At 38.4% G+C, this 72,089-nt stretch overlaps 2 protein-coding genes across 3 annotated transcripts; one reads left to right on the top strand and one right to left on the bottom strand.

Annotated features, from left to right (window-relative positions):
- Window positions 1-27,318: 27,318 nt before the first annotated feature.
- On the top strand, window positions 27,319-37,890 carry LOC114318364 (sucrose nonfermenting 4-like protein). 2 transcript variants are annotated; one of them, XM_028265228.2, is made up of 13 exons: window positions 27,319-28,253; window positions 28,409-28,496; window positions 30,609-30,791; window positions 31,126-31,233; window positions 31,352-31,411; window positions 32,094-32,183; window positions 32,911-33,045; window positions 34,395-34,539; window positions 34,608-34,781; window positions 35,880-35,943; window positions 36,050-36,119; window positions 36,397-36,514; window positions 37,230-37,890. In XM_028265228.2, the coding sequence occupies exons 1-13, from the start codon at window positions 28,129-28,131 to the stop codon at window positions 37,322-37,324; spliced, it is 1,455 nt and encodes a 484-aa protein (XP_028121029.2). In that variant the 5' UTR covers window positions 27,319-28,128; the 3' UTR covers window positions 37,325-37,890. The 2 variants fall into 2 exon arrangements, 1 of the variants encoding a protein (XP_028121029.2); XR_014330324.1 differs by having other exon boundaries at window positions 27,355-28,253; window positions 36,019-36,119.
- Window positions 37,891-38,605: 715 nt separating this feature from the next.
- Window positions 38,606-44,610, bottom strand: LOC114318363 (zinc finger (Ran-binding) family protein). Its single transcript, XM_028265227.2, has 5 exons — window positions 43,856-44,610; window positions 42,929-43,046; window positions 41,462-41,814; window positions 40,760-40,858; window positions 38,606-40,150 (listed from the first exon to the last, which is right to left on the bottom strand). Exons 1-5 carry the CDS (start codon window positions 44,533-44,535, stop codon window positions 38,857-38,859), a joined length of 2,544 nt encoding a protein of 847 aa, XP_028121028.2. The 5' UTR covers window positions 44,536-44,610; the 3' UTR covers window positions 38,606-38,856.
- Between the last annotated feature and the right edge of the window lie 27,479 nt (window positions 44,611-72,089).

Raw genomic sequence — 72,089 nt, 5'->3', positions numbered from 1 at the left:
CTCGGAACCTCGCAGTGAGGCACAAAGGCTGGCTTGACAAAACTGGAGTCTAACCCACGCTCCTAGCTCCGATCTGGTGGCTGAGCACCTACATATATATATAAACAGTGAGCTAAAGCCCAGTGAATAACATAATGCGTAAAGGGGTTTAGAATGAATGTCCTTACAGAAATGAAAACAGTTCAATTCAATCAGTATTTCAGTTGTTCAGTACAGTAAACAGTCATATGTGGTACATCCATTAGCATAACAGTAACAGTAGGTCTTAAAAGACCGAACAGTAATGATGGCCATCAGTCAGTAAACAGTAGTGGCTCCACGAGGGAACCGACAGAGATCTCTGTAACAGTAACAGTAACAGTAAACCGTAGGTACTAAGGATGCCACAGTACAGTTCAGAAATAAAGGACGTACATTCATTCGGTAAACAATATCAGTTCCGTAAACAGTTCAGTTCAGTAATCAGAAGATAATCATTTGTGAACATATCTTTACACAATCGTTACTCACAGAGTTCGGGCTACAGTACGCTAGAGCGTGTCTCCCCAGTCGCCAACCCTACACAGTTAACAGGTTGAACACACTAAGCTACACAGTTGGGAAATCTCATAACTTAATCCCTAATTTGCCTTGGTGTGTTCTACATCTATATCCTCATTAAGATGCCTTAAACTAGGCCTAAGAATGCCTAGGATGGGATGAGGATGCAAAAATACACTTAGAAAACATTTTGCAAACTTTGCTGAAAATAGGAGCCTCGCTCGAGCGGGACTTTCTTCGCTCGAGCGGGCTTCCAAAATCAAAGGCTTCGCTCGAGCGAGTAATCCTTCGCTCGAGCGGTCTGTCGAAACAGTAAAAATACTGGATGCTGTGATTTTACGCGCGATGGTCGCTCGATGGTCGCTCGAGCGGATTCCTGGGCAAAGGTGCTCGCTCGAGCGGGGAATCCTTCGCTCGAGCAAGGAAGCCAAATCTGGAATTTCCAGATCTGCCTCCCAAGCTCAAACCAAGCATTCAACCACTCCAAACTCGACCCCTTGGGCCCAAATTCTGGAAAACATAACTAAATTCAATGTATAACAAGTTTCAAAGCTTAATTTATGAATTCAAGCCCCAAAGATGAGTCAATTAAAACCACATTCAAACCCATTTTCAAGAATATGAAGAACATGCAAACATGCATGAATTCAAATCATTTCAAAGCTTCAATTTGATGCTCTAAGGAGCCAATTGATCCAAAAACAAGTTGAAAACATGAACCATTACAAAATTATGAACATGCATGCAACATTTTACCATGAATTCAACTCAAACTTCTACATTAACAACATGCATGCATGAAATGAGTTTCAAATCAACAACAATGAACCAATTCTAGACTTGAATCACTAGAGGCTCAAGAATCTTGCATGAATGAGCTTAAGCACAACAAAGAGGGGTTGAATTCCTTACCTAGAGCTTTAGTTACAAGGTGAGGAAGCTAAATTTGCAACCTATGTTCCAATTCCTTCATTTAGCAAGCGATTCTCCAAGCAAAATTGAGATGAACTTCACTCCCCTTGTCTCTCTCTCTCTATGGACGGTTAAGCTCAAGAAATGAGCTGATGAAATGCTCTAATTGAAGTGTATACAAGGCTCAAGTGTGTGTATTGGGTTAGTGGCCCACTCAAGGGCAAAACGGTAATTAAATCCAACCCTTTAATTAGCTTATTTTAATCTAATTTAACCATACCTAATCAGTTTTCAGATAATTATACTATAAAATCACATAAATTATGTTAATCATTAAACATCAATCAATTTTGGATTCGGCTGCCGATAAGGCCTTCAATTTGCAGTTTAAACATATAAGCACGAACAGATATTCATACAATCAAACAGATAGGATGTAATTTAACTAACATATACTCCATCAATTCGGTTTCCAATTTCAGTCAGTCAGTTATCAGTCATTAATCAGTAAACAGTATGAGGGTTGTTACACAGATCCCTTTTTATCTCAGATCTCTAGGTCAAATTCTTGGAGCAACAAAATCCATCTAATTAACCTAGGTTTGGTCTCTTTCTTTGATAGTAAATACCGCAAAGCGGCATGATCAGTGAAGACTATGACCTTGGAACCTAGGAGATAGGACCGAAATTTATCTAAAGCAAAGACCACAGCTAGCAACTCTTTCTCGGTAGTAGTATAGTTCAATTGTGCATCCGAGAGAGTACGACTAGCATAGTATATAGCAAATGATGCCTTATTGATCCTTTCGCCTAACACAGCCCCGACAGCATAATTGGAGGCATCACACATGATTTCAAAGGGAAGCGACCAATCTGGTGATTTCATGATTGAGGCAGTGGTCAAGGCCATTCTCAGTGTTTTAAATGCCTTTAAGCATGCCTCATCATAAACAAAAGGCACGTCCTTAACCAGTAAACTACACAAAGGACATGATATCTTACTAAAGTCTTTGATGAACCTAGGTAAAAACCTGCATCCCCTAAGAAAGACCTAATTTGACGCACGGAATTGGATGGAGAAAGGCTTGCAATAAGGTCAACCTTAGCCTTGTCTACCTCTATACCTCGAGGGGACACAATGTGTTCCAACACTATACCCTCACGAACCATAAAATGGCTCTTTTCCAAACTCAAGATTAGGTTTGCCTTAGTACATCGTTCTAACACTCTAGTCAAGTTCCTAAGGCATTCCTCAAAAGACGGTCCAAACACCGAAAAGTCATCCATAAAAACCTCTAAGAATTTCTCCACCATATCGGAGAAAATGGCCATCATACACCGTTGGAAAGTCGTCGGTGCATTACATAGCCCAAAGGGCATGCGCCTATAAGTAAAAGTGCCAAAAAGGCATGTGAATGTGATCTTTTCCTGGTCAGCTGGGTACACCGGGACTTGATTATACCTCGAATAGCCATCAAGCAAACAGTAGAAACCCTGCCCCGCTAACCGCTCTAGGATTTGGTCAATGAAAGGTAAGGGAAAATGATCATTTCTAGTCGAGGAATTCAGTCTCCTATAATCAATGCACACTCGCCACCCAGTAGTGGTTCGTGTGCGAACTAACTCTCCTCTCTCATTCTCAACAACTATGATGCCCGATTTCTTAGGCACCACTTGTGTGGGACTCACCCACTTGCTATCTGAGATGAGGTATATAATACCTGCATCCAACAATTTCAATACCTCATTTTTCACCACCTCTTTCATATTAGGATTCAGTCTCTGTTGCATTTCACGAGAAGGTTTGGTGTCCTCCTCTAGGTGTATATAATGCATGCACACGGAGGGATCTATCCCTTTTAAATTAGTCACTGACCACCCTATAGCGCTCCGATGTGCCACGAGAACACTCATTAACTGACTCTCCTGCTCTGCAGCCAAGTCAGATGAAATGATGACTGGTAAAGTCTCTTGGGGCCCTAAAAATGCATACTTGAGTGTGGCCGGAAGTGGCTTCAACTCAGGTGTAGGTGGTGTGACTAAAGATGGTATAGCAGGCTCTCTCGACAGAGGAGGTAATGACTTAAACCGGGCTTTCCATGGAGGAAAATCCGGTGTAGAAGAAGCATTAAGCAAGACATTCACCTCCTCAACTGACCCATCCATATCAAAATTTTCAAACCCAAAATGAGCTAGACAAGCTTCTAAAGGGTCCTCTACAAGAATGGAGGGCAAAACTTCCTCCACAACCTCATCCACAACATCCACAAATAAGTACTCCTCTCTCTTATGGGGTTGTTGGGATGCTTGGAAAACATTAAGTTTCACTTGCATGTTACCAAATGAAACTTCTATCACCCCGGTACGACAATTAATGCATGCATTGGCCGTAGCCAAAAAAGGTCGACCAAAGATCACCAGGATTTGTTTCCTAGAACTGGCTACCGGTTCCATATCTAACACCAAAAAGTCAACAGGGAAGTAGAACCTATCAACCTTAACTAGCACATCCTCAATTATGCCACGTGGCACTTTGAGGGACCGGTCAGCCAACTAAAGAGTAACGGTAGTGGGCTTTAACTCGCCAAGCCCAAATTCCTTGTACACAGAGTACGACAACAAATTGACACTAGCCCCTAAATCTAATAAGGCCTATCAATGAAATGGTCCCCTATAATGCATGCAATGGTTAGGGCACCCGGGTCCTTAAGCTCAGGAGGTGTGTCATTCAACAAGATGGAGCTTACCTACTCCATGAGTAGGACCTTTTGGGACACATGTGTCCTAGATTTACGCTTTTGCGTACAAAGGTCCTTTAGAAATTTGGCATAGGAGTTTACTTGCTTAAACGCCTCCAACAGGGAGAGGTTGATTTTTACCTGTTTAAAGACCTCCATCATTGCTTCCATAGATGCCGCCTTCTTATTAAAAGGGAACGATGTATCAAGGCATTGGGGAAAGGGTGCCTTAGGCACATATGGTGCCTTGGGCTCAAGTGAAGTGCTAGGGGCTAAGTCATCCCTCTTAAGTGTTTCCCCTTTACCCTTGCTCTCATTGGGTGTACCACCGTGGTCACCCTTCTTAACTCTAGTTGCATCAGACGCAACTGATTGAGGCTCTAACTCCCTCCCACTTCTCAAACTAATCACTGCTTGCACCTACTCATGGTGCTTTCCATTCCCACCCGAACTCTCTACCCCATATTGTCCCTTAGGGTTGGCCACAGTTTGAGTTGGTAATTTTCTCTCCTCTCTCCAATTCATGTTGTTAGCCATTTGACCCAATTGGGCCTCTAGCTTGGCAATAAAGTGAGTGTGGGAGTGAACTACCGGTGCTAACCCCTTAAGTTCTAAGATAACTTCCAACACCTGAGTCTCAAAGGCAGAGTTACCCTGAGGAACATGCGGGGGTTGTGGTTGCCGGTACGGTTGTAAGGGTCGATAAGGTTGCGGTGGTCGGTAGGATGATTGGTTGGCAAAATTATTGAAATTCTGCCTTGGTGGTGGAGGATTGTAAGAAGTGCCTTGTGAATGGGGTCTCCATGAGAAATTAGGGTGATTTCTCTATCCCGGATTGTATGTGTTGGAGTATGGATCGTTACCCGAGTTGGAGAATCCTTGAGCCGCATTCACATGCTCTTGGACTAACTCCGGAAATTGTGATGCCGAAGGGCACTCACTCAAGTCATGAGCAGGGCTCGAACAAATAACAGATGCCTCGTGAAATTGAGGCTAATCTTGCTGGGTAGGGGCATGTCCCACAGCTAATAATTGGTCCATCTTGTGGGACAATGCCTCTACTTGTTGGGCTAACTCTAGGTTTTGCCTGACCTCATAAATGCCCCCTCTTTTCGGGGCTCCAACTACTGGTTATCGGACTTGCCAGGCTGCGGAGGCGTGGTGAAGGGAATTATCACTTAGGTTCTCAAACAATTGCCATGCCTCGGCATCATTTTTGGACATGAATGTCCCACCACAGGATGATCCACCATTTGGCAGTGCGGCTCAGTTAAGCCATAATAAAATGTTTGAACAAGTTGCCAATCAGGCACTTGGTGGTAGGGACACTGTTGGAGAAGGTCTCGAAGTCTTTCCCACGTCTCATGAAATTGCTCACCATCCATTTGAGCAAAGTTTGTGATGGCTTGCCTCAGTTGATTTGTTTTACTTATGGGAAAGTACTTCTCCAAGAACCGTTGCTGTAATTGGTCCCAAGTTGTGATTGAATTAGCAGGTAAGGAATTCAGCCAGTGTTTGGCTTTTATCCTTTAATGAGAAAGGAAACAATCGCAACATTAAGGCCTCATTTGTGAAATTCTGGATCCTCACTGTCGAGCAAATTTCCAAAAATTCATTCAAATATTTGTCAGGATCATCATGAGTTAGTCCATGGAATGATGGAAGCATTTGTATGGTGCTGGACTTAATCTCATAATGAGCAGCAGTGGTGTTGGGTAATTGAATGCATGATGGTGATGTATATGCAGTGGGTGTGAAATAATCCTTAAGGGTCCGGTTAGGAACATTCGGGACATCTGGATCTGCCATCTCTAATGGCTCAATGTATGAATATGAATACTCAAGCCTAGGAACACGGGCAGAGGCCCTAAGTCTCCTACGAGTCCGTTCTAGTTCAAGGTCCAAACTCCACAATTCAAGACGACAAGAACGGCGCCCGTGCATACACTACCCACACACACACAAAAAGTTTCGACTCTGTGCACTAAGTTATGAAAGCAAAATACCAAAGGGATAAATACTCACAGCGGTTTAACGAAAATGCTTTACTCGTCTTGCGGGTGCTTGACGTGTAGACGTTGTCTCCAACCTCTAATTGAGCTTCGTTTTTCTTTTTAGCACTTTGGTGCTTTGCTTGCAAGTGTTTGTTTCTGTTTACGCACTTTAGTGCTGTGGTTTTTTTTTTTTTTTTTTTTTTTAAAGCTCGGTTGCACTCCGCTTGCACTTCGGTGATAGCTCCAATTTCAAATGCTCTGCACACTTAGCAACACAAAAGCATAAAATCCTAAACTAAAAATTAAAATAAGAATGTATCTTTAAATTAACTAATTTCGCCAGAACTCCCCGGCAATGGCGCCAAAATTTGATGGGTTATTACACACACCAAATATAAATAACTAAATTATATCAAATTCTATTAGAATAATGGCAAGTCCAGGTATCGATCCACAGGGACAAATGTGAATTTAGATTAATTCAATCGCAAAATTCCTAAATTAATTTTGATTAAAAAGATAAGATTGATTTTATAACTAAACAGCAATTAAATGAAATTGAGGAATTATACTGACAATTGAAATTAGGGTTTGAGATATTAATTTTCGGGAAAAATCCTAAGGCAGAGAATTCACCACCAACCACATGGATGAGACTTAACATTGGCCAACAATTGCGATTCGGTTTGAACTGCCCAACATTTCACAACTACAAGTTTGAAATATTGATCAAGAGGGTTGTTGTATTCAACATACAGGCACGAATCATCCCGAGTAGTACAAGTCGTTTGCACTAAACTATGGTAGCAATAGGACCCATCTCTCATAGCATGACTCGTCTCGTACTTTGAATACAAACACGTAGAAAACTAATGTATGGAAAGCATTAAACAATCACAGAGAGTAAAATGCTAGAAGAGATGAAAAAAACAAATATTAAAAACTTCTAAATCACCCATACATCCATTCAAACCAATTCACAATTAAAGCTAATGAGAAATCATATTACATGGCTAGGGTTTCATCAAAACCCTAGAAAAAACGACTAGCCACTCATGGAGGAGTGGAAAGAGGAAGAAGATGAAGAAGAAACCCTATGGAAGTGTTCCTCAAGCTTTGGTTGAATATCACCTGTTTGAAACCCTAGCCTCCCTCTATTCTGAATTAATTTTCGAACCCTCATTTTGGCTATTTTTCTGTCTTTTATTCGGAGCAAAACAGACCAAAAATTTCGTGCACACATCCCTAGGTGGGCCGCTCGAGTGCCCATGTGGGCCGTACGAGCGGTGGTGGGCTACACGTGCGGTTAAGCTTGGTCGCACGTACGATGGTCTGGCTGGCTTGGATTCTTCACTTCTCGCTCAGAGAATCTGCTTTCGCGCCCTTTTTAATTGAATTTTCATATTTCCCGTCAAATCTGTACAAGTGTACGAAACACATCATCTCTACCAAATAAATAAAATTAAAAGACTAAAAATGTAACTTAAGTGGCCTCAATGTGGTACCTTTCGGCCTACATCACTTGATATTAATTTATATTTAATTTTTTTTATTTAACATGAAATTATCTATCACAAAATATTTATATTTAATTTTAATTTTTTATGTCTATATACAATAAGTATGAATAATTTAAAAAGAATATTAAAGAAAAAAAATCAATACTCTACATAATTAATTTACATATTTTCTTCTTAATCCAATCACAACATATATATATATATATATAATCTTTTAAATAGATTTTGTATAGTTTTATTTCTACATATTTTTATTTTCTAAATAAATATAAATATAAATATAAAAAAAATAAAAATAAATAATTAGATTCACTTTTAATTTTATATTTCTAATTCTCTTTCTAATTTAACTATTATTTTTAATATCAAAATGAATATTTATTTTAATATCTTATAATTTAATATATATTATATAAAATATTATATGGTAAACTTTTATAGCACCATAGAATTAAAATTATCAAAATATAGAAATAATTTAACTAAATTTATTATGTATAAGCATTCAAGTAATACTTTTATAGAACGATAAGGTTACGATTATTAAAATACATAATTTAAATTTAAAAAGTTAATATTATTCTTTTGTAACACATATCATAATATAAAATATTATTATATTAATTAAAGTTAACTCTTTTGTGGTTCTATATTAGACATCATATTTCTATAAATGATTTGTATACATGTGTAGCGTCTAATTTAATATTGATTGATTAAATAATATAACTCAATATTTTTTTTGTTAAGTTTGTAGAAGATAAATTGACAAATATCAAATGATAAGTAGTGTAGAGTATTATTTTAAAGAATAATGATTCATAAAAAATGATTATGCATATTTAAGCCACCTATTGATGTTTCTTGAATAATTTTTTAAATAAATTTTTTGAATTTATAGGATTAGTAATAATGCACATTCATAAGCCCTGCTAGAAAAGATATGTAAAAATAATTTAGCTAAAATAAAAAAATTTGCAATTATTATGATATATCACATAATGAATCAGAATCCTTTGAGAACTAAAATTATTAAGGTTACAAATGTTTTATCCCTTTGAGGACACCATTTATGATTGAGCCTCCGTTTGGGAAGTAGGTTGGCTTTTTGGCTTTTTAGCTTTTTTGACTATTTTAGCCTGGGGCTAAAAAGCCTGATTTGGGAAGGGCTTTTTGACTTTTTTGGCTTTTTGACTTTTTGGTGAGGTGTCTTCCTGTTAAATTACCAACATGCCCTTTTTGGCTTTTTTTTTATTTTTTATTTTGGGTTTGGATTTGGCAAATTTTGCTTAAATGCTATTTATTTATTTATATTTATTTTCGGTTTAGATTTGGCGTATTTTGCTTAAATTTTTTTTATTTTTTTATTTTTTAATTTTGGGTTTGGATTTGGCGTATTTTGCTTACATTTTTTTAATTATTATTTAGGGTTTGGATTTGGCGTATTTTGCTAATAAATTTTGTTTATTTTTTATTTTTTTATTTTGGGTTTGGATTTGGCGTATTTTGCTTTTTTTTTTTTTAAAGTTTTTTATTTTTGGTTTGGATTTGGCATATTTTACTTAATTTTTTTTATTTTTTATTTTGGGTTTGGATTTGGCGTATTTTGCGTACATTTTTTTTTTGTTTTTTTTTAATTTTATTTTGGGTTTGGATTTGGCATATTTTGCTTAATTTTTTTTTTAAATTTATGTTTTTGTCTTTTTTTTATATACATTAATTAGTTCTTGTTCTTTAATTTACGTTTTTTGCCTTCTTTATTTTTATTGGTATACAATTTATTTTTTATTTATTTATTTATTTGTAAATTACGCCGCGAGTGGCAATTTACGTTTTCATGTTTTTTTTAAATGTTTTTGAATGAGGCGTATTTTTGTCGTTATTTATTTTAAATTTACGATTTTGTCATTTTTTTATTCACTCACATTAATTTATGTTTTTCTTTCTTTTTTATTTTTATTGGTATACAATAACTTTTTTTTTTATTTTTCAAAAATGAGTTTTCATGTGTTTTATTTATTTCTAAATTAGGTCGCGAATGGTAATTTATGTTTTTATTTTTTTAAAAAAATATTTTTGAATGAGGCGTATTTTTCTCGTTATTTTTTTAATTTACGTTTTTTTTTTCATTTTTTAAGTTTTTTCTCGTTATTATTTATTTTTTTATTTTTTTGTTTTTATAAATAAAAAATGGGTTTTCATGTGTTTTATTTATTTGTAAATTACATGGCAAATGGTAATTTCTGGTTTTTGTTTTTTATCTTTTTGGATGAGGCGTATTTTTGTCGTTCTTTTTTTTTTGAATTTACGTTTTTTTAATTTTTTAAATATTTTTAAATGAGGCGTATTTTTTGTTAAATAATTTATTCATTTTAAGTTTTTTTTTTTTTTGCAAATGGTTTTTTCATGTGTTTTTTATTTTATTTTATTTTTTTTTTCATTTTCTGTGAAATGATAAAAAGTGAGGTTTTAATTTATTGTCCTGTGTATTTTAGATAATTTAATTTATTTTAATTTTAAATATTTAATTTTTATTTTATTTTATTTTTATTTTAAATATTTAAATAATGTAAATAATGTAAAAAATTTAATAAGGAAAAATTTGAAATAAATATTCAAAAAATTTAAATCGTAAAAATTTAAATAATTTAAATATTAAAAAATTATTTGAACAAAAAAATTTAAATAATTTAAAATGTTAATATTTTAAATTTAAAAACAACTCTACATTCAAATAGTAACCAAACACATAAAATAAAACTCAATTAATAAATTATTTTTAAAACTCATAAGCAAACACATAACTTGAAACTCCATACTACTTTCACAACTCTACACTCAAAAAATAATCAAATACGTAATAAAAAAAATTAAAATATTTAAAAATATTTTTATAAATAGAGTTTGCATTTATTTTTATAAAATATTTTAACAAAAAACAAAAAAATGTTTTTAAATTTTTTTTTTCAACTTTCTTTGGTTTTCTGGGAAAACGTGTTTTTATTGGGAAAAGGTTGACATTGGAGTCTTCTTAGAGTAGCCCAAATAGCCCAGGGGTAAATTGGTAGTTTCATCTCTCTTTGTATGGAAGTTATGCTCCAAAACGGAGGCTGAATGTGTTTTGTCCGTTTGTGGCTAATTTAGCCAATTTTGTCGGTTTGTGGCTAAATTAGCCCACAACCCTCTTGCCAAACACAGGCTGAATTTGTAATTTTTTATGTATCAATATGAATAACTCCTATGATCTTACATAAATCTTATTTTTGTGTTAACCCACTTTAAGCACATTTTCATGTAATAAAATATTTAAATATTGTCATATAGAAGTATTATAATAAATTATAATCAAACACCACTTGAAGTATAATTAAAGACACAATACACCACTTTAGACATAACAAAAAACATAAGTAATTAGTAAAGACTTTTAATTAACAGCCAAAATAATATACCACGAGTTATAACCAAGTCATAATTTATACATTATAAAAATTTTTGTTGTTTTTATTTTTTTTAGAAAAAAATATTTTGATACAAGTGAGAAACATGATTTTTGATAAATTTGATTAACACAAATGAAAATTTGATTTCAGGTTGAGAATATATATATTTTTTAACTTTGAAAGAAATTATTTTTATAAGCCATTAACATAAGATCACACACACAGTGACAAAAATTGTCATCAGCCACTAGCAAATTTGTTTGTATTTGACTTTCAATTTTTAAAATTTTCTATACATAAAGTATTAAAATTCAAAATTAATTATTCATTTTAAAAATAAATTCCAATGTATTGCACAAGTCACCTATTAGTTTTATTATATATAATTTAGAGTTCGAATTTGCTAAAGTTAAAAACCTTAAATTCACGATGAAGTCGACCTATTATTGAACTAATTTGTACTTACTTGGGTGATTTAAATCGTTTATCTTATTTAACTAAATAAAAAAATTATTTATGCAAAAAATAAAATTCATCTAATATCAATTGTCATACTATTAGATTATTTTTGTCTATATGATCTACATGTTTTTAAAAATAGGCCATATATTTATTATAATATGTACAGGCACGAAATATTCTTCCCGTGTAATCCTGTTGATCAAGTCTTCGCTCCTCCATACGTCGTCGCTTTATTCCTTGAAAACACAAACGTGAGCTAGCCGGCGGGTGTGTGTCGGATACCTCTCCGATGCCTAGCTCAGTAAAATAGACAAATAGACAAAATGCTCTGTGTATTCGAGAGTCAAAATTGTGTGTGTTACCTCTCCAAAGGTGATATTATGAGCTTTTATAGGTTTCGCGTGGCATAATCTTAGTAGGACTCTTACTCCTCCATGTAGAGTCCTCATTGGATTCACACTCCTGAAAAATAATACTTATCCTTCAACACCCCTCACTGCTTAAACCAAGTGAGATGGTTTTTCCATGGTCGGACTCCAATATGACCGAGGTAAGCATAGCTATGGTAAGCCGCAGATCAGATCGGGATAACTCTACCTCGGTTCCTCCTGTACAAACCACAGCATGATTGGACCGAGCTAACAATTAGCATGGTTCCGACCGATCTAATATTACTGCGCCATGACCGGTATAACTTTTAGTATGGTGACCGAGCTAACCGTAGCTCTTTGGGACCGGAATAACTTCAAGCCTCATTTGGACCAGAATAACTTCATGGCCATTTTACTCAGTCCTTCGTACTGTGGCCCATAATGGCCCATTGTCCAGCTCGGCCCAATTTTCTTATAAATTACCCTCTCTTAATATATATGTGATTTGATTATATTTAATCAATCTAATTTTTTACATAAATATTCTTCTCAACTTACCATATGAGATGAACAATTCAAATCGTTGATATGAGTACAAATTAATCATCATAATGCACCAACTTTACCCGTGAAATTGATATCTTTAATTTTAGCAAATCCAAACTCAATAAGTCATACCTCGAATACAAACGCAAATCATTATATGGTAATAAATTTTGTTAAAAAGTGTGCTGAGGATACCAGCTACAGCTACTTACACCGACAATTTGAAAATATCATAAAAAAGCTAAAAATCAACTTTTTAACACATTTTGAATCAAATCACTATTCACATAAAAAAAAGTTAAAAACTCAACTTCTACCACCTTCTCAAAACATTTCATAAAATTTTAAAAAATTAATGAATGTTTATTGAAAAGAATTTAGTTCTCTTGTGATAAGACTAAAATATTCTCTTTCTTTTTAATCAAATTTTCTTTTAAAATTTTGTTAGGCTCGTTTTTCAAGTATAAAGTCTTAAAAGTTAGAAAAAAAATGAGTCAATTTTTTTTTTTCATTCAAAATGAAAATAAATCAAATTCTATATTAAAAAAACACTTAAAAAAATAAATTAATTTTCTCTTTCGTATTTTTTTTAAATTGCAAAAAATTAACAGATAATTTTAAAAGTTAAAATTGGTGTAAATTTTAAAAAATTATTAAAGACCAAAATAAATATTCCTTTTAAAAATCTTACCAAATTAAACACTTATCTATCATATTGTTTTTTTCAATGTAGCTGTATGAAAAATATTTAAAATACTAATTTTCATTGAGTTTAATAATTAAAATATTATTTTTTTCATCAAATTATTTAGCAAAAATAAATGAATGATTTAAATTGAAAATAAAAAAAAAATAGAATTTTAATTGACAAACTTAAAGATTCAAGATTTATTTTATTATAAGGCCAAAATCTTAATTTTTTCTTATTTCTTCCAATTTCCCCCTAACTAATATATTATTATATTTATTTCACTTTCCAAAATACACCACATCTGAGTAGACCACGCTTGTTTGTCAAGATTGAACACGAATTTGATTATTTATGTCAACCCTTGGTTTTAATCTTGGCTTTGTTTTGTGAGGTAGGCATTGGGACTGAATTAACAAGAATGTGGGACCTTTAAAATTCTGTTTGTTTACAAAGTGTCCCTTGGGACTATGAAAGATTGCATTTGAGGAGTGAGCTTGGGATGGTGGTATTGAGAAAGGGGAATTGAAAAATTAGGTTCTAATATAAGTTTTAGTGACGTAGTAAAAAGGTACCAAAAAATAAGTATAAACATCACATTACATGATGAGTTTCATTATTAGATCTCTTATAAAGTTTTAAAATTAAACTCTCAATAAATAAGTCATTGATCCCTCGTTTGGCAAGAGGCTATTTTAGTCAATTAGCCAAAAAGTTACTAAATTAGCCAAAAAGCCAACAACCCATACCAAAAAGTTAAAGATTCTCTTTTCTCTCTACTTTTTACACATCTTTTCGTAATTAGCCAAAAAGTCATCCCAAACATACAAGTTTTTTTTACCTACCTTTTTAGCCAAATAGCCAAAAAGTTACTAAATTAGCTTGTTCCCAAACGAGAGAAATTTTTGCATGTAGATAGGGTACATATCACGTGGTACCTTTTACTATTGTGATTGACTTTGACAGCAGGGTCCACTACATTTATGTTGAGTGTTTGAGGAACAATAATGGGCATATACACTTGTAATTAGTGGAATGTAGTATCACGTGGTACCTTTTAGGCATACAAAAATTTCTCAATTTTAAGGGGTAAATTACCCTTTGGCTTGTATCATTGCAAAGTCCTCTTTTGGAAAGTTGGTTAAAAGTCACTTTCCAACTTTAAACTCATTTTGGGTCACATCATCTCTCACATTTTTGAATTACACTAATAGTCCCTATAGTTTGGAGTTCATGTCACTTTGATTCATAACTTTTCAAATGTGACACATTTGACTATTAATTTTGAATTTTGTTATAAATATGGACAATTTAAGATACTATTACTTAATTTTAAGGTTAAAGTCGTCAATTTGATAAAATATAAACTAATTTTACAAAAATAAATGTCAAAAAAATATTTTTGAATTTTTAAAAATAATTTCTACCTACCAAAGATAAAATTATGTAAAATTGATAAATCTTTTAGACATTTATTTATTACCAAATTAATTTTTATTATGCGTTTGGATGATAATTATGTAATGAGTGGTTGTTAGGCTTTTAATGTGTAATCAATATATTTAGTATATGAAATATTTTTAGTTTTGGATTTTTTGATTTGATGGATTGGTTTAATAAGGATATCAAAGTTGTCGTCATATTTGACTTTTTGATAAATAAAAACTAATTTAATGAAAATAAAAACAATCACCCATTACATGATCATCATCCAAACACATAATAAAAATTAATTTGGTAAAATAAATAAATAAATAATTTATCAAATTTACATAATTTTATCTTTAGTAAGTAGAAATAATTTTTTAAAATTTAAAAATATTTTTTTGACATTTATTTTTGTCAAATTAATTTATATTTTATCACACTACAAGAAAAATGGGCTTATGAGACGGAACTTTTTGCAACGGCACATTTGCCGTTGCAAAAAATGACTTTTTGCGACGGTACAACTTACCGTCTCAAAAAATGTGACTTTTTGAGACAGCACAACTTCCTGTCTCAAAAAATGTGACTTTTTGAGACGGCACAACTTCCCGTCTCAAAAAATGTGACTTTTTGAGACGGCACAACTTGCCGTCGCTAAAAAATGTGGCTTTTTGAGACGGCACAACTTTCTGTCTCAAAAAATGTGACTTTTTGAGACGGCACAACTGCCGTCGCAAAAAATAGAGTATTTGCGACGGTACCAACTGCAATCACAAAAAAAAAGGAAAAGTTTTTTGCGATTATAATACGTACCATTGCAAAAATATATATATATATATGTATCGTGACTTTGAGACGGCTTCATATATATAGTCATAAAATGGTTTAAATAAATGCAACGGTATTTTTCTGTTACAAAAAAATAAAATAAAATAAAAACGACGTCGTCTTACTCTTTTGAACATTTCTTTTTTTACCATTTTTCCATCTTTCTATCTCTCTGTCTCAGTCTCTGTCTCTCTTCTCTTTCTCTCTCTTACTCATAACTCTTATCTATCTGTTTGTCTCTCTCTTTCTCTATGTGTCTCTGTCTCTCTTATCTCTTTCTCTCTCACTCATCACTCTTCTTTGTCTGTCTGTCTCTTTCTTTCTCTCTATGTCTCTGTCTCTTTTCTCTTTCTTTCTCTCACTCATCACTCATCACTCTTCTCTGTCTGTCTGTCTCTCTCGTCCATCTTTCTTCTCTTTATCTCTCTCTGTCTCTCTCTCGTTTATCTCTTTTTGCTCTCTCTCTCTCTCTCTATATATATATATATCTTTTCATCCATTTTTTCATCTTCATTTCTCTTTTCTCTTTCTCTCTCTCACTCATCACGCTTCTCTCTCTGTCTGTCTGTCTATCTGTCTCTTTCTCTGTGTCTCTCATTCATCTATCTCTTCTCTCATCTCTTTTCTCATTTATTTTCTCTCGCTGTCTCTTTCGCTCATCTCTCTTCTCTTTATCTCTCTCGCTCATCTCTTTTCTCTCTATCTTTCTCTCTGTCTCTCTCGTTAATCTCTCTTCTCTCTATGTCTCTCTCGCTCATCTCTCTTCTCTCTATGTCTCTCTCGCTCATCTCTCTTCTCTCTATCTCTCTCTGTCTCTCTCGTCCATCTCTCTTCTCTTTATGTCTATTTTTTGTCTCTTACTCTCTCTCTCTCTCTCTCTCTCTCTCTCTCTCTCTCCTACTGTGTTTGCGTTGCTCACTCTCTCACTCCTGTCTTCTCTATTTACTGAGCTCTCTCTCGATTTATCGATCCACTACAAAAAAATGCACTTTTAGCGACAACTTTGTCTCTCTCTCGCTCATCACTCTATCTCTCTCATCTATCTGTCTCTCACTCATTTCTCTCTCTCACCTCCCATCTCTTCTACCATCTTTACCACTACTGCAAACACCATTCCACCACCACCACTACTTCTACTGTCGTCACTTCACCTCTACGACTACCATTACTACTACCATCGCCACCACTCCACTACCGCCACTACTACTACTGCCACTACTACTACCATTACCTCTCCTTCACCCCTGTCACTCCATTTACACTACCACTACCACAACTTCACCACTAATCTCTTTCGCCATCACCATCACCACCACTATCATCTCTTATCCACCACCTTCACCACTATTGCCACTCCATTTCCTCTACCACAAAAAATTAGATCGTGATTTTTAGTAACAAAAAAAAATAGACCGCAAAAAAATATTTTTCATTGACTATAGAAAATTAACTTTTATTTTAGTGAAAAATATTTTTCATTAAAATATTACCCCTACTTCTACCAAATAAAAAATAAGAATATTTTTTTTCATTAAAATAAAAATGAAAAAAATAAATTTTCAATCTTAGTAACTAAAAAAAAAAATTAAAAAAAAATTCATTAACTACAAAAATATATATATTTTAACCAAAAAAAAAAATTTTTTGACGACAGCAACCCCCTTCACAAAAATAAATAAATAAAAATAAACGACATTATTTTGTTATTTAAATTTCATTTGTGACTAAAAAAGAAAATATTTTCTTATTTTTTATTCCCGCCCCTTTTTTTTGCCATTCCCGTCCCCCCAAATCTCCAATCTCAAACCCCAAACCCAAAAATCCCTACCCGCCCCCCCCAAATCCCCAATCTCAAACCCACAAATCCCCAATCTCAAACCCAAAAATCCCTACCCCCTCCCCCCCGTAAAAATCCCCAATGTCAAACCCACAAATCCCTAATCTCAAACCCAAAAATCCCTAACCCTCCCCCCCCCAAAATCCCCAATCTCAAACCCAAAAATCCCTAATCTCTTCTTACCCCCCTCTCTCTCTCTCTCTCTCTCTCGATCGATCGACAGCGAGCGGCGTCGGAGCAGTGTCGGAGGAGCAGCGTCGGAGGAGGAGCAGTGTCGGCCTCCTCTTCCTCAAGCCTCATTGTCTGAATTCAGCAGCGCCCGATAGTTTCTTCCTTTGATTTATCTGTTCGACCTGATTACATTATGCTCTAGATAATATTTTGGTTGATTGATTTCATATTTTAGAGAGGATCTAGTCAATGAAGTTTGATTTTAGTTTTTTTTTTTTTTCAAAAAAAAAATTAAAATGTTTGCTTCGATGTTCTTAAAAAAAATTAGGCCTTTGTTTTGAATTTCCTCAGTTGATTAGCTTGTGATTTTGATTTCATGTTTTCTTTGTTTGATAATAGCAAATGTTTTCTCTTTTTCCTTTTCTTCATCCCTGCTTTGGTAGAAAAAAATCCAAAACAAGTTATGTTAATATTCGTTTATAGGAGCAGCCTTAGATTCACTAGAGTTGAGTGTATAGTTTAAACAAAACAATGCCATGTGGAGGCCAAAAAGAGTGCCTGAAAATGCAAAACTTGTTGAGATAATATTTGGTTGTCAATGCAAGTATTAGTTGAATGTGTTGGTGATATGATTCCACCAAATTGAATGAACATATCAGCTTTGCCAAGGAAAGGAAACTTGAAGTTAATGTTTGTGAACCAAAGGAATTGATTGAAATATGTTAGCCTGATTTTTTTATCCTTTTTTCTTTTTTGTTTTTTTTGTTGAAATATATGCTTGTAAGTTGTATTTACCATCTGCAAAGTTGTGGACCACAAAGAGCTTTCTTTGTGTTGTATAAACTAAGCAATATTTCTTTCCCATGTATCAGGGGTAAAAAAAATAAATAATATAAAATAAAATAAAAAACTACAACAATATAATGAATAATATTAGTAATTTATATGTTGGTTGACTCTAATTTTTTTTCTTGCCTGATCCTTGACCTTGGTTTTTAGACAAAAATGTTTGAGAGTTCTAAAATAAGGGCTCTAAAGGAACTCTGAGGTAAGACTCACCAATTGATGCGATGTCTCTACGGTTTTAAAGTCGTCACCATATATCATAAATATCCATTCAATGAGTAGGAAAAGTAGTTAAGCCTTTCCATCAGGTATGCCATGAATCCATATCATCTCTCAAATGGTTACTCTGCACTGTTTTTTTCTTAATTGCTATATCTTTTGGTTTTACACACAGTACATTGTTTTCTTCTCCCATAATAGTGACCGTAGTTCCTTTAATGAAATATAAGGCATTACTCGGGCTTGTAGCTGTTAGAATTTTCTTTCTTCTTCTTCTAAGAAGTTTTAATTTTAGTTTTTAAAATCTCTTTACCCTTGATGGTTTCTAATAGCTCTCTTGTTGCAGAGATTTCTGATGGTGAAGCCTTGTCCAAAGGAGAAGAATTGTGATGTAGAGGTGTGGATCAAGTTTGTTTTGTGGTTCAGCTTTGTACTGTTTTTCCTGTCGGTTTTATCATTATAAATGCTATTGTCATTGCAGCTATTGTTGTTACTATACTGTGCCATGCACTGATGCATTATGCAAATTTGAAATTTATTTTTAGTAGAGGGATGAAGCTAAGGAGATTTGATATTTTAAAATTTATTAATTTTGATATTTTCACTTCCATCTATCATAAATTTCACTGCATCCTTTTCACATCTAATTAGTTGGATGTAAATTTGTTGTTTGTTTTGTAAAGAAAATGTTGCATATGATATTGATTGAGAGCTATTATTTGTTTTGTAGAGTAAATGTTGTTTAAGATATTGATTGAGAACATCTGAGAGTTCTTATTATTAGTGGCATTTATTTGTATGATAATCTGTACATGATGACACCATTGTCATAGATTTGGCATCTAAAGCTCCACTAGCTTCTTCGTATTGATTATTAGTCCCTTACCCGTGATCCTAGAATATTTGAGATCTGGCCATAGACTGTTGAAAAATTATGTTATATTAGCAAGATAGTTCTAGGAGGTCACATTGCATATGCTCATTTGCTTTATGTACTGTAACATTGTATATTTTTATTCTGGAATCAATTTTACATTTTTATTTATTCCCATTGGTTGAAGGACCAATTGTTTTACTTTCCTTTTCCTCAACATTGTTTATCACCCATGAACTTCATGCCTTGTTTGTGGAGACAAATAACATTCCATTATTTTTCACTTGTACTCTATATGCAGTTCATGTATAAGCTAGATCATGTAATTTGAACTTATGCATTGGTGCTTTATTGCAATTTCAAAGTCTTTTTTCCCTGCCTACTCTAATTATTACTTATGCATTTTTTTTAAATGTTTTTTTCGGGGCTCTTTTGGTGTCTTAGAGGGATGTTTAATTTGACATTTCTTTCGTAAGTGCTTATTGAGCCTCTTATTATACATAAATGGATTTCTCATTCAATTTTCTTAACATTAGATACAAAGGCATGACAGATGTAGGGGGTGGCCATGGGGGACCCCATGGCTCCTGCATCTATTTCAAAAATATTAATTTATATACTATATTTGTTTGTAAATGTCCCCCCCAAGTCCTAACATTTTCCCACACTAAGTTTCAATTTATTTGAAGCCTTTAGCTAAAGTCATGTTATAATACACATTATATATACCATATTTAAGTTTTAGTGTAAATTAATGTTAGTTATAAATAATAAATAGTTACATCCTATTATGATGTTTAATTTTGTTTCAAAGTGATGTGCATTACGATTCATTATGGTGGTTTTGATTGCAATCAAAATGATCTTCGGTTATAGATATAATTGATGTTAATCACGACTCAATGTAACAGTGATCAATGTGGAAAAAGTGCTTATATCATATTTTTTATTATATTTAAATCTTTTTTTGATACTTTTTGTCTTGTAAATGTCTATTGATTGAAAATTTTATTTACAAATTATTATTTTGTTTATTATGATCTTGAATTTTTTTTAATGCATGTATCTGTTTGGTAGTGTAGCAAGTGTCATAAATTTTTTACACAATAATTTCAGTCAAATATTAACACATAATTATATTGTCATTAATTATTTTTATTTTTCAGATATTTCCCATGTAGGAGAGTGCTTGTGGAATGCATGCCTGTGAAGAACGTGACTAACTTTTGTTTTTGTTATCTACGAAGAATGATGAGAAAAATATTTAATTTTGGTATATGTTATTTTGAATTATGAACAAAATCATGTATTTAAACATTATATATGTATTATGGAACATTATGTAGTGTGATAATTTTGTTAATGTGTTTATGAATGGAAGAATATTTGTTATGGAGAAATTGTTATTTTTATACAGAATGTTTTATATTATGGAGAAATTTTAATATTTTTAATAATTTTATCACAAGATGTTTTTTTCTTTTTGCAACGACATTACATCGTCGCAAAAAACAGAAAATTTTAATATTTTTATTGATTTTGTTACAAGTTTTACTTTTTGCAACGGCACTAAACTGTCGCAAAAAATAGAAATTTTATTATTTAAATAGAAATTTTATTATTTTTTAATACTTTTTGTGACGGTAGTACACTGTCGCAAAAAATAGAAATTTTCATATTTTTAATACTTTTTGCGACGGCACCACACCGTCGCAAAAACAGTGTTCTTGCCGTTGCAAAAAAAAGACTATTAGTGACGGTATTTTTTGCCGTCTCAAATAACATTTTTAGCGACGGTAAAATAGTGCCGTCGCAAAAAAATCAAGAAATTTCAAACGTTATTAGCGATTGTAAAGTGCCATTGCAAAAGGCTAAAATGCCATCGCAAAACATTAGAGACGGCACTGTGCTGTCGCAAAAACTCTTTTGCAATGCCCCCAGTTGCGACCCCCCTCTTGCCGTTGCAAAAAGTCATTTACCGTCACAAAAAGTTTTTTGCGACGGCATTAAGAGTATTAGCGACGGTATTTTACCGTCGTAAAAAGCTGAAATTTTAGTAGTGTCAACTTAACGACTTTGCTCTTGAAATTGAGCAATGTGATCTTCAATTGTCCTTATTTGGAATAAGACTCAAAATTCGAGGTCAAATATATCATAATTGAAAAGTTTGCGATCAAAGTAACACAAGACCCAAACTATAGAGACGGTTAATATAATTTGCTCCATTTTTTTTTTTAAAGTCAAAAAAATCAAAATTAATTTTTAACTATCTTCTCAAAATATCCGTAAATATGCTTTTGTTTTAAACAGAAGTCCCACTTTCATTTCAACGTATTGTAATTAGGAAGTCTCCTTCTATGAAATAAAAGGAGAAAAAAAATCAAAAATAATATACTAAAATAATATAGTATGATAATATGTTTATACCAAAAAAATCGTATATTAAAAAAATATAGTACAAAAAAATATATGTTTATAAAGTAACTTTTAATATTAAAATGTATCAAAAACACCAAGAGTATTTATAAAATTTCATATAGTAGTGTTTTGAGAAGTTGATAAAAAACTGATTTTTGATTTTTTTAGCCAAAAAAGCTAACTTGGATAAAAAAAATTAGTTTTTTTTTACTAAAAAAACTAAAGGCTAGCTTTTAGCTAGCTTGCCAAAGCAAGCCATAGTTAACAGAATCCGGATCACCCGTCGCCTTCCCCTGTCGCCCCCAAAACGACGTCGTTTTGGGGCAAATTTTCAAAAAAAAAAAACGCAGAGAAGAGGGAGGAAGGAGAGGAAGAGGGAGAGGGAGGGAGGAGGGAGGAGGAGGAGGCTGCGAGCTCGTCGTCCTCGTCCCTCGCCGCCGTTGCAGCCGTCGCAGGTCGCAGCAGCTCCACCTCGTAGCAGCACCTGCGACCGCCGTCGCCTTCGCCTTCGACCCATCTCCACCTCCTCCTCCTCCGCCCTTGTATTTATGGCCCCCTCCAGTCCGGCCCTTCCCCTCCTTCTCCCCCTCCTTCTCCTCCTCCTCCTCCCTCCTCCCTCCCTCTTCTGCGTTTTTTTTTTTTGAAAATTCGCCCCCAAAACAACGTCGTTTTGGGGGCGACAGGAAAGGGCGACGGGGAAGGGCGACCGACGATCCATTCCCTAGTTAACAAGCCATAGTATCAATGGCAAAAAAACTATGAATTATTACTAATTCGATAATCATCAAATATATATATATATATATTTAAATCCTCTCGCTAATAATTTTTACAATAATAATCTTACATAACCTAATTCTAAAAGCAAACTGCTCATTAAAAACAAACATTAATCATGTCTTTTGTTTGAATTCCATTTTGGAATCGCAAAAAATGTGCTCATTGGAGGGGGAAAGGAATAGTGGGAACCCCAATTATTAATATTATGAAGCCAAACACTTTAAAATTTGATCATTAATCCTAGCACAACTAGTTCAATCACTAAATTAGGATAATATTATAATGAATATATTTATATATTATAAAATATTTATCATTTTTGTATTAATTTAAAAGGTTTAAGATAATAAATCTTTTATAATACAAAAATATTAAGTGTATTTGGTTTCAGTTTTTTGAAAATTGAGTTTTTTATTTTTAATGGATATTTTTTAAATTTTAAGTTTTTTTTTTAATTTTTTAGATACACCTTACTTAGATATATTTAAAAAGTAAAATATTTTAAAAAAATAATAAATACACAGAATATGAAAAATATATTGAATTTTTATTTTTTTTTTTATATTTTTGGTAACTAGTGAATTTTTTAAAGATTTTTTCAGGAAAATTATATTTTTTAAGTATATTTATGTTAGATATGTCTAAAAATTTAAAAAATTACTTAAAATATTAAAAAAATTCAATAAAAACAAAAAAAAATATGAAGAACAAAAAAATAGAATTTTCAGAAAAGTGTTTTCAAAAAATTGAAAACGAACATAGTGATTATCATCACAAGAAGTCATTTGGCAATATATTCTAGTTAAAAAAAAAACAATAAGTTTTGAACTTATACAAAAAGTCAAATATTTATTTCCATTCACTTTATTTTATACATTTTTTAAAAAAAAATGTCAAAAAAATATTTTCGAACATATTAATTTTTTTTATTTTATATTTTAGACAAAAAATCATTAAAGAAAACTTTTCAAACGAACTCTAAAAAAAATTTAAGGAAATATTTGTTTAGATAGACTGAATAATGAAAGATTGTAATGTAATGCACTATTAGTCATGAAATAAATAATTCATAAATTATTTGGTTGAAAAGATGTATGTTTTTTTTATTGTTACTCCAATTTCACTTTTCTAACTAAACGATAGACTAGTAAATCAATTAAACATAGAGGGGTATTTTGGAAAAATGATTAAAATAAAAGTTAATTTTTTAACTTTTTAAATTTTTTTTTGACTTTTTTACGTGAGAGGTGATTTGATGTGATCCAAAATGAGTTAAATGTTGAATTTTAACTTTATTTATGATGTTTTCAAATAACCCCAGATAAGGGTGTGCGCAGTGTGGGTCGGTGCGGTTTGAGAGAAAAATAAAAATCGTATGACGGGTGGCGGATTGATAAAAGTGTTACTAGAATTTGTTATTTTTTTATCAAAAATCGGCGGTTCGGTTGGCAAATAATGGCGGATTTGTCTTGGTGGTTCGGGCGGATTAGCGGTTTATAAAAAATATAATTCAAATTACAAAACTTAAATTAAAGAGTAAAAAAAAGATGAAAGATACCGTGATGTTAAGCATCTTGCGAAGCTTTCTTTTGATGCAGTAAGTGTAGCAACAACATGATAATATCAACGACTATGTCATCAGTCCATTACAAGCATCTGTGGAAGCTACAATGATCAAATACAATACATAAAATTACTATCATTCAGGGTTTACAATATATTGAAAATGTTTACTGTTGAAAAGTATTTAGATTGAAAAGTGAGCTGATACAAGTTTGCAACATGGCTAGAAAAAAAATAGATTGAAAAGGGAATTGGAATCCAACTTTATTTTGGATTACTGCCATCTTGAATTTCCCTCAAACAGTAATGTAATACTATATTCTAAGGCATAGAACAACAAGCAAACTTAAGTAAAAAAGAATTTTTAGAATCTTATAAAATATGATTTAATAGGGGTGCGGGTCGGTGCGGTTTGGAAGAAAAATAGAAATCGACGGATTGATAAAAGTGTCACTAGAATTTGCCCTTTTTCTTACAAAAAATCGACAGCTCGATTGACAAATAATAACGAATTTACCTTGGCGGTGCGGTTCGGTATGATTTTAACGATTTCGGCGGAATTATACACACCCCTAACCCCAGAGTCCAATTCTGTGTCTCAATCCCATCAAACAAATGCTCCCTAAATTTATAGAGAAATTTTACAAAATTTGTCACAAATGTGAGACAAATAGCGAGTCTCACATATAGGCTTTATGTTACTATTTATCTCACATATATATATATATATATATATACTAGCGGTAACCCGTGCGATACACGGAAAAATAAACTATATACATTTTGTGTGATATATAAATTATTCTAATCTTGAATTATATTTTAATAGCAGCAAGCCATGATGTTAGGCCATCTTAGTTGATGTTAACAATAATTAATCTACAAAATTTCACAATAAAAATTTGATATACATAAAAAATTGTTAATTATAAAGATTGTTAGGATAATAGTATTACAATCACTTGCTAACATAAATAATTTGTATCAGACTATAGTGTCATGCAAAAAAAAAAAAAAAAAAAACAAAACAAAACAAAAACAAAAACAAAAACAAAAACAAATAAATTGTATAAGTTATCATAAATTTACTTATTTTAAATCAATGATTTATATTATTATTGTGGGACCAAATTATGAATAAATCTCAACTTTTAATTATAATTTGTAAGTAATCATTCTCCATAACTTGAATAATACTTTCATAGTTTCTACAATATTTAAAAAAAAATTCAAGATAAAAATTTCATAGGATTATAAAAATTATATAAGAAAATAGTTTAATCCATTTTATTTATAAAAAAAAAATGATGACAAATTATTTGAATTGTATTTGAAGAAATATAACAAATGATAGCTTTAATCATTATATACCCAAAAAAAAAAATTATATAGGTTACTCAACAACAAAATGGTCGAATATAACTAAAGTCATGGATATTGAATTAAATCATATGAGCTCTAAATTGATAATATCATCTAATAAATCAACGAATAATAAAAGAGAGATATCAACAAATATGTAATATTTCTCTACCATCTTTGTATTATATTTTCATTAATTTCATATATCATATGAAAGTTTTACTTGTCTCAATCTTTCAATAAAATAAACACCAAGAAAACAAATTTGATAAGAAATTAGTTCTAAACTTTATTATTAAAAAAATAGAAATTTCAAAGAGAAAATTTAGAGATGGGATTGAAAAAATACTATAACAAATGACAATCTTATAAAAAAAATAAAAAGAAAGAAAAAAAAAAACACATAGCAATGATCTAATGTAAACTATTTTTAAAAATTAAAAGAAAGAATATCAAATTATTACCTTTGATAAATATAGTGACGGAAAATAATTTTGTGAGATTTTTGTATTGCCTTCTCCCATGCAGATTTCATTATTTAATTATTAATACTCTTCTTATTCATAGCCAACCATTCTTTTTTTATATATATCTTTATCACTTGGTAGATAATAACAAATAATAAAAATTATGAGGATTAGGTTAAGAGGAGATAAGAAGTTATAGATAAGAGTATTTCACAAGATAAAAAATTCAAAATAAAAAAAAGATAATATGTGATAAAAGGAGAAAAAAAATATAAGTAAACCAAAATAAAGATTTAGATAGATATATTTTTGATAGATATGGATTAACAAATCATATATTTATCTAAATTTTATTATTTTAATTTTTTTTAAATCAATTAGTTAATCTTTATCTTTATCTGTAGACCATGAAATTAATTTTTATAAATTATTTATCAATTCTTATATGTTTATTTATCTATAAGTCATGAAATTATTATTTTTCAAATAATTTTTAAAATTTTTATCTTTATCTAAATGTCATGAAATAAATTTCCATAAATTATTTATGATTTTTTTATATGTTTATTTATAATGAAATTAATTAAAGTACAAAGTGAATGGCAAAAAACATGAGTAATTTTTTTTTAAATCAATTTTTTAACCTTTATTTTTATCAGTAGGCCATGAAATTAATTTTTATAAATTATTTATTAATTTTTATATGCTTATTTATGAGAAGAAATTTTAAATTATCTATAAGTTATGAAATTAAGTATTTAATTTTTATCTTTATCTGTATACCATGAAATTAATTTTCATAAATTATTTATCAGTTTTTATATGTTTATCTATATGGAGGAATTTTGAAATTCAAATCTTTATCCATAAGTCATGAAATTAATTTTCATTTTAATTAATCAAACAAATAGAAAATGGAGGAAAATAGAAAACACGAAAGAAAATCAAAAAGGGTTGTCACGTAGGAAAGAGATAATTTTAAAATTATAAGAATTTAAGAATAAATATTTATAAATTTTTGACAAAACCACCATATTTGATTATATAGATAGTATAGATAGATGTATGTTTCTCATCCTGTGAAATTCTTCAGCGCTATGATTTCATCCTGCCAAACATAGCATAGAGTGTGCGTATGTATAACAAGGAGAGATGTATACATACATTGTACATACATTAAGCCATCATGGACCCCAACTGTCCCAGTTCACATGCATCCAATGGTCCCACCATCTTAACCCCTCCACAGCCGTTGATGTAATTCCTTTCCCTTTCTGGAAAAAAAATAATTAAAAAATTCATAAAATACACACATCTATACATGTACATGTATTATGTTGTAATTTTATTCACCCCAATTATTAATAATTATTCGTCTCGTTTTGCTCTCTCTCTCTCTCTGATTCTTCTCTACACTCTCGAGATTGCAAGGGTTAGAAGATTCAACAATGTCGACAACATCTCAATTTTCTCAAAATTAGGGATTTGTACTGTCTCTAGGCGCTTTTCGATTCATTTCAATTTACTTGATTTTGTTTGGTTTTCGCATAAAGATTCGTAATTGAGGGGTTTTTTTGGATTAGATTTGGGTGAGAAATATTGGGTTTGGTTTGGATTCGCACACTTTTGACAATAATTGCGTATTTGTTTGGTTGGATTTTGAGGACTACACGATTTCCTGAAGCTTTTGGTTGAGATTAACGGTTTAGAAGGATTGAAGGGTGTTTCAGTGGAGTTTTATTGTAGAATAGGAGGATTGTTGAAGTTGTTGTTGGTTATTTCATAGTCTTTTTTTTGTGCCCCTTTTGGAGATTGTGGGTTGGGTGTGACGAACAGTTTGGTTGTTGAATATTTGGGAATTTGGTGTGTGTGGGTTTTGATTTGGTGGCTCTGTATGTCTAATTCGTAAGGGGTCCTCTGCTAGTGGAGGATCCCAAAATCGCGGTTTTTATTAAACTGTGGTTTTCTTTTGTCAATTGAGAGATACAATGCTGCTCTGTTTATTGGCTAATTTATTAAGGTGAAGTAGAAGAGTTGTTCAATTGTTGGGGTTTCAGTGATTTTGTTGTAATTTCAATTTAGCTTATTGGGTTTGTGGATTTGACATAAGTTTTGGGGGTCATGTTTGGCTCTGGTGTGGATATTGGGCCTGATAAGAGCGGGGTCTTGGGACCTGTATTGGTACCAAAGCAATTTGTGTGGCGGTATGGGGGCAGAAGGGTATTTCTTAGTGGCTCCTTCACTAGGTGAGTGATAATATGGGTGTCATGATGAGATCTTTTTAGTTTTTAGTTATGAAAGTATTTGATTAGTTATGTTCATCTTTCTAGTAGCATTTTGTTAGTTATCATTGATTTTGGTTATGTGAAATGGGTTTTAATTGAATTTCTTAATTGCACAGATGGACAGAACACATACCAATGTCTCCAACGGAGGGCAGCCCAACTGTGTTTCAGGTTATCTGCAGCTTAACTCCGGGATATCATCAGGTTAATATGCTATGATAATATTTATTCTGTGCCAACTGCAGTTGGAATTCGTCTAGCATTGAGGGCTATTAAATTAATCTTATATAAAAACGGATTTATGGCTAATATCATCATAATCATATATATGTTTGCGAGTCGGTCAACCAGGTACGATGAGTTTCTAGAATATTTTTCTTTAAATTTGAATGAATGATTGATACAATTAAATAGATCCTTGAGTTTCTAGCATCTTTTTATGCATAAAGGGTTTACAACTAAATAATTTTTATCATAAACCAGATAAATAGCAGTCTCTTGCATGTTTTTTGTTGGTAGAGAAGTACAATTCTAATTTTCCACGCATATGTTTATTTTTGGGTCCCTGCTCATGTTTTTAGGGGTGATGGATATTTAGTGAAAAAAACATTATATGTGATCTAAGCATAAGAAATCTCTTAAACTCATTATCATGCATAACTTGTAATTGCTAAGAATTGTTTTGTAGTGTATAACCACGTAAACATATTTTCTAATTTAATAATTAATACTTCTAACGTACATGGGTGACAACCCCTTAGCCTTCGGCATCTTTCAATAAAGTTTAGTTATCACACAAAAAAATAAAAAAATCTGCACTTCTTTTTGTATAATACAGCCTAGTGAAACAAGTCTTGGAAGGTCGTTTTAGCATGGGAAGGGAATGCTTCAAGTTCTTTGTAGAGATAAAGAATGCACCAAGGAGGCTCTACCTTTTCAATGGGAATATTTTACACTCTTACAATTTGAATTGAGACAATTATGTTACAATAATAAGGCTTGAGTTCTCGTTTTAAGCCCTAATAAATTGACATAAATTTAGCTAAAATACTGGAGCTTTTTCCTAGCAAAAATACAGTCAAATAAATTTACCTTAATTATCTTGAAGAATTTTATCCACCCTCCAACATCTGGTTAACCCTACTAGTGCCATTTGCCTGCAATCTCATGAAGTTTGGTGCGGAAGCAAAGACATTAATGTTACTTTAGGCAGAGATGGCCTAGTGTTATAGTGTTATGCATTCTTAGAGTCTGAGACATCACTGGTTCATAATGGTTTAAACTGCAAAGTGCAACTGGATAGGTTTTGCTCAACAGAGAAATGAAGGCAGCTGAGAGAATACTCATTTTACAGTTTTAAATTGATAGGGGTAGGTCTCTTGTCACAAATTGTATTGGCAATACTACAATGTGGCTTAAATGAATGCCAAATATGTCACTAAAAGAAGTCCATACCTCAGAAGCTGCTTGACCAACCAATCTGTTAATGGATTTCATATATTCCTTTCTTCAACAACACTGAGATGCTAAAGAAATAGTTACATTTCCTAAACTCCAAGTCCTTTGGAATGACATCCTTGAAGAATTTATATAGAGATGCATATTATGGGAGAGGGAATCTTATTCCAAATGCATCTATATTGAATTAATGGGGAGCCTCTATTACACATGAAGTTCGATGCTAATTTGGTAGTGCTAACACCATTAGAGCAGGGTATCTATAGGATTTGACCAGGACAGTAAATCAGGTAAATATATAATAATTTAGCATAGAAACAACGGAATCCTTCTGAAATAAGCCTTCCAAGTTATTGAGATTCGATTATTTAGAATTTATGAACACCGCTTGAAAGTTACTAACTAGACTATCATGATTTACGAAGTTGGTTTCTCCAAAGGTATTGACATAAAGATTATTGAGTTATTATCTAAATTCAAAAACTCTTAACTTTGTTGTTATTATTCATATCAATTATGATTGGGAACCACAATGAGATGTTTTTGTTTATATATAAACCTCATCAAGACAACAATATTTTTGTGCTGGATGAAGATTAGAGGATGAAGAAAGTAATCATGCATCTCACACTTGCACAGTAGTGCATGCAGTTTGACACTTATATAATTCTTGCAAAGTAGTATATAATAGAATGTGCAAGAATGTTTGGATATCAGATTTATTGTGCAAGATTGCTAAATTGAGCAGAAAATTTGCTGCCTTTAGTCCAAGAGTTGGGTTAATCTGAATTAACAGTTCTAGATGAGTACCTCCAATTCTGATATTGATGTTTATGTGTTGTTTTCATTTGTATGCAGTACAAGTTTATTGTTGATGGAGAGTGGCGGCATGATGAGAACGAAGATTTTGTAAGTGGAAATTATGGCGTGGTGAACACTCTCATCTTACTTAGAGAACCTGATGTAATTCATGCTGTGTATAGTCCAGAGACACCTGGTATATCTAATATGGATGTGGATCATGATCCATTTCTTCGTCTGGTAAGAATCTGTGGTTTAATACTTAAACTATAGTTTATTATTACATAGTGCAATTTTGTGGGAAATTTTGCATAATGAGTTTTACATAGAAATCACAAAATAAGTTGTATTCATATATATCACTGCTGAAGTTTTTCTGGAATGTAGTATTTCCAATGTTAATGAAAAATATTTTATTTCTTTCTGCTTTAATTTGGAAACATAAACTATGCACACATGAATCATTAATGGTTTCTCCGGAAGCAATAGTTGTGGACTAACGTGGGATTTGAATACCGTCATTGTTATTCAATGGCATAAAATAGTAGGTTATCTATCAAATGATAATTTGCAGGAAGCAATTCCAAGGATATCAGAGGCTGATATTGAGATTTCTCGCAATCGTGTATCTGTCTTCATGTCAACACATACTGCATATGAGTTGCTTCCTGAATCTGGCAAGGTTAGGAACTTAGTATGGTTGATTATGGGCTTTTGTTTTGTAATTTTAAGTAATTCATTGATCATTATTGTTGGATTGGATTTATGGATTTTTGGTTCAATTGCATCTAACATTGCAGGTCATTGCCTTGGACGTAAATTTACCAGTGAAGCAAGCATTCCATATTCTATACGAGCAGGTAATTTTGTGCATGTGCTCTCAATCTGAGGTTACCAGGAGAGGTTATCTCAACCTTCTTGGGTCATGGTTTTGCTATTGTTAGCTAAGGTTTCTCACATGTGTGTAGACAGAATGGTTAGTCATATGTGTGTGTGTTTAAAATCTACTGAGGATTTCTTTGTAGAGGATGCCTTATCCTTGCCTCGTTATGGCCTTGTGCCTTAATAAAATCTGTTGCTGTTGTTGATCCAAAAAAAAAAAAAAAACTGCTGAGGATTGATATGAAAGCCAGATGTATTTGCAGAAGAACTTTCATATTTTGAGTACTGGATAGCTTCTAGTTCTTCCATTGTATTGCACATGCATTACTAATGTACAGTTCATTTATTTTTCAAACAAATGATAAGCATCAAAAACCCTAATTCATCTCTTTCTTTTTGATGCAATGCCAGTGCTTTTGCCACCATGCTATGTCCTTGGCAAAGAGATTGAATTAATATGCTGTCCATTATTGATTTGTTATCCTTTATTAGCAGTTCCTGGGATGTACTTTGTTCCTATGCACTTTATCTTGGTCTTGCTGTCTATTCTGCCACCGTTCCTCATGTTCCCCCATGTTTTCTTTTGTGCAATTTTTTGGTATAGTTATTATTTCTGATTAATAGGCTGGATTGCATTTATCTGATTGAAGCTATTTGCAGGGAATTCCTGTTGCTCCTCTGTGGGATTTTGGAAAGGGCCTGTTTGTTGGAGTTCTTAGTGCATTAGACTTCATCTTAATTCTAAGAGAGGTGTGTATTGTGATAAAAATTTTGTCAGTTTGGCTTTCCTTTCTATGGCAACTCTGGTAGTGTTATGACTGTGTAGTAGAACTTCATCATTTAGATCTTGTTTCCTTGGTTGGAAGTTAAATTATTGTTTTTAAATGATAAATATGTCTCAAGCTCCTTTGTGCTCGTTCATGGATAAGCCCTGAGAAATTTTTGTATTCAGTGTTTTTGCACTATATCTTTTTTTCTTTCCAAAAAAAAAAATGACCTTTGAATGGTACAGAATATTTCCGTTGTCTTCTTGGCTGTATTTTTCCCTTTCAAGATGTACATCTATTGCTCAAGTTTCAATTACATGCTTGGTCACCATATTACTTGTGGTGCTATGATGAAATATTTTATGATGGCCTATTTTTGTGTAGGACCTGCTCCTTTCTTGTGTAGAATATCAGTGTGCATGCTTTTCCCTGGATATGATCCCTAAAATTATGTTATTGGTTTGACAAGTAATTTCTGTTTTTTAGTTTCATATATTTTGGAGTTGCAACATGTGTGTTTCTTTGGGTGTAAGGCATTTCAATTTTAAGGGATAACTAACTACTTTTGCTGCAATCTTACTGAACATCATACTATTTTTGTTTTGTGCTATTTATTTGTTCCCATGTACTTTTGCATCTACCTTTTCCTTTGGTCCATTTGCACATTTAGATGCCTTTGGACTAATGCTGTCTGATATTTTAAATCCCAGCTTGGGAATCATGGTTCAAATTTGACAGAGGAAGAGCTTGAGACACATACTATATCAGCTTGGAAAGAGGGAAAATCACATCTGAACAGGCAAATCAATGGCAGTGGCAGAGCATGCTCAAGGCGTCTTGTACATGTAAGTGATTCTTGTAGTAATATACCAACCTTCTGCAACATTCAAATTGTTTATTTTTATTTGTCTGAAAATCTTCATCATCTTTTGCATAAGGGAAGGATGGTTACATTGATTGTGGGTAATGATAACATGGGATGTATTGCCAAGGATCCTGGCTCATTTTTTATTTTCTTCTATATTATCTCACATGTTAGTGTGCAATGCGTTTGGTGGATGTTTGGTTGCGTTTTTGTTTTCAAAAAAGAGAAAACAAGAAACACATTTCTTTTTTTCTTTTTTCCTTCCAGAAAGATGAAGGCATGCAACATATTTGGGGCACAAACTTCATGGGTTAAAAAATTAAAACAGAAACATGGTAATACAAAACATTATAATTATTATTATTATTATTATTTTCTTTAAAATGACATTTAATGGAAAAAAAGCATTATGTATTTTTTTGTTTATCCATTTTCTGAAATACCGACCATTCATGGTTCCTAGCAATTCTTGGATCACCCTATTTCTATTCTGTTTATTTTTAGCCCTATCCACTTTTATCTTGCTTATGCAATTTACAAACAACCAATAAAGAATGCCAATTTATGTGGCAAGTATCAAGCACCTTATGACCACATCCCCCAATGGAGCATTTGAGACTGTATTTTGTGTGATGAAGCTCAAATCTTGTGAGGCAGAGCCCAAAGGCTCCAGGTAAGACTACTAGGTTCTAATTTTCCTCTTCATCTTCTACTCTTTATTTTTCACACTATTAATCTGTCATTTTGGTTCTCAACCCCACAAATCCTATTTTAAAATCCTAAACTTCTGTCCTCTCATTCATCCAACCCTAAAACACAAAAAGAACCCAAAATCAGCATAGTTAATTTTCATGACTGTTAATGGCCCCAGAATAACCTTACAAGGCCACAACGGTGCCTTCCCTTTCCTAGTCAAGTCTTTGAGACCTACCCATTTGTCACACAAACTCTCAAAGTTCATACCCTACCATCTTATCCACAAAAACTAGTTATAACCTGCCCTTAAGTAATTGTGAACCTGTTCGGTATTGCCTTTGTTGTACTTGTTGTTGGACTAACAAATGTTTCGGGTAATTTTTTTAGCCATTGATTTCGTGAAGAATTTTATTTATTCCTGGTTCTTCTTCTTGCTGCTGCTTTATTTGATATAAACAATGAGTTCTGTAATGTGCAGGCTGGGCCTTGAGATTCTGTAAAAATGTTTATTTGAATGATAACTGTTGCTTATTGTCAACAATCTTGTGTTTCGTATGAAGCAAGTTTCCCCTGCTTCTAAACTTAGATCTACTTCTGTTTTAATATTTACAATTTATGACTAATAATGTGCAGGCTGGGCCTTATGATTCTCTGAAGGATGTTGCTTTAAAAATTTTACAAAACAAGGTGGCTACAGTTCCCATTATCCACTCTTCTTCCCAGGATGGTTCATTTCCACAGCTACTACATCTGGCTTCTCTCTCTGGAATTCTAAAATGTAAGCTTTTTCCTGGTGTGCTGTTTGAGGGCATATGATTTGTTACTAACATGTGACCTACTTTTCAGGTATTTGCAGGCATTTTAGATATTCTTCTGGCTCGTTGCCCATTCTTCAACAACCAATTGGTTCACTTCCTTTGGGTACATGGGTTCCAAAAATTGGGGAATCAAATGGACAGCCATTTGCAATGTTGAGACCAAATGCCTCTCTCAGTGCTGCCCTGTCTTTGTTAGTTCAAGGTGACCTCCCTCTCTTTCTGTGATACATTTTTCAAGGTTTGGTGGTTTCATTTCTGGAATCAATTTACTTTTTTTTAAATTTTTTTTTATAGGAAATATAAATTTTAGGTTCTTTTTTTTCTTTTTTGGTTCTTTTCATGCAAAGAGTAACAAGACCTGACTAAGATTTTTTTTTTTTTTTTTTTGTTGAGGGAAATTGGAAAATCCGTGTGGCTTTAATGCAGCATTTACTTGAAACTTTGTTTACATTCTAATTTGTTGTTTTAACGTAATGTTGGTAGGTTTAAGTAAAAGCAGTTGTTTTGAATCTTAAGGATATTTTGACAAACATAGTTTACCTATACTTGAAGTACTAAGTATTGAAGAACCTCCTTAACTAGGATGCTTAGTTGTTGCTTAGTTTTTGAAATCATGAAGGCAGCAGGCACATGGTTTTTTTGTTTGTTTGTTTTCTTTTTTTGTTGTTGGGGGATGCCTGGTTTTGAAGAGACACCTTTTCGTATATTTATAGGGCACTTCCTTGACCATGCAACTGAATTGAGTCAAGCATTTAGGCCTTGTTTCAATTATAATAGAGGACAGAATACTTCTTGTGAATTTGTTTTTCTCCTGTCATTCATTTCTTCTGCTAGATTGCAGGAGTAGAATTTCAGTCTCAGTAACTTGTAATTCTTCTAACCAGTATTCTGTGGCTGTTTTTGTCAATGCACAACGCTGCTATGCAGAGTGCAGCCTATGGATTGGGCTTCAATTTATACTATATAGGCATACAATGGATAATTGGTCAGGGTGATATCATCTTAAGAAAGCAGGCTATTCTTGGCTTGACGCAAACTACTGTCATCTACCATAGCATTTGTTCCAACAGGATGTATATGATTGATGGTTTCTAGCTCATTATCCATCTTATAGTCTTTAAAAGGGTGCTAGTGATACATTTTAATGTGAGTTAGACACCCTATCATTGCTTGTTCTTGAATGAGCTTGTGGACTGGTGTTCTCCTTAGATGAATGAAGAATCAGGGACAGAATCTTTTGCTCCTTGTGACTTTGTTTGATGCTTCATCTCCTCTTATACAATTGCACTGTCTATTGCAGCTGAAGTTAGTTCAATACCTATCGTGGATGATAATGATTCATTGCTGGATATATATTGCCGGAGGTAATCTTCTGTGTATTATTTATTATGCATTGAGCATCTCTACCCATTTGAACTGTTTATATTTCTTAATTAAAGTTCATATTTGCTGGTTGTATTCTTTTGACAGCGATATAACTGCTTTGGCAAAAGACAGAGCTTATGCACAGATTAGCCTTGATGAAATCAGTATTCATCAGGTAATTGTTCAAATTTTGTTAACCTAAACAGCATTATTTGCAAGCGTTTTCATTACTTTTAAAGCTGGTTTGGTTTATGCTTGAGGACGTTTGAGAAATTTGTGTTCCGGAACACAAAGTTTACCATTGAAGGGTTTTCAATTAAGGATGATACCTTCAGTTTAAATAAACAATCGACTAAAGTGAAACTTATTTAGTGAATATCGGTCGACATTGATGACCTTCCACACATAGGAGATGTCAGCATACTGATCTGTTTACTATCTCCAACTTGCAGGCATTGCAACTGGGGCAAGATGCAAGTTCTCCTTATGGCTTCTTTAGTGGACAAAGATGTCAGATGTGTTTGCGATCCGATCCTCTGCACAAAGTGATTGAGCGGCTTGCAATACCTGGTAATTGTTTTCTGTTTCTATTGACCCCCTTATACTTTGTTCGAAATCATTTTCACCCCCTCAACTTTAAAATCTACATTTAAGCTACTTGTACTTCTGACTTAACTGAAAACATGAATGACATTAACAAAAAATTTAAAAAGCAAAAAATTACCCATTTGAACTACTGAAACTTAACACATATGCCTTTCACTATTAGTATTAAATTGAACATAATAATTAACAGTTTCACACACACACAAACAAACAAACAAAGAGGGTAAATTACACTGACCACCCTTAAGGTATACAAAAATACAAAAACCAAAGCTTGGCATATTACACCGACCTCCCTTTTAGTAAGGCTAAAGTGCTCAAAACTAATGCAAATGCTGTGTAGCCACATGGATAAATAAAGGAAAATATACATTTTAGTGTACAAGAAATGAAAAAACCATTTTTCTGTCTGTACAACTAAGAAATAACTGATGAGAAGGGAGCAAAGTGTTAGGTGAATTAAAAATCTTAAGGGAGTCCAATGTAATTATTAGTGTAATATACCCATAATATACCCCCAAAAATATTATTATTATTATTATTATTATTATCAAATAATAGTTTTTAATATGGTTTCAATAGCTCATTACAAGATACTCTTTACCAAGCAGCTCCTCGTTGTTCTCCTGTTTGGATAAAAACTCTTCACCTCCTTAAAGCATATCTGGCATATTTTCAGGCGTGAGGAGACTCGTTATTGTGGAGGCTGGCAGCAAGCGTGTGGAGGGCATTGTTTCATTAAGTGACGTGTTCCATTTCTTGCTGGGCTGTTAACTGAAATGGTTCTCATTGTCATCACGTGAAGAGGTTTCTTATGGTGGCTGAGAAGATACATTTATTTTACTTGACACTAAGTGTTCTCTGCTATGCCCCTCCCTCTTCTAGCTTGGGTTAGTCCCGGTGTTTTCTTCCGCGCCTTTGTTGGGCCTTGATTTTCTGAGCTCTCCAATTTTAGGACGATTTTTTTAAAGGATTAGAAAAATCTGTAAATTGAGAGGATTCAATTTTCTCCCCCTTTTTATCGTTACATTATGAACTCGATTCATGTTGCTGGTACAACTGCCATGTTTGTCTCTCTTACTACTAAAAGGGAAGTCGGCAAAGGATCAGCTGGAGAAGTTTGTAGCGCCTCAGCTGGAGAAGTTTGTAGTGCCTCGCTGATGGTGGGCTGTCCATAAAAAAGGAGTGGGTTGATAATTTCAATTTTTAGTTACTGATCTCCACTTTAACTTCATTTTTTTTTTCCTTTTTCTTTTATAGCATTGCTCTTCTTCTGGCATGTGCCAATTTCACTTGAATACCCACTGGTTAGGTAATGGGAATTATATTTGTTTATTCAATTTAGATGGGTTGTTTCGTGCTTGTGTTTTTCTGTTTTTTGTTTTTTTTTTTTACCTACTTCTTTGGCCAAGTATGGGTTGTTTGTGTTCATGTCACAAGTCTTGGTTCTTCTGATGAACAGGAAACAAGTTTTTGTGTGAAAAACAAACAAAAAGGTTGTTTGGTGTACACATGTTTTGAACTGTGTAAATAAAACAAGGAAACATGTTTGGCGGGTTGTTGGAGATGGTGGCAGGTGGCTGGGAGTGATCGGAGTTGTAGTGTCGTCAGGGATCTTGTGGTGGTTGAAGGGGTTGTTGGAGGTCATCAGTGCCTGTTGGAAAAAAGTTGGAAGGCTTGTGGTGGTGGTCCGGAGGGAGAGAATGAAAACATTTTTTCCATTTTCAAAATTTTGAAAATTTTTGGAATTAATTTTTTTTAATAAAAATAATATAATGAAGTTATAAAGTATTTTCATGGTATTTTATTTTAAAGTGAAAGTTTATATTAAATTACATCATTTTATACAAAAATTATGTATGAAAATTTTTATTTTTATATCATTATTCAAAAAATATATTATGATATTTATTATGTCAAGAAAATTACTCTCATCATATTTTCACACCATGTTTTATTTACTATTTAATGTATGACATACACAATGATTATTATACTAATTTATAATAGTATCTATATAAGTTTCTTTTATATTTATATTCAACTATTAATAACTATGCGTGTTAAATAAAAAATGATATAAAAATATAATAAGTACAAAATTAATTATTTTTTTAAACAATTTTTTGTTGTTGATGATAAATCTATTTTTTTTTAATAATTTTAATGGTATCAATTTATAAAAACCTCTTAAAATTTTTATATAATACAACATAATTCTAAAAACAAAAAAATCAAAGTTCAGTTGAACCAACTACTTGATGCGTAGCTCCGCCCACCAGAAACCAAATTGAATCAGCTGATACTCATCGTACATTTATGCGCTGCCTTCTGGGTCTATCATCATCAAAATCCCTGTCCAGATCTGACCGGTTATCAGAACCATTAAACCCTCCACGCCGCCAATGACCACCTCTATCATTTGTTCTACGGCCACCATGCTCATCCTTTTGAAATCCTCTATTATTACCATGAGGCTTTTTTGATGATCTATTAAAATCACTACCCTTGCTGTTATTCATTCTACGTCCACCATAGTCATCAACCCTTTGAAATCCTCGACTATTGCCACGTGACCCTTGTGATGATCTATCAAAATCATCATCCGACGGCTTCCTTCTGCCACCTGACATACCATTAGATCCAAATCGTGAGTCCCCAGAAAACTTAATATTGCCACGACCCTTTGAAATGCTTCCTCTTTTATCTCTAGGGGCACGTAGATCTTCCTCGTCAGAATCCAGACCAGAAAAGGACTCATCACTACTGACAGGAATTTGTCTCTTCCTAGAATCGTGGCTACTAGAAACCTGTTTATTTCCCTTGTTTTTCTTGGATCTAAAATCTTCATCTACAAAGTCATCAGTGTCGGAACTGAGCCCATAATCTTCATCTGCAACGAAACTTTTCGTGCCCTTACTCCTTTGTCTGGAATCAGCAACATGACTTGATTTCCAGTTGGGGTGAACTGGGAGCTCATTATCTGAACCAAAATCTTGTTCATCAGCCTCAGAGCCAGAGAAAGCTGCTTTTCGACGCATTGTCCTGGACGACTTATTGTGCAACCTATGATCCATATCAAAGCCATCAACATCTTCAGATTCAGAGTCACCTTCGACCTCGGAGAAATCAATTGAAGATCTCCTTGGAACTTGATTGTTGTTCTGCGCGTCCAGCTCATAACTGTCGACATCATCATCTTCTTCATCTTCAAAATCATCAAATCCTGTCCCAGGTTTCTGATGTGCAGGATTGGAGTATTCTCTTTCATGTGTCTTTGGAGTTCTTCTGGCCATAAAGGAATCATCGTCAGCCCCCCTAAAGTTTTCTCCATGAGCACGACTATGTGGAGGAAAATCTTCATTCAGCTTCTGAGAATCTGCATGCTCAAAAGCAGCAACGTCTGCCCCATCAGATTCATCGTCATCAAAATCGAAATTCCATGCATTAGAAACATCTGCCCTGTTGGGAACCTTCTCCAACCTCGTCTTAGGACCACGTTGCCTGTCTTGCATTTGATTCTCTGTAAATTCATCCGGGGGACGATTGTGTTCACAGTGAAAACATACCATATTCCTCCTATAATTCAAGAAATTGCACCTGCCAAAGAATAGCACCAAGGATAAACATGTAAAATTCTTCATCTATTGTAAACAACAGCATTGGGTACAGATTTGCAAATGGTAGGCCATGTTTGGGGCAAGACCAACCATTTCTTGGTCTTGCTCAACAAATGGTGAAACAAATTTTGATAGCTTCAGCATGTACAACCATCCCAAAAAAAAAGGGTTAACTACTTTCACCCCCTCTAGAAGGGGGTCTTTGTCCGATTTTGAATAGTTGAAGGGTCTTTGTATGATATTTTGTTATAGTTGAAGGGGGTAAAGTGTAATTAATCCAAAAAAGAAAAACAATAAAAAGAAAATGAAAAATGGAAGAGGAAAAAAGTACAAAAGTGAACTGTTGAATAATAAGGATGATATAGTTTTGTTGCAATCATCAGATTGCACCTTCCCATTTCATAACCAAGAAGACCCCAAATATGATGCCAAAAAATCCTTTTAAGCCCTTTGATGAACCTCTTGACCTACTCTAACACGATCAGCTATGTGTATACAGGCACACACACACATACCACCCATAACCATCACCACATTAGTAATAGCATCAACAAAAGAGCATAAATAACAGTAGCAAGTGGAAACATACTGAGGGCATTCCCATTCTCCTGGAAGCAGTTGTCTCTTGGGACGCCTGGCATCACACTGCAGGCACACTGTATTCTTTGCAAAATTCATGAAGTCACACCTGAAACCATTATTTATTGCTTATCAAATTACACAAGAATCTACTTACCAAAAAAAATCAAATAAATATATATATATATATATATTACACAGGAAATCTTAACTCCCATTGAATGCCAAAACACAACCAATGATTTCAAATCGTTTTGAAATAACTCTTACTGATGACCCTTCAAAACCAATACATGGTCATGGTGGCCATCAGTGCAGCCGACTATGCCATTTGTGACAAAAGATCAACCGCACTAATTGTTTAATCCTATGATGCCATCTGTCTCCTGGCAGTCAGAGAAGCCAGGGCAAATTATTAAATTGGAATATAATGCTGTTATTTATTGTTTAAGGTTGGTCGCCCAATGTAAGGCTACATCTGAGATGACCAGGAACATTCTATTTACGTACCAAAGGCAGCATAGCATATACATGCCACGATTTTGTTTGCCACAGACATAATGTTCTTACGATCATTTGTTTCTAATATTCCTTCATTTTGGATGCTTATATAATATAAACATTATTGACAATGCCAATGCCTTGGGAATCAAATTCAAAAGAAAACATGTTGCATATAACAAAATTACATAACTCTTAAAGAGATACCTACTTAGGACACAGCCAATCCCCTTTTTTCATCTCAATGTCATCACGTCCAACTCGTTTCTTTGGAGGAGGAGGAGGCTGCTTCACTTTTGGTGGAGGTTTTATTATTACAGGAGGAGGAAGATTTGGATCTATTGGAACTGCACTCAACTTGACAACCTCATGCAGTAGTTTGCGGATAACAGTCTTCACTGATTTTATTTTCAGAACGGGCTCATTGACAACCGATCCTTTTACAGGATCAAAGCCATATGTCAATAGGACACGCATAACGTCAATAGTCCGTGCCTCGTCTTCTTTATTTGTTACAAGATATGCTCTTTCGCAGGAGTTCCTCAAACTGCAGGAACTACAAACCTACAAATAATCATATTCAGTAGAGTTAATAATTTTAATTTTCATTCGTTTGATGTAAGTGTCAAGATGTTGCTGAGGAGATTGTGACTAATGTAACATGAAAACTCAGTTCTATTGTTAATTGTCCCATCGGAAGCAACTGCATATACTGACAGAATGCAGTTCACTATCAGAAAGTTGAACATCCGTGTCCAAGTCAAACTCCATCACACATGTTAGTTTCAGAGTTAATAATAAGGGTGGCAGCAGCTTTATTTCTCATTAAATGAATGCTATAAGACCTGTTAGGAACCTAAAAGGAGGAAAAGTCCTCCAAAAATAAGTAAACCAAGATCCAATTGATCACCCATGAGAGATTTAGGGAGAACAACGGGGATCAACCATAAAGCCATTGCTATGTTCTTCACAACATTAATAAAAGACTTTATTGCTGGAAATTTAAAAATGATGTTTCATCTACAAATATTTCTTTTCTCAAATCTAGCACCATAACTTTTAGCAACTACATCCATAATCTTCATAATGAATCACAGACACAATCAAAAAGAAATGGTACACTTCCATTAGAAGCTTGTGTTTGCATAGTGGCAAAGCCAATAGATTGTAAAATAGAAAGAAATCAGAGAACTATAATAAGAGAAAATGGAGTGCGATACACTTGTCATAAAGACATCATTTCACACATCTCTATCAATGAAGCTAAAATGGTAAGTCAAAATCTTACTATTCTAAGGTCGCAGATTTGACCTAGTACAAAACAAAAAACTGTTTTATCTTTTTTTGTGATAAATAAAATTTCTTGTCAACAATTTGGCAATTGAGAGAGAGAGAGAGCAAACCCCTGCTCTAGTGCAAAACCAAGTTACAAAAATTGGTGTATCTAAAAAGGGAGGTTCAACTTACTATGAAAACATCCATGATTTAGAAACATTTTCACTTGTTTTCCAGAACAGCCTATGTTACAATGGAAATCCTAAGCCCAAAGAAAAGCAAATTGCCAAATATTGTGTGACACATGAAAGAATAACAAAGAAGGATTATCATCATGCATATGTTGAGCATTAACCATATGGTAAATGATGACTTACTAACAAGCCAACAAAGTAAAGCTTACATCTCCCTCATCAAGGTGGACATGTTTCCTCAGTAACTTTGCAGAAAAAACCACCTTCTTATCCGCACTAGGGCACCCATAGCCAACCAAAATTTGAATATCTTGTCTCGACAATGACCTGAAATAAATTGCCATTCTAAGCACATCTCAACTGACGTGCTTAAATTGAAAGTTTACGGTAAATCATAATAGTTAAAGTCAGTGAAAATACCCTCTGAATCCTAAGAACAGCATCCAAAAAACTCAAAAGAATGCTCGAGGGTAGTAACTCTGCTTTGTTGGATGCAGTATGGTTAACCTTACCCTCCATTTAGTAAGGTTAACTTAGCAAAATAAATTGTTCTACAAAGTATGGTTAGGTAGTCTTACCATTCTTGGGTTCAAAATCGTGAACAACTTAAAGACTCAAAATTCAGTAATTTCCTACTGTCAATTCTCTCAGCAACCAAGAATAGTGACTTTTCTAAAGCTTTAGAGACAGGTTGCTCACTCTTTCAGTTTTTTTGTTTGAAAAATTAGAATTATCAACAATTCCAATGAAATTTGAACTGTTTTAAAGAACAATATATCTACCCACAATATTTGAATTCAGTCCATAGACAAGGAAGTACAATGAAGCAACACCATTGTTTTGTACCCAAAATTAAGACAAACTTGGAAAATAAACTAAGAAAATACCAGCAATATTAGTGAAACACTAAAAGTTCTAATATTCAAATTCACTCTATTTTCTATTTACTTAACCTCAAAAAGTCCCTTCTTGCTTTTGCCAATAGGGCATTTTTCAGAGGGAAAAAAATGGAAATATAATTCCCTTTCATAGTTAGTTCAAATTACATTCCATAAGTCCATAATTAAAATTCACATACTAATCATAAAACTAAGATCAAACATTGCTATATACATATCAAGAAAGCAACCACAGACCTCAAGATATCGAACCGATCACGCCCGAAATTGAGACAAGCGGTCTGAACAGTCTTCCAATCCCTCGTGAAATCGATCCCTTCCTCCGCAACATCCGACATTTGAAACCCCAAATCCTCCACCATCTTCTCCTCATCCTTCCTCCTATGATCAAAATAGTTCTGCTGCACCAACCTCTGCATCAATTCAATCCACTCAGGCCATGTATGCACCAATTCCACCTCCCTACTCAACAAGCCACCTCTCTCCTCCTCCTTCACCTCCGTCTCCAGGAAGATAGGCTCAATAGGCCTCAATTCAGTGACACCAAATCCTAGATTGTGGTTGCTATGCTCGTGGATTTTGTTCTTCTTGGACTCGCGCCAAGCGCGAATTCGCTGAAGAGTGTCGTCTTTCTGAGAGCGTTCTCTCTCGATGGCGTCGATTTGGTCGAAGACGAAGCTCATGCGGGCTGAGAGAGAGGTGGGTTCGGGATCAGAGGGGTTTGGGGGAGAGGAGAGAGAAGAGAAGGGTTTGGGTGTGAGGAGAAGATGAGAGAGAAAGAGAGGTCGAGTGGTTTTGAAGAGGTTAGGGTTTTGAGAGGAGAGGCGTCGTCGGAGGAGAGACAGAAGAGTGGTCTGTGCCATTGTAGAGAGAGAGAGAGAGAGACTAGTGTGGTGAGGTTTTAAAACCCTCACCATGAAACACAGAGAGCTGAGAAATGGTGAAAGAAGAAATGCTTAAACCCTCGGTCTGACAAGTTGGGCCTTCGATTAGGGTGAGCAAGTGATCCGTAAAATTCGTAATCCGATCCAGTCCAGTCCAATTCGATAGGTTTGGATTGGTTTTTTGAATCTGCGGTTCGGTTCCGGATTGAAGAATTAAAAATCCGTAGTCTACGGATTGGTTCCGGATTGAATCCCACGGTTCCGGATTGGAACCGATCCGAACCGTATACAAATAGTCTATATTTTTATTATACATCCTCCCCCATAGTATCTTCTCTTAATTCTATATAAAATCTAAACTTAAACCTAAAACCGTATAATATTTTCTTTTATTACTCTTGTTTGTTGGTTTTTAGTTTTAATTTGTAATGGTTTAAATACTTATAGTGAAACCAAATTTTCTTATGGTTGTTTAAATTTTAGAACAGTATGTCGCTATTATAGAAAAATATATTGCTATTGTGGAACTAATATAGCGCTATGTTTATATTTTTATAAAATTAAAGTGTTATAAATATATTTTTGTTATTTAATTATGTGAATCCATGGTCCTAAACCGATCCAATCCATATTTAAATGGATTGGTTCGAATTGGTTCCATGATTTAAACGGATTGGATTGGTTCCAATTTTTTAGGAACCGTAGATAACGGATTGGTCCTGGTTTTATCCCAATCCGGTCCAATCCGGACCATGCTCACCCCTACCTTCGATTAATTTCCCTTCACGAATTCGCTTAATTTATCAATTATAGTGAAAAAAAAAAAAAAAATTAAAAAAAATTAAAAAGTTATTATAAGGCCAAGTTTGGCATCCTCTAAAAAAATTCAAAAAGTCAAAAAGTCACTATTCTATTTAAGTCACATCATCTTATTTAAGTCACATTATCTCTCTAACACATCACTTCAAACCCAATCCAAATCCAATCCATATTTCATAAAAAGTCAAAAAGTACACTTATTTAGTCTTTCCAAACTTGGCCTAAATTTTTATATTATTATTTTGTAATTTTTTTTATAAAAAATTAAAAAATTCCTAAAATTAACATATTCTCAAACGAGTCCGGTCGAACCCACAACCCCCCCGTTGATTATGTTTGTTTTGTTTTTGTATTTTTAAAAATAAAATTAGGTTATTTGTACGATTTTAAATAATTTTTCAAAAACAATTTGTCAATTTAGTTTGCTGAAAACAAAATTTGCATGAAAACAAAATAAAATACAATGGAAACTCAGTTTAAAGTCAATTTTTTGATTTTTTAATTTTGTTGGGTTGTATCACTTCTCTATTTTTTTTTATATTTTTTCAACAAATTTTTATAAAAAAAAAATTAAAAAAATTAACTTTTAACTTACTTTACAAAGTCAAAGTGTCCAATTGGCCACTTTGAAGTTGCAGCTTTAAATTAAATTTGCATTTTGAAAATATAAATTTAAATAAAATAAAATAATAATTAAAGTCATATTTTATTGAAATGTGTATTAAAGATCCAATTTTGATGAAGACAAATGTTTGGGAGCTCTAAACTATGAGTTCTAAAGGAGCTCTAGGGAATGGGTTCACTTATTGATGTGATGTTTTGATTTTAGATTTTTTTTTTTTTTTGAATTTTCACATCATTAGTGTTCAATTAATACTCTCAAATTAAAGGGATAAATCATTGTTGTTTTGATGAATTTGTGACTCCCATAACAATTAGACATTGGCGTCAAGTCACAAAAATATAGCCTGACATGGGTAAACCCATAAAGATTATAGCCCACCGTTTAGGGCCCAATACATATCTCAAATACTAAAGTCCAGAACTGCTAAAGCCCCACATAGCAATAAGAACCAATGACATCAAGACACGTGGCGAGAGAAGGGCAAGCCACATCAGCAGACAAAGATCTGCAAAGTTATTGTCACGGCACATCGCCATTAATGAGGCCCCTTACAGCATTTATTGCGATAACCCTTCTCCATCAGGATAGCACGTCCTCACCCTGAACAAGGTAAGCTACAGCATAGACTTTCGGCCAAGGTGACAGGTCGGAAGGGACAACGAAATGATTACCAGAAGTTATAAACAGACGTTGAAGACAAGAAGAAGGTTAAGCTTTTCTATCTCTAGTCTATCTCTACAATCCACTTTTCTTCCTAACTTGCTCGTTGGAGGGTTCGCTGAGGGACTCCCCGTTCCCCATTGGACTTTTGTGCAGGTTCCCCCGTGGGTTTGGTCATTCGGACATAGGCTTGAGGAGCGTAGATCAATCCAACCCGTTCCACCTGGAACGAACTATATCATCAATTGGCGCCGTCTGTGGGAATGCTTTGCTTCGCGCACCAGTTGTGCTCATTGTTACTGGAAATCTTGTCCCAACAACCTTTTCTCGCTACCCATCAAAGTGTATGGTTACGACTAGATCCATAGCTTCTCACCATAACGCTGCCGACCACCAAGCCGACCCCTCCAATCAAAACAACCCACCACAGTATTTCATCGAGCTTACCAACACATTAACCGCATGGCCGAGCAAAACCAAGCCCTAATAAATGCTCTACTCCAAAGAAACCTTCCTATGCCTCCTCCACCACCCCTAGATATTCCCCCCAACCAAGAACGAGCCCCTAGCCATACTATCATGTAGCCTAATCCACCCAACTTGGAAGACTTACAACCTCCTCCCCCAAATATAAATCCACCACCCTGACCCCACATCCATCGGTCCCGGCACCAACCCCTAAATGAGAGGCCAGTAGCGTCCAGCCCCCGCTGCCCTCCGGTGGTGACAACATTTCTCTCTAGGATGCAGAACTCCGAGCCATGGAGCTCCAACTCCAAGGGGTCATGCAGAACATCCAGCATAAACCCTCTACCACAGCCAACTCGCCATTCGTCACCTCCATCCGGGATAAACCTCTACCCCCTAAGTTCAAAATGCCCACCATCGACTCTTTTGACGGTACGACGGACCCAGTCGAACACTTGGAGACCTATAGGACCCTCATGATCCTCCATGCTTTCCCTGACGAAATCATGTGCGGGGCTTTCCTCGTGACACTCAAGGGGTCAGCTCGACTTTGGTTTAGTCAACTGTCAGCAAACTCTGTCTCCACTTTCCAACACCTCAGTGACTCTTTCCTCAGCCATTTAATTGGAGCCCAGCGCCAGCAGCGTCCGGCAACCTAACTCCTCAATATTCGTCAGACCGAGGAGGAGTCGCTACGCAGTTTTGTTACCCTCTTCAACACCGAAGCCCTGCAAGTAGCGGAAAACGATGACAAGGTCATCCTTACGACTTTCATGGCCGGTCTGCGATCATCTGACTTTATTTTCTCTCTCTCTAAAAACCCCCCGACCTTTATGGCAGCCCTACTCTCCAAAGCCCAAAAATACATGAATGCTGAAGATTCCCTAGCCACCCGGCAAGATCCTATAACCAAAAACCCGACCCCCAAGGAAAAGAGAAAAGATTTAGAAACTAGAAATACCCAGTACAATAACCAAACATCTCAGTACACTGACCGACCCCCCAGAACTGGCCGGTCGGCCCCAGCCCGACCGCCCCGCCGGTTCAAGCGGTACACCCCCCTAAACTCCCATATGGAACAAGCCCTCCATCAGATCCAGTGGGACTACCCCCTAAAATGGCCCCAACCATCACGGACTCCTTCCAATTGGAAAGACCAGTCCAAATATTGCCATTTTCACCAGGATCACAACCATAATACCGAGGAGTGTGTTAACCTCAAAGATTAGGTCGAGGGCTTGATTCGTCAAGGACGCCTCAGCCGATTCACGAATACTCGCCCTCAGCAGAGGCAGAGAACTGAACCCATCAGAAACAACCGCCGGCGCACTCCTCCCCGACAGCCAGCACAGCCTAACCAAGGTCATGATCGCCCTCCACAGCAACCTCAGGCACAAGGTAACCCCGCTCCACCTGTTGGAGAAATCAGAGTTATCTCCGGCGGGCTTACTTATGGAGGACCATCCCGGTCGGCTCAGCGGGCAGAACTCAGGAAAATAAGGCAAGGCTCAAACAAAGAAGTTGCCACGTTGGACCGACCCTCCAAACACCCTAGACAGTGGACTAAGCCCATCACCTTTACGGACGCCAACTGCACAAGCATCCGTTATCCTCATGACGACCCTCTCGTCATTTCTGCCCTCCTCTCCAATTACAAGGTCAGACGGGTTCTCGTCGACAACGGCAGTTCTTCAGACATCATCTTCCTCAATTGCTTCCGCCAGCTCAAGATTGGGGAAGGAAGTTTGTTTCCCCTCCAAAGCCCTTTAGTCAGTTTCACTGGCGACCGGGTGACCTCCATCGGCTCCATCGATCTTCCTATCACAATTGGCGAGTACCCGCAACAGACCACAAAGTTGCTCACCTTCTTTGTTATTGACTGCCCCTCTGCCTACAGCATCATCCTTGGCCGCACTGCCCTAAATGCTTTCCAAGCTATCACATCCACTTACCATATTGCCATCAAGTTCCCACCGATCTTGGGGTCGGCACAGTGAGCGGAGAGCAGACCGTGGCCAGAGAATATTATGTCGCATCACTTAAAGAAGTCAAGTTGAAGGAGGCTATGATCATTGAAGGACTCGATGTCAGAGATGAAGACAAGCTGGTCAGAGAGGAACCAGTGGAGGAGCTCGTCGAAGTCCTCGTCGACCCTACCAACCCGGCCAAAACCGCCAAGATCGGCAGCCAACTATCCCCCCAAGCTAAGGCCGACCTCACTGCCCTCCTGGTTAAACACAACGACGTGTTTGCCTGGACTCACTCCGATATGCCGGGTATTGACCCCTCCTTCATCAACCACCGTCTTAGTATTGAGCCCCATTTCCGACCTATCCACCAGAAGCAACGCATTTTTCACCCGGAACGCAATAACCTTATTGTTTCTAAAGTAGACAAACTCCTTGAGGCACAGTTTATCACTAATGTGGACTACCCCAGATGGCTGTCGAATATGGTTCTGGTTCGTAAAAACAATGGTAAATGACAACTCTGTGTCGACTACTCCGACCTCAACCAAGCTTGCCCCAAGGACAGTTACCCTCTTCCTTGCATAGATCTGCTGGTCGACGCCACGACCGGTCATCAAATGCTCAGTTTCATGGATGCCTTCTCTGGATACAACCAAATCTTGATGCACCCATCTAACCAGGAGCACACATCCTTCATCACCGACCGAGGCACCTACCATTGCCGTGTGATGCCATTTAGGTTGAAGAATGCCAGGGCCACTTACCAACGGTTGGTCAATGCCGTCTTCCATCATCAGATAGGCCGGAACATGGAAATATATGTCGATGACATGCTGGTCAACAACAAGCTCTCCACCGATCATCTGGCTGACCTCCGAGAAACCTTCGTCACCCTACGCAAATACCAGATGAAGCTCAATCCGAAAAAATGTGCCTTCAACGTAGGATCTGGGAAATTTTTGGGACCCATGGTCGGTCAGCGGGGCATCGAGGCTAACCCCGAAAAGATCAAGGCCTTAATCGAAATGCAGTCACCCAGAACAGTCAAGGAGGTTCAGAGGCTTACTGGCCGAGTGGCCGCCCTCAACTGCTTCATTTCCCGAGCAACGAATAAGTGCCTCCCCTTCTTCAAAGTCCTTCTACAAACTTTTGAATGGACGGCAGAGTCTGAAGAGGCCTTTCAACAGTTGAAACAGTGCATGGCTAACCCTCCCTACTTTCTCAAGCCATCACGGGCGAACCCCTCTTCCTCTATCTGGCCGTGTCACACACTGCAGTTAGTGCAGCACTCGTCAGGGAAGACAGTTCTGTCCAGCGACCGGTCTACTACATCAGTCGGGCTCTTCGGGGGGCGGAACAGAACTACCCATTGTCAGAAAAAATGTCCTTAGCCTTGGTCACAGCCTCCAGACGACTCCGCCTTTACTTCCAAGCCCATTCTATAGTGGTCTTCACTGATCAACCGTTTGTAACAAGCCCGCGGGGGACCTCGCTACAGCTCGGACTCGACTTTTCGTAGTCACGGTTCTAAGTCTGAACCAAAGAGTCCAAATCCGGCAAATCGTTTTTGAGAAAAACAGATTTTTGAAAGAAGTGCCAAACATGGACTGCTTTGCCAGATACAGAGTCGCCACCTAAATATTTTATTTTGGGAAATTTAGGAAACCCTGACTCGGTGCCAAAAGGCCACGCGTCCGTCATCACCAAAGTTGCCTCGGCTCGGGAACTTGGGTACGATTGGGGAAGGTCACTTCGTGAGCACCCCCGCTCGCCCGGTCATAGACCGGCCTCTACTAACCATGATATCAATTTTTGAAAACATTGTGAGTTCTTATACCGGTTATTAGCCTAGGTTACTATGTGACGCGCACAGCATATAAGTATAGACCGGGTCGCCCGAATTGGAACAAAACATTTCATGCTTGTTTTTGAAAATGGTTTGTTACCCGCAGGTAGGCTTGAAACATTTTGGTGATTCATTCCAATTCAGATAACCCAACCTTCACCCACAGGCATTCAGACAGATATATCAGATAAGCACATAGCTTCATGGTAAGCATGCTATCATGGCATTCACTCACACGCATGCAAGGATGCTAAAGCATAAAAACTTACCGAGTACTCCAAGCCAAAATAGAAACTATATTAGAAATCATGCATGATGCTAAGTATACAGAAATGCCTAATGCATCACATGCAAAAATGTAACTATAGCAGGCTCGGCTATTCTAAGATGGTATATGAGATGCTACAACTAACATGTATTCAACTTGGAATTAAAAATACAATGCAGTTAGTATGATGCGCCGAGCCCGGTGCATGCAATACAGATGAATGATGCAAACATGCTGTCATACTGTATGTTAATTTAAACATGCCCTAATCTAACCATCATAAGCGGATAAATAAAAGGGAGAAAGACGTGGGGTTGGAAGACATACATCACACTCACGCACACTTATTACAGTTGTGCCCTCACTCGGAGGGTCCGAATAAATAATACAGTCCAAATATTACAGTCCCCAAAATAAAAGAATATTACAGTCCAAAATATTACAGAATTCTAATTAATTAATGAATTAACTAGAAAGCAAATAAACTGGCGTGCAAGCCAGGGGCTGCCTTGCTTCTGATGGATGATGCATGTCCGGATTGTCTTGCGCGGAAATCCACCGGGATGCCCCAATTAGCCTCTGTTTACACCTGTTCCTTGAAAAGCGTGCCAAGTCCCAAAAAGTCGTTGATTCTCCGTTTTGCTGCAACAGAGAGCAGGAAAGGGGCATAGCAATGTATTTGCACAAATATATGCATGTCTCGATCCTCGTGCCACCAATCGTGCATACCGAGGCATGATGGCCGAGGAATCGAAATGCACAACTCTATATAGGATGAATGCACATGAAACTATAGCTAAAACCTAACCCCATCATGGATAATCCGGAGTGTCGGCGACTGGGGGAATAGAGACACATTCCGTCACTCGGAGTACGAAATGTACCTCGTTTCCCGTGTCCGGGCTAACTCTTATTCCGGACACGATGCAACATGCATGATATGCATGAAATGCAACTAAAATATAATCCTAACATACAGAATGCTATGGAACGAGATGCCTCGAAATGCGTGCAAGCGGGCACACAAACCGAGAAAGTGACTGGATGTTGAAAAATGAGATGCCTCGAAGTGCGTGCACACGGGCACGCAAACCGAGGCGATGATAAATACAATGAGAATGAGATGTCTCGAAGTACGTGCACACGGGCACGCAAACCGAGGCAATGCTAAAATGACATGGAAAATGAGATGCCTCGAAATGCGTGCACACGGGCATGCAAACCGAGGCGATGACAGATACGATGAAAATGAGATGCCTCGAAATGCGTGCACACGGGCACGCAAACCGAGGCGATGACAGATATGATGAAAATGAGATGCCTCGAAATGCGTGCACACGGGCACGCAAACCGAGGCGATGACAGATATGATGAAAATGAGATGCCTCGAAATGCGTGCACACGGGCACGCAAACCGAGGCGATGACAGATATGATGAAAATGAGATGCCTCGAAATGCGTGCACACGGGCACGCAAACCGAGGCGATGACAGAATGATACGGAAATGACAAATGGACTTATACCAACATGAGTGAGCCTCGGCCACACTCACATCGGATGCCGATGGCAGAAAATGAAGTGCCTCGAAATGCGTGCACACAGGCACGCAAACCGAGGCAATGATAAAATGATGCGAATGACATGGAAAATGATAAATGGACTTATACTAACATGAGTGAGCCTCAGCCACACTCACATAAGATGCCGATGGCAGAAAATGAAGTGCCTCGAAATGCGTGCACACAGGCACGCAAACCGAGGCAATGATAAAATGATGCGAATGACATGGAAAATGATAAATGGACTTATACTAACATGAGTGAGCCTCAGCCACACTCACATAAGATGCCGATGGCAGAAAATGAAGTGCCTCGAAATGCGTGCACACGGGCACGCAAACCGAGGCAATGATAAAATGATGCGAATGACATGGAAAATGATAAATGGACTTATACTAACATGAGTGAGCCTCAGCCACACTCACATAAGATGCCGATGGCAGAAAATGAAGTGCCTCGAAATGCGTGCACACAGGCACGCAAACCGAGGCAATGATAAAATGAAATGAAACAAGGCCAAAATGATATGTAAGCATGCTAATGGAATTTCAGCAACAAAATATGGGGGAAAACAGTCCCGAAATGAAGCGAAATGACATGAAATGTAAGGAAATGACCCGAAATGCAACATTAGGCATCCGAAATGGCCTATAGCCATACTAAACATGCACAACATGGACATGCAATGCAAAGACAGAAGCTAGACAGTCCCAAAAGATGCACTTTCACAGTTATGAACATGGCCAAACAGTAAGCATAGGTAAGGGAAGCATAGCATGCAAGAATGGGGGCCAAAAGAGGGGTAAAGAAGCAAGTGGTATAAGCAAAACTCAAACTGAAAAATTTCCTTCTATAACACTGAAGATGGACCAAAAATATGAACATTTACAGTATATGGCAGCCTCAAAATCAGTATACAAACATGCTAAAAATATGATGCAAAATAAGGCTCAAAAGGTACTAAAACATGAAGTGTATAAAACAATCACCAAACAGAAAAAAAGTGTGAATGAAACATGAAGTATAGGCCAAAATAAGACCACTTTCAGTTCGGATCAAGGTCCAAAAACAGAAACCAAGAGGGCTATCACCTTATGCAAAAATGGGGCCAAATAGGGGATTAAACTACAAGTGACACATGGAAACACCAAACAATGTTGAGCCCTTCTCCAATGTTGAAGAGGGGCTCAAAATATGCCTCATATCAGTTTACAACATGCTCGAAAATAAATTGCTCATAGGTCAAAAAAAGCATACAAAATCATGACATACAACATGGTCAATGAAGCAAGTATATTATGGAGGGCTCAATCAAGGTTGAGCCCTTAATGAGAAGTGAAGATGAGCTCAAAATATGGTCCTTTTCAGTTAGGACCGAAGCTTGAAACCAAAAAGAAATGAGGCTTAGAAATAGATCAAAGAAAAGGGTCAAAAGGATCAAAGTGTAACTTACCCTTGAAGATCTAGACTTTGGTTGCTTCTTGGATGGATTTGCTGCTCCTTTGGCCTTCAAGAACCCTTCCTAGCTGCTGGAAATGAGATAGTGGTGGTAGAGCTTGGTGGTATAGAAGGAATGGAGGTTAATGGACTTAGGGTTTTTGAAGAATTGAAGAAGATGAAGATGGAGTTGGCTATGGAGTTCTTAAGATCAAATTTTCTAACCCCCTAGAAGAAGGTCTTCAGCTGGTTATAAGGTCAAGAAAGGGGGTGTAAAAGGGGGGTCAAATGGAGAGGAAAACTCTCTCCCAAAATATCCCCCGGATACAGAAAATATCTGGGGGATATTGCCTCACAGCTGGAAGGGGCACAGTGAGAGGAGCACGGCCGGCCGCTTACTTTTGCTGGAGGTGGCCGGCCGGCCACACCCCCTAGCCGGCCGGCTAGGGGTCAAAAGGGTCAAGCATCTTTTCTGGCCGGCCAGGTATTGGGGAGGTAGGCCTTTGTGTGTACAACACAACCATGTAATTGAAATTCCAAGAAAGTGGGCCCAAGGGGTTCAACAGTGGCTCGGAAAGAGGGGTTCAAAAGGGTCAAGTGACCTTAATGGCCGGCCATAAACTTTTAGTGGCCTCTCAGGTGTGTACATCACAGATATGTGGTTGAAAGTTGGAGAAAAAGGGTCCAAGGGGTTCAACATTAGCCCGGAAGAAAGGGGTCAAAAGGGTCAAATGACCTTAATGGCCGGCCATGAACTTTTAGGGGCCTCTCAGATGTGTAGATCACAGATATGTGGTTGAAAGTTGGCAACGCTAGCTCTAAGGTATTCAACATTAGCCCGGAAGTTGGAAAAACGGGCGCCGGGAGGCTCGGGAGGAGAGATAACTGGCTGTCGCAACAATTGCTGGCCTCCCACCCTTCAGTGACCTTCCCTGTGATAAAACAGAGGTACCTGCCAAAAATGAGCGAAAACCGTTGCAAAACGAATGTTCCGGAGCCAAAACACGTAGTTCGGGGTCCCAGAAATGGGCTGTTAAGCACCGAAAATCGTATTTGACCTCGAAGTGGGTTTCTCAGCCCTCAGTGTCCCTCAAAATGGATGAAATAGGATGTATGCCAAAAAAACAGGGCAATAGGAGATGGTTAAGCGGTCCCGAACCGAGGCACACGGCCTGACGGCTCCGAAAACCGGGAACCGGACTCCGAAATGGGCAAAATGGCCTACGGCCACCAAATGTAGCCTACGGACGTTGAGAGATGGTCTACGGGACCTCTCTCTCCCCTCAGGAAAAGAAACAGAGAAAACCGAGTCTGGTTCGCAAACCGAGACAAGGCACAGAAAAGGGTTCGGGAGTCCGGAGGCAGGGCTCACGGCCGCGACTCTGAAACTTCTGAACAAGCACATTATGCAACATCACCAAGCGCTCAATCGGTGACATCTGAGTCTTAAGGTCGGTCAAAAATGGGGTGTCTACAGTTGCCCCTCTTTGACAGAACTCGGAAGTCACAAGTGACGGGAGTGAATGTCAAAGCCTAGAGACGACCCATTTTTGACAAGGCCGAAGACTTAGACAAACATACAGGATAGACGGAAATGTGCCCGCAGGCATGCCCGCAGGCAGGGGGCAAAATGCGAATGATATGCAAGAAACCGAAGGTAGCCCAATGATCGTGCAAATGCAGCTAGCTGTAATGAGGCAAGTATTCGCAAATAGATGCAACAATTTTAAGCAAGAATGCAAAGTGACAACTACATTTCATGCAGTTAAGAACGCGGAGGATTATCCAATCCCCGCCATGTCTCACACGGAGAAGATACGATACCTGCGCGATTCGTCTGGTCGCACCAGCCTCAATTGAACCGTACATACAATATCGTGCCTGCAAAAGAGAGAAATTGCAACAAGTACAATATGCTAACAACACATATTTGATGTGATTTCGAAAGTTCGACACACGCAGTGCTGGTGAGCGGATGCATCGTAATGCAAGAATGAGATATGTGTGACGACGCATGCTCAAACACAGAGGTATACAAATATCGAGAAATGTACATGACAATGCGAGTATGCTTATGAGAATGCAAGATAGTACAAAACGAGCATGAAACAGGGTGTTCATTTGTCATGAAACAACGAGTACGGAAACGCGTGTTTCGGCGAAGGTAACTTAATCACGACCTCTGATTCACTTCTCTGAAAGGTTATAACCCATTCGAAAGGGATACACGTTGATTTCGATGGACGATGATGAGACACACATCAGAACTTGAAACCGAAGTCCCGACGGAGTAATTTTGCGACCGGAAGTGTACGTTTCTTGAACTTTTTCAGGTCCCGGGAACTCCGATCTTCCTCAAAATTTGCAGAGAGCTAGGTGAGCATGTGGAGGTGATGGCCGGCCGTTTATCTTCCCTAGGGGGGGTGTCCAACCGTTTTCCACAAAAGCCAATGGCTGGCCGGCCATTTCTGCAAAAGCAGATGGCTGGCCAGCTATTTTTAGAGGCCGGCCGGCCGTGCCCTTTTCCCAAGGGCATTTTCGTCTTTTTGCCTCCTTTTTGTATGCATTTCATCCAAGACTTGAAGCCTATAAATAGCAACCGAACCCCTTTTCATTCCTTGCCTCTTTCAACACTTTTCTCTCCAGTTTTGAGTTTTACGCGCGTTTTCCAACGCCTCGCGCAAATTGTTTTCGTAAAAACACTTAGTTTTAAACACTTTGGAGCGATTAAATTCCGGCTTCGGAGCTTCTTTTTGCATTTTCAATACTTGAGGTAAGTTCATCTTAAAATTTTGAATATTTTCCCGGGAGTTGACTTTTGTTGACTTTTTCCAATTTTTGCTTATTTTGCTCATTTTTGCTCCCCTTTTGCAGATTTCTGAAAATGGCGGGTACTTCTTCCCCTGGTGGCGGTTTTCCGGGTGCTGGGGGGGATTTCGATCCCACGACTCTACCTCCGAGGACCCGACCTTTTATGCCCGAGAGGTACCGTCCAGTAGTGCACGTCCTCCCTCGTGCCGTTTTTCGTCATTTCACCAGTTTCGACGAGAGAGCACCCGCAGATCTGCTTCTTAGAGAGCCGGAGCAACATCTCTCTCACGAGGCTCGAGAGGTATTTACCTCCTCTTCTGTATTTTACATTTCGCACCCTTGCCATGTTTAGACATTTAGCTTGTGACATTGTACTTTCCTTACATCTTTGAACATGTAGTTTCAACACTTGAATTTCTGAACACTCGGCTCATTAATTAATCGCGAACACACGGCCCACATTAAAACACATGGCTCAAACACTGACTTGTCGAACACACAGCCCGAATTCGAAAGTGAACACACAGCCCACACTTTAACTGAAAGTTGAACACGCAGCCCAAACTTCAAATTCTCTGAACACGCAGCCCAGGTAGATAGTGAACACGCAGCCCACAAATTAACTGAAAGTTGAACACGCAGCCCAAAATTCGAATTCTCTGAACACGCAGCCCAGGTAGATAGTGAACACGCAGCCCACAAATTAACTGAAAGTTGAACACGCAGCCCAAAATTCAAATTCTCTGAACACGCAGCCCAGGTAGATAGTGAACACGCAGCCCACAAATTAACTGAAAGTTGAACACGCAGCCCAAAATTCAAATTCTCTGAACACGCAGCCCAGGTAGATAGTGAACACGCAGCCCACAAATTAACTGAAAGTTGAACACGCAGCCCAAAATTCAAATTCTCTGAACACGCAGCCCAGGTAGATAGTGAACACGCAGCCCACAAATTCACTGAAAATTGAACACGCAGCCCAAAATTCAAATTCTCTGAACACGCAGCCCAGGTAGATAGTGAACACGCAGCCCACAAATTAACTGAAAGTTGAACACGCAGCCCAAATTTCAAATTCTCTGAACACGCAGCCCAGGTAGATAGTGAACACGCAGCCCACAAATTAACTGAAAGTTGAACACGCAGCCCAGGTAGATAGTGAACACGCAGCCCACAAATTAACTGAAAGTTGAACACGCAGCCCAAATTTCAAATTCTCTGAACACGCAGCCCAGGTAGATAGTGAACACGCAGCCCACAAATTAACTGAAAGTTGAACACGCAGCCCAAATTTCAAATTCTCTGAACACGCAGCCCAGGTAGATAGTGTTTGCATGTAGCTTATTTTACTTCATCGGCACACAGCCTATTTCATCTCATTGGCACACAGCCCATTTACTTATCATTGGCATACAGCCCATTCACTTTATACTGACGTATGTATTCATTCTGAATGCAGGGTGGTTCCCGCAGTGTGCGAGGATATGGTTCTACCATGGCACGAGATTGGTATGCTGAGCTCCCGGAGGGCGTCAGGGATTTGGTAGATTTGGCGGGGTTTGGGCCCTTCTGCACCGGATTGTCACGCTGTCCTGCCAGGAGGACCTTGATGGCAGCTTTGGTAGAGAGATGGTGGGACACCACTAATTCCTTTCATTTCTCTGCTACCGGGGACATGACCATGACCCCTTTTGATTTTGCTGTATTGACCGGCCTTGATGTCGGAGGTTGGGCCATCCCATACGATGAGGATATGGGCGAGTGGGAGGCCGCCTGGATGTATTTGTTGGGGGCTCGCCCACCTGTTGATAGGGTTTCAGGGAGAGTCAGATATACTTGGTTCTCATCCCATTTTCGGCGGGCTGAGATGATGCCCGAGACTCCTGAGGAGACAGAGCAGTATACTCGTGGCTTCCTGATGTTCCTCTTCGGGACTACCCTGTTTGCCGACAGAGGGAACACCATTGGGCTATATTTGTTGAGCGCTCTGGTTGACCTATCACAGGTCAGTAGATATGATTGGGGTGGCGCTGGCCTGGCTACCCTCTACTTTTACATGAGCGCGACCTCCCGCGGGCGGGGTGATTTGCTTGGCGGCTACTGGAGAGCTTGGGAGGTACTTTCTGTCTCCTTGATTTACATTTCTGCTCTTTATCACTTGTATATTGCACATACAGCACACTTTTACAGTCTGCATTTTGCTCTCATCATTTCGTACTTACATTCTGCACTGCTTTTCTCAGCTATGGGTTTATGTATACTTTCCATCATTAGCCCCAGTGCTGGAGGTGGTGGGGATCCCCGTGACCCCATATTCATTGATATTTGAGGGCCCGCACCGGGCGAGGCCTCGAGAGACCCTGGTTCGCCTGCGACAGTACTTCGACACTGTGCGACACTCAGAGGTACTTCAGAACTTTCAGTTCTTTTCATTTTCATCTTTGATTTGCTCTGTATATTCTCGTTCTCTGATTGGTTCATACATTTATCATCCGCAGATTACTTGGCAGCCTTGGGCGCCTCTGGGTGATGATCTCCTACTTCAGTATACCGGAGCATCAGGCATCTCCCGGTATAGGGTCCTGCTCGAAGGGCCAGTTGGCAGAGTCTGGTTTCTAGGGGAGCGCTTTCTGTGCCAGGTACGGGGATATCTTTCCCAGGACGTTCCCGCGGTACCTCCGGCTAGTATGCGGACCGCTGACAGGCTCTCTTACTCAGAGGTAGTCGGCGCCATGCTAGGCAGCGATGCTTTGTTATATGTTGCGGAGGGGGACTACGCCACCTATCGTCACATATATTTGATGCCTCCATTGACAGAGGCTCGTATTCCGATGATGAGACCTGCCGGCATGTCATCCTCGGATCAGGCTCAGGCTCGGGCTACAGACATCCCTTCTTCTAGCAGGGCTGGCACATCTAGGGGTGGGAGTAGACCGTTTCCTCCGAACCCGTCGATTCATCCTCATCTAGGATGGCCAGATATGCCTACTGAGTTGATGGCGTGGCAGTATGGGACTAGCTCTCCGATTCCAGTTCCACTAGAGCCTCGGATGCCCAGTGATCGATATGCCATTGATCCGGACTCACCGCCGGTACGCTCCACTTTCGTCATTCATCATTTCAGATGTTTAGATACTCATTTGTTCACTGATGATTATGAACTCATTTTTGCAGCCATCGCGAGGGTACATGGAGGAGATGGTTGAGCTGGTGGCCACACTCGAGGGCATGGTCCTACGCAGGGAGGCACAGTTGTCTGTTGCAGGCATTCAGGTACCCTTCAGTTTTTCCTGGCATTTATCATACTTCTGATGACATGCTGATTTCTACTGCATTGATAGACTACCTGTGTAGAGCACATCTGACACACACATCACTTGTATACTGTATTTACACGCACCCACTTCATGTAGCTTTTGCTCGTATCTGTATCCGATGTACATATTTGGACTGATGTATTTGATTTGAACTCCTTGTTTTCAGATGCCTACATGGTCCGGTCAGCCGCAGGCCAGGCCACCTGGGCCTCATTGGGGAGCTGGGCCATCCGGGCCTTATCAGGGAGCTGGGCCATCCGGGCCTTATCAGGGGGAGGGGCCATCTCGGCCTTCCCGGGGAGCCGGGCCATCTAGGCCTTATCGAGGAGCTCGAGGAGGACCGGTCCGCAGGCGCAGGGCTCATGTTGTGGAGGTGGAGCCTGATGAGGAGGAGGAGGAGGAGGAGGAGGAGGAGGCTACCGACCGCCAGTTCGAGACATCTGTCGAGGAGGGAGGCTCCGGTTTTGGCTCGGGGAACAGAGGCGAGGCTGAGGAGGATCCTGAGGATGACAGCTCCGACTCTGACGATGGTGTGGAGGTTGTCCCACAAAAGAGGACTAGGCGTGCTTCTCGTTCCCGCTCCCGAGGATTTTGATGCTGCTATTTCCATGCTTTATTTTTCTTTTTACTAGTAGTTTGTAGCACTTTGCACATCGTTAGGCAGTTTTATTTTTGTAAAACCTGTACCTTTATTTGTTGTAAAGCATGATGAAATGAAATAGCTTTTGAAAAGGTGTTTGTACTTTGAACTTTTAGCATCATATCGCATCAATTTGTTTTGCACAAGAAATGAAATTGAATGGTAATGCGCATTGTAATCACCAAATCAGGTAGTGAACCGACGCAACAAACTAAACAACCCAACTTACTAAGATATAACAGAATCTTTAGCAAGTTTACAACTCGATAAGCAAAAAGTAACAATGCAGACAAACAAGACTTTAACAAAACTTGCTTAAACAGAGAGCAAGGACTCAAAACACAAAACACGTCCGCTCGACAAACAACTCGATAAGCAGAGTACAACAACTCGATAAGCAAAACTCAACAACAAAAGGTGTACTTCTGACGATCTGGGCATCGGCACGCGTCTGAAATGAAGGCCTTCGGCTCTCCTGTTGTATGGTAATGTTTGGAGTTCTCCTTCGAAGAGCAAAACAGGACCGAGAAGACATACTGCAATATTGCCAGCCATCCTTGGGAGCTGGCTGGCCAGAGATATGCCACGGCATGGAGGACTAGAGAGTTTCTGGCCCCTGCTTCAACCTTCAGTTGCACTTTGTCAGATGAATGTGTGGATTGGCTCAAAGAGGAGGCACAAGTTGGGCCTAGCTTGGCATCAGATGCTCCGTCCAGCTCCGGGAGGGGACACATAGATACTTGATTCAACTATGCCCCAAATTTATTGCTTATTTAGCATTTTCAAGTTTTCTCTATGACTGTACTAAAATAAGCAACCTCGATTGTAATGCAAGAGCAGGAGAACTCTATTTTGAAATCAATGAAATTGAAAGTTATGGTACTGAAAATTTTCCACTTTTGGTCCAAAAATGGTCTTAGTCGTAAAAAGATTGATTTGAACAAAGTCAACTTTTATTGAAACTTTTCAAAACTATTTTCGATGTGGATCAGAACTGGACACGCCGAAAATCTGTCACTGAAATGCACAACCCCGGATCCCCGCAACTAGAAAGTTGCCCCTAGTCTGAAGAACAATGCGGCACTCCAAAGCAACGGAAAGTTGCCCCTAGTCTGAACAGCACTGTACCGGAGATCACGGTAAATGCTGATAGATAAAGATGACTGAAATGATTGAAATGGACAAAGTTGATCGGGGAAAAGTTTATGACTGAACTTCAAGACGAAGCTGCCTACGTATCCCAAAGATGGGAATCAAGTCTTACGTAGTTCAGGCTTAGGTTCGCTCGAGTATTTTCACTCTCCTTTTGCGCTCTAACTTTTGCCAAGGCCGCCCTTTGCGGGTTTTCAACCTTGCGAGCTCAGTTTTTATATTTTCTAATTTTTTTGTGCCCTGAATCTTGCCTAGGTCGCCCTTTCGGGTTTTCGGCCTAGCGAGCCTCTCAAGGATAGTATTTCTTCAACTTGTCCATATTGATCGGTTGTGAGAACTCCAAGCCATCTAGATCCATCAGAACCACAGCCCCACCTGACCAGATAGCTTTGATGATATAAGGACCAGTCCAATTGGGTTTGAACTTGCCCCTTGGGTCGTGGATGGGAGCTCGGTTGTCTTTGAGCACCAAATCTCCTTCTTTCAGATTCCTGGACTTAACCTTCTTGTTGAAAGCCCGGGCAATTCTGCGTTGATAGCCTTGGATGTGGTACAGTGCTTTCAGTCTTCTTTCATCAAAAAGCATGAGTTCTTCGAATCTGCTTTGCTGCCAATCTGCCTCGGCTATCTGGCATTCAGCTAATACCCGTAATGATGGGACCTCAATCTCAATGGGTAGAACAGCCTCCATTCCATAGACCAATGAATACGGAGTTGCTCCAGTAGAAGTTCTGATTGAAGTCCTGTAGCCCCATAGAGCAAATGGCAGCTTGTCTGGCCAATCTCGATAGGTTTCCACCATCTTCTGTAGTATATGCTTGATATTCTTGTTGGCGGCCTCAACTGCTCCGTTGGTCTGCGGCCTGTATGTGGATGACTTATGGAAAGCCACATTGTATTTCTCCAACAAGTCTATCACTTCTTTCTTGAAGTGGGAACCATTATCTGAAATTATCTCGTTTGGCACCCCGTAGCGACAGATAATATTGTTCCTGATGAACTTTGCGACATGCGACGCCTTCAACACTGCGTATGATTGGGCCTCGACCCACTTTGTAAAATAATCTATCGCTACCAGGATAAACTCATGCCCGTTTGACCCCTTCGGGGTAACAGCTCCGATCACATCAATTCCCCAGACTGAAAAAGGCCACGGCGAAGTCATGTTATACAGTTTTGACGGCGGGATGTTCATGCGATTTGCATGAATTTGGCATTTGTGGCATCGCCGAACAAAACCAATGCAATCCTCCTCCATGGTTGACCAGTAGTAGCCCTGTCTGAGGATCTTTCTGGCCAGCATTACTCCATTCATATGTGCACCGCACTCCCCCCCATGGATGGCTTCCATCAGGCGTTTTGACTCTTCAGCTTCTACACAGAGCTTATGCATTCCCAGATGGCCCCTTTTGTACAAATTTCCCCCGCAGATAATGAACTGAGCAGCCATTCTTCTGACAGCCCTCTTATCCTTGGCATTTGCCCCTAGTGGGTATGTCTCCTTTTCCAAGAAGTTCCAGATGTCGTAATACCAGGGGTTGCCGTCTTGAACCTCATCTATGGCGGAAATCGACTCATATGCCGGCGCAAACTTTTGATCAATAATGATTGGACGCATCCGGACTCCGGACGGGATGTCTATCATAGAAGATAGAGTTGCTAATGAATCTGCAAACCTGTTGTTCTCTCTTACGAGGTGGGCGAAATTTAGCTTCTCAAACCGAGGAATTAACAAATCCAAGGTTTGGTGGTAGATTATCATCCTTTCCTCTTTAACCTTCCAATCTCCTTTTGCTTGAGACACAACAAGGTTCGAGTCCCCAATGACGTCCACTCGTCTTGCCCCTAGTTCCAGGGCTGCTTCCAGCCCAGCAATACATGCCTCATACTCTGCTTCATTGTTGGAAACTTTGAACCGGAGCTTGAATGCTAAAGGAATACGGGAATCATCAGGCGCTATCAGCAACACCCCTATCCCATATCCATACTGGTTTGACGCTCCGTCAAAGTACATTGTCCAGGTTTCATCTTTAACGTGCAGAATTGCTTCATCCGGGAATAGATACTCAACCGCTTCATCCCCCTCAACCGGGTGGTCGGCAAGGAACTCTGCTACCGCTCTGCCTTTTACTGACTTGCGCGTTACATACTTCAAATCAAATTCGGAGAGCAACAACAGCCATCGAGCTAGCCTACCCGTAAGTGCTGGTTTCTCGAAAAGATATTTGATGGGATCTAACCGCGAAACCAACATTACAGAGTGAGCTAACAGGTAGTGCCGCAGCTTCCTGGTTGCCCATACCAAGGCCAAGCAAGCCTTTTCCAGCGGTGTATAGCGGGTTTCGTAATCTAGCATCTTTTTGCTCAGATAGTATATGGCCCTTTCCACTTTGTCTTCTGACTCCTGCGCGAGCATGCAGCCCATGGTAGTCTCAGTTACCGAAAGGTACAGTATCAACGGTCTCCCCGGCTCTGGCGGTGACAACACGGGTGGGTTCTGTAGATATTCTTTGATCTGTTCAAAAGCTGCTTGACATCGGCCGTCCCATTGGAATTTCTTTCCTTTCTTCAGGAGACCAAAAAGTGGTTCACAAGTTAAGGTTAATTTAGAAATAAACCGTCTTATGAATTGCACTTTACCCAGAAAGCCTCGCACCTCCTTTTCAGTCCTTGGTGGTGGCATTTCTAAGATGGCCTTGATTTTGGAAGGGTCGACCTCGATGCCCCTTTGTGTGATCAGAAACCCTAACATCTTCCCTGCTGTAACACCAAACGTGCATTTCTGAGGGTTCAGTCGCAGCCGAAACTCTTTGATCCTCTGAAAGAATTTTTGTAAGGCGGTGTAGTGGCCCTCTCTATCTTTGGATTTGACAATCATGTCGTCCACGTACACTTCGACCTCCTTATGGATCATATCATGTAATATTGTAGTTGCTGCCCGTTGATACGTAGCTCCAGCGTTTTTCAACCCGAATGGCATCACTCGATAACAATATGTCCCCCACGGGGTAGTGAATGCAGTCTTCTCCCGGTCTTCGGGTGCCATCACTATCTGATTATAGCCTGAGAAACCATCCATAAACGAAAGCAAGGCGTGTCCTGCCGTGAAATCCACCAATTCATCGATGTGCGGCAAGGGGAAGTCGTCCTTCGGACTGGCCTTGTTCAAATCCCTGAAGTCTACACAGACCCGAATTCTGCCGTCCTTCTTTGGCACTGGAACTATGTTGGCCAACCAAGTTGGATATTCAGATACCAACAGGAACCCTGCGTCAATTTGTTTGGTGACCTCTTCCTTAATCTTGAGAGCCCAGTCCGGGCGAATCCTTCTGAGTTTCTGTTTGACAGGGCGGGCCTCTGGATCAAGAGGGATCCGGTGCTGTACAATCTCAGGATCGATTCCAGGCATGTCTTCATAGGACCACGCGAAAACATCTTTGAAATCTTTTAATAAAGCGACTAAGCGCTCGCGCTCCTCTGAAGACAACGTGGACCCGATCTGGACCAGCCGCGGGTCCTTCTCAGTACCAATATTCACAGAAGTGATTTCATCGATTAAAGGTTTAACAAATCTTTCCTGCTCTTGATCAATTAATCGTTGCAAAATTGGAGGAATTTCTTCCTCACTATTTTCATCAAAATTTTGAAAATCCTGATTTAAGCAATAAATCAAAGGCACAGAAAAATACTCGGAAACCACATCCACATCATTCTCATTAAATACTTCCAAGCCGTCAGATTCCTCTGTTACAACAGACTCAAAAGAAAATGAAAAAGACGACCTAGACAGGACTGTGGTATCCGGGTTATCACCCCCAGGAATACCGGACTCAGACTCAGTCGAGCTGGAATCTGATTCCGACGCAGAAGATTCGGCAGAATCAGATTCCGGCTCACTACCTGACCCGGAATTGCTAGATAAAAAGCCTTCTTCATACTGCCAAATGAGAGAAGGTGCGATAGATGCATCCAAGATCGGCGCTGGGAAGCCCGCGGCTATTTCATCTCCAATCACAGAAACCGAAGAGTTATCCCCCAAGCACTCTTGGCTGATCGGAGGATCTGATAGTAGACTCGCCAGTGCTACCCCCATTTCCAGCTCTGTACTCTCGGGATCCACTGCTTTACATTGCTTAACCTCGGTTGGTGGGTCTGTCTGCGCCTCGGCAACGTCATCCCCAGATAATTGTATGTCGAAGAAGATTTCAAAACCAGGCACGCGCTTCCCCTTTGCGTTTAGCCATGGCTCCGGGAAGCCGCAGAATGGAAAATCTTCCCCCTCCCGGACGAAACGTCCGTTCAGGGTACCCCAGATGGGCCTGTGCATTAAATCAAATGGCTTCCCGGCCTTCTTTGCTCTGGCCCTTCCCGCCATTTCTTTTCCTTTCCTTACCCAATCCTCCTTGGTGGGCAGATAACCCAGTCCAAAGGCATGGGGGTTGTGTGGCACTTCGGCCAATACTGAGACGCCCTTCCGGCCGCTTCTCCCTAATCCCATCCCAGGGGTATGTTTTAGCTTGTTCATGAGGTATATGGATTGTGCACTAACGTACATGCCCTCATTCGCAGCCATGACATTCTGCACTACTTGAGCCTCGGCCAAAGTGAACCCCGACAAAAACACATCCTCCGTGCCGTGCTCGATTTCCAAGACGGGTGTAGACACCTCCGGCGGGGGATGGATCGATGAATTTCCAAAAACGATTGCTACCCCTTTCCCGTGAGGGTATTTCAGTATTTGATGAAGGGTGGAAGAGACTGCTTTGACCTGGTGCAACCACGGTCGCCCCAAAAGTAAGCTAAAGGTTGCGGGAACGTCCAAAATATGAAATTCGATACTGTGTTGTCCTGGACCAACCTTAGTTTGAATTTTAACAGTCCCCATCACCTCTCTGCTGGTATTGTCATATGCCCGGATCACTTGGGTGGTTGGGACGAAATCTACGGGCTTCAACCCGATTGCATATGCCGTTCTGGTCGGGCAGACGTTAATCGCAGACCCGGTATCAACAAGTACCACCGGTATCCACTTATCTCTACATTCCACAGAGATGTAGAGAGGCTTATTATGATTTGCGCCCTCAGGCGGTAGCTCCTTGTCTGAAAAAGTCAATGCCGGGGAACCTCCTCCCGGAAAAACCAGCCCAACCAGCTGTTCAGGCGTGGTGTCTATAGAAAGTTTCGACTTGTCCATGGCAGATAGGACAGCTTCCCTGTGCACTCGTGATGCCATTAGCAGTCCCCAGATGGAGATGTCTGCTTGTATTTTCTTTAATTGCTTCAACACAGCCTCGTCTTCAATTTGCTTCTCCTTCTGTCTCTCTACCTCTCTGTCTTTCCCGGATGCTTCGGGTTGGTCTAGGTGTGGGGGCTTGAAGTACCGCCCACTTCTTGTCATATGGTCCATTTCATCCAGATACCAAGTATCATCCGGTTGGTTATTCCCCCAGTCCTCATCGGTGTGGGCAAGACACAAATCGTCATCTTCCCACCACATTCCACTGGCAGCCAACAGACACCTGTCTGGCTCCGGTCCACTCGCACTCTCAGTGCTCTCTGTCCATACGTTCGCAGCATTGCTTGTCTTTGTGCGCACAGAACTTTCGGTCCCCTCAGGGCCTTTTGCCTTTCTGGCTCTCTCAGTTTCCTCAAACTTTCCCTGTTCCAACTGCGTCAGTACAGCTGCTTGTTCAATAGTTCCCACATCCGTAATGCCCATGTCCTGAGCGGAATTCTTAACACCGGCGCTCTCCGGCGGTACAACTTGATTTTCGGCCGTTCCGGCCACAACTGATATTTCTGCCCCTGCCGGGCTCTGTTTTGGTTGAGCTTCCCCCACTGCATCCGGTTGATCTTCGAGCCATCCCGTGGCCTCCTCTGATCCCTCATAATCATTCCAGTTAATGGACGCATCCTCCAGCTCCTGATCATCGAGAAATTGCAAGTTAGCAAAGTCCTCTTCTACGGTTGTCGGCTCATCTGCCCATAGCCCAGATCCACCCCCTCGGATCATGCACAGTTCTCCTGTCTCGGGAAATTCTGCACTTAGCCCATTTCGGCTCGTTGATAGGATGTACTTGCTCGGATCATAAGCTCCTTCAGCAAAATTCTGTCCAGTCCCAAATTTAACAGACTCAGTCTCCCCCAAAATCTGCCCTGCCCTGCCTTCGACGGTCACCACCATCGGTTCTGGCTGGGTTTTGGAGGTGTCCACCATACACAAGAAGTCAGTGCAATCGGGGAGGAGCACCTCCGGCTTGGGTAGGTGGGTGGGAGTAATGTAGATGCTAGGATCGTAAGATGCGACCCCAGTCTGGATAAAGTTAATTCTTTTGGGAGGAGGAGCTTGATTATGTGATGGGAGAGGGTTGGTCGTAACATTGGGTTGGTCGGGAGGTGCAATCACCTGTTTGTCAATAAGATCTTGGATTTCATGACGCAGTCTGTAACAACGGTCGGTGTCATGACCGTGTTGTTGGTGGTATGCACAGTATTTTGACGAGTCATATGAGGGGGGAAGTGGATTTGGTAATGGCTTTGGTTCCAGGGGTTTCAAATGATTCTTTCTGATCAGTATTCCTAGAACTTTGGTCAGAGGCATATATAGTGGAGTAAAGGTTCTTTGGCCTCGGGGTTGGAATCGGCTGTTTTGTGAGTTGCTTCCGGACGCGCCGGAGAATGGTGTGGCAGTCGTGGGTCTTGGAGGGGGAGGGGGAGTGGTGGTGACCATACCAACTTCCGAGGCTCTCGTATTTGCAGCGCCGCTCGGGCCTGCGTTGTTGTTGCGATTGAAGGTCCTCCTTGGTTGTTCTCTGTCCTGGTCAAGCAGTCCTTGCCTCATAGCATCTTCTATTTGCACCCCCATATCATGTAAATCTGCGAAAGTAGGGAAGGGGACCACAATCATTCTTTGCATTAACTTGGGGTGGAGATTGCGCACAATCATCCGAATTTGATCTCTGTCAGTGGGCCTTAAAGTCATCGTCGACGCCTTTGCCCTCCATCGGATCACAAAGTCCGAGAAAGATTCCTTAGGCTCTTGCCTGGTTGTTTCTAGATCACGGGTTGTGATCTCGATCTGCGTATTATATGAATATTGTGTGACAAAGGCCTCAGCCATCTCATCCCAGTTTTTCTTCACCTCATCCGATAATCTTGCGTACCAATGGGAGGCCACACCCGACAGGGTTCGGCCGAATAATGAGAGTTTCTGTTGTCGTGTAAGGCCCATTGGCCGTAAGACATCCGCAAACAGTCGGATATGAACCATGGGGTCACCAGTCCCGTCAAAACGGTCTATTTGTGGCATTTTGAACCTATCGGGGAGTGTCACGGCCTCCTCGGTATATCCATCTCCGATATCCGGCATAGCCTTAGCCCCTTGGGATTTCTTAAAGAGTTTCTCCAATTTGCTCAATTTCAGAGCCGTAGGATCAACCTCGTCCTCGGATGGAGAGTCCGGGTGATTGGATGTATGAGCCTTGGACAGTTGTAGTGGAATCGGGGGCGGTGCTGGCCCCGTTGGAAGACTCGTGTCCTCTTGTAAATTTTGAACAGTCGGTACAGTACTTTGGGTGTTCAGAGGAGCGTCCTGAATAGCAGGAGCCTTCTCGGGTAATGGGACCCCTGCTGGAGGGGGGATTTGTGAGGCAGATGCTGTGTTCTGTTGTTGTAACCTGGTAATCAACTCAGCCTGTTGGGCCATAACTGTGGCCTGCTGTTTGGAGAATTCTGCTTGACGGGCGGCATCATCGTGCATCTGTTTCATGCTTTCCTGCATCTGGCGCATTAGAGCCTCTATCCCCGATGTATTCTGTTGCTCCATCTGTCTAACAGGTATGTCTATTTCTGCAGCAGTAATTGAGACCTCAGTCCTATAGTCCTCTGATGGAGTAACCCACTGCCTTGACAACCTCTGTTCCGACACACTACGCCTTTTCGGCTTCCTTCTGATAACAGGGGGTAGAGAATAGAACACTGGCTGTCCGTCTATCAGATCCTCAGATCGGTGGAGTCGACGACCTCGTGTCCAAGGTGCTTGGGGAATGCCTGCTGGTTCGGAAGCAATCGTGCTAAAACTGACCTAGCAAAAGATAAATAAAGCGAAAAGGAAATAAATGAACAGATAAACGGGCAGCATAACAGCTTAAAACAAAATGCAAGACACACAGTCGGGCATAATCAACACACGGTCAATAAGCTGAAATATACACTGTCCTCAAACACTGATTATCATCCCTGTATCACTGTTCCCCAAAACAGAATCTGATATCCGCAGATAAATAGTCCTCAAACACTGGCTGATGCTCACAGGCTTGATACCCGTAATACAAAACTGATGCCCGCAGGCCTGATGTCGACGATACTGAACTGATGCCCGTAGGCCTGATACTGCCAATACCCTGAACCATAGCCCGCAGGCTTGATATTCAATACTCATATACTGATCTGATGCCCGCAGGCTTGATGCTGACAATTCTGAACCGATGCCCGCAGGCCTGATGCCCAAACTCATATACTGATACATGCATTCCTGTAGAGACGCACTCTAAAGCACATAACAGATAAGTGAGAGCCAAAACACCCCTATGTTGGGGTAAGGTTTCCCTGTCCTATTTTGTCAAGAGCTAGGGTTTCACTATGCACACAGCGGTTTCAAACAACTTATGAACGGGTAAGCAGCCTGTCCTAATTTGGAATGGTCACTATGGATCTGAATATGCACTAGGCCGAATGGTCAAAGAGGGTGCCCCGGTAAAACCGGGGTTTGTGTTCCCATACTGGCAGAGCCCACAACCGGTCAGCCTTATGGTCATGCCTTGACAAGACAAGCCTCCGGCAAACCGTTCAGGAATAGCAGATGGCAAACACGGTGTCCTAGGCGCACCAATGCAAATGCAATGCAAAGAAACACACAAGTGTAGTCAAAAACAGATATCATGAGTTCGAGTTAAGTTCTCTAAATCCCCAGCAGAGTCGCCAGAAACTGTAACAAGCCCGCGGGGGACCTCGCTACAGCTCGGACTCGACTTTTCGTAGTCACGGTTCTAAGTCTGAACCAAAGAGTCCAAATCCGGCAAATCGTTTTTGAGAAAAACAGATTTTTGAAAGAAGTGCCAAACATGGACTGCTTTGCCAGATACAGAGTCGCCACCTAAATATTTTATTTTGGGAAATTTAGGAAACCCTGACTCGGTGCCAAAAGGCCACGCGTCCGTCATCACCAAAGTTGCCTCGGCTCGGGAACTTGGGTACGATTGGGGAAGGTCACTTCGTGAGCACCCCCGCTCGCCCGGTCATAGACCGGCCTCTACTAACCATGATATCAATTTTTGAAAACATTGTGAGTTCTTATACCGGTTATTAGCCTAGGTTACTATGTGACGCGCACAGCATATAAGTATAGACCGGGTCGCCCGAATTGGAACAAAACATTTCATGCTTGTTTTTGAAAATGGTTTGTTACCCGCAGGTAGGCTTGAAACATTTTGGTGATTCATTCCAATTCAGATAACCCAACCTTCACCCACAGGCATTCAGACAGATATATCAGATAAGCACATAGCTTCATGGTAAGCATGCTATCATGGCATTCACTCACACGCATGCAAGGATGCTAAAGCATAAAAACTTACCGAGTACTCCAAGCCAAAATAGAAACTATATTAGAAATCATGCATGATCCTAAGTATACAGAAATGCCTAATGCATCACATGCAAAAATGTAACTATAGCAGGCTCGGCTATTCTAAGATGGTATATGAGATGCTACAACTAACATGTATTCAACTTGGAATTAAAAATACAATGCAGTTAGTATGATGCGCCGAGCCCGGTGCATGCAATACAGATGAATGATGCAAACATGCTGTCATACTGTATGTTAATTTAAACATGCCCTAATCTAACCATCATAAGCGGATAAATAAAAGGGAGAAAGACGTGGGGTTGGAAGACATACATCACACTCACGCACACTTATTACAGTTGTGCCCTCACTCGGAGGGTCCGAAT

This window comes from Camellia sinensis, chromosome 5 (genome assembly GCF_055761805.1).
Source record: "Camellia sinensis isolate YWXY chromosome 5, ASM5576180v1, whole genome shotgun sequence".
Classification (NCBI taxonomy): Eukaryota; Viridiplantae; Streptophyta; class Magnoliopsida; order Ericales; family Theaceae; genus Camellia; species Camellia sinensis.
The sequence above is the reverse complement of the archived record's forward strand: the minus strand, read 5'-3'. Positions and strand labels throughout refer to the sequence as shown.

Excerpts from the sequence above, each read along its gene's own strand:
- LOC114318363 (XM_028265227.2), bottom strand. The coding sequence starts at position 44,535 with ATGGTGAGGGTTTTAAAACCTCACCACACTAGTCTCTCTCTCTCTCTC. Across the intron at positions 41,815-42,928 it reads TCCACCTTGATGAGGGAGAT|GTTTGTAGTTCCTGCAGTTT; the intron begins GTAAGCTTTACT and ends GATTATTTGTAG. Across the intron at positions 40,859-41,461 it reads GGGGATTGGCTGTGTCCTAA|GTGTGACTTCATGAATTTTG; the intron begins GTAGGTATCTCT and ends TAATGGTTTCAG.
- LOC114318364 (XM_028265228.2), top strand. The coding sequence starts at position 28,129 with ATGTTTGGCTCTGGTGTGGATATTGGGCCTGATAAGAGCGGGGTCTTG. Across the intron at positions 28,497-30,608 it reads TAACTCCGGGATATCATCAG|TACAAGTTTATTGTTGATGG; the intron begins GTTAATATGCTA and ends ATTTGTATGCAG. Across the intron at positions 36,515-37,229 it reads TGAGCGGCTTGCAATACCTG|GCGTGAGGAGACTCGTTATT; the intron begins GTAATTGTTTTC and ends GCATATTTTCAG.